Source organism: Toxorhynchites rutilus, chromosome 2, assembly GCF_029784135.1.
Source record: "Toxorhynchites rutilus septentrionalis strain SRP chromosome 2, ASM2978413v1, whole genome shotgun sequence".
Lineage (NCBI taxonomy): Eukaryota > Metazoa > Arthropoda > Insecta > Diptera > Culicidae > Toxorhynchites > Toxorhynchites rutilus.
Genome location: NC_073745.1, coordinates 17,219,767 through 17,291,855, shown reverse-complemented (window position 1 = coordinate 17,291,855; position 72,089 = coordinate 17,219,767). Strand labels below are relative to the sequence as shown.

Genomic DNA, 72,089 nt, shown 5'->3' with positions numbered 1-72,089 from the left:
TATTGCCGTTCGATTCCCGATTCTTCTCCGCTATATCGGTGGTGGTGGGTATAGAGTTGACCCCGTACAAAGCGTGCGCCGCGATTGCCTGTAGTCATCAATCAAAGCTGGCGGCGTTAAGATGATGACGTTTGGGTTTTTTCTTCTTTTTTGATGCGTTTTAGCGGCAGTAAAACGGCTTAGCGCCTAGCGCAATGCGCTGAGAAAGTGTACGTGATGGGGTTATTTGTGCAAAATGAGTCTCAGGGGCAGGTAAAATTTTTACGTCTTCCTGTGAGGAAAACCACCCGAGATGAGTAATGATGCTGTGCATCAACTTTCTCAGACTTCTGATGGTGCGAACGGTGGGAAAGCCGTCCCGAAACTCATCGTTGATTGCAATTTTATACCAATTTACATCCGGAGCTAAGGGATGAAGCTGTTCCTCATCAGCGCCTATGAATATAAATAAGGGTATCCCTCGCAACCCTCTGGGATCGTCCCAAGGAAGGAAAACTTAAAGCAAACGGGGTCAAGATTTAAAGCCAACCTCTTCCAAATCTGACAGATGCAGCGAGAGAGGCGAGGGGTTGTCATGGGACAACGGCAACAGTGATATTAATCAACGGTCCGTCCACAGGACACAAGCTTTGCGCATCACGATAATGGCGCAATTTTGTGGTTGGTCACAAATTGTCCGCAGGAAGCGGACCCCTCTTCCATTTGCACGATTGATTTCTTGAGGAGTACCATTGAACTCCCTCCCTCCCTCTTCTCGACACAGTTGGGGTGTAATAATTCCAACGGTTGCAAGAAAAAACCGTTGGTCGTGTGGCTTCGCATTAAGATTAGTAGTAGCGATCGCAGGCGCCGATCGTTTCACGATCGACCGCGCGTCAAATTTATGCGCATTCCAAATTTGCTCCTTTTTTCCGATCCACTTAGCTTAGCGCACGCGTCAGCTATGAATTACATTATCCAATTTATATGTAAAGACCCTATCCAAAAAAAAAATGCAACAGACAAAAATGATTACCAAAAATTAATTTTAAATCCGATATTTTTGAAACTCCCTGGGAATAAATAAACATATATTAGCTATGTTTTTGCAAAGTTTATTTAATCAAGCTCCTCTCCTAGGCAAAATGCCCGAACCTTGGACTTTGCGCTACCCAAAAAATTATGTACAACACTTGCGTCATCTTTCTTACAAACTTTCTTTCGCTGTTTCTTCAAATCCTGGTCGTTTTTGGATACTTTCCCTGTTTTCCAAAGTATGCCCTTCGCAATCATCCAGAATTTTTCTATTGGACGAAGTTCTGGCGAATTTGGCGGATTTGCCTCCTTCGACATAAAAATAACATAGTTGGCTTCGTGTCACTCCATCACCGGTTTCGCGTAATGGTTAGGCGTCTTCCTTAACTTGAAGGCATGAAGTCCGGCCCGCTTCATTGTCTGCTGGACGAACTAGATGGAAGAATTGACCTCCTTGGTCACTTCTCGAATCGGAAGGTTCGGATTGCGCTTGAAGTAATCCCTCTCCTTCCCTGCCTTCGCGGGGTCGGTCGTCTTGGCTTTTCTTCTGCTGTCGCTCGATAGATTTTTAAGTATATCATATGATGGTTCGACGCGACCAGAACAACGTGATTTTACAATGTCGTAAGCAGTGCCAACAAGTCATGTAACGGATCGCAATTTTGCATTCTGTGATCCGTTGAACTTATGTCCAATCGAGTCATGCAAATGTGGCAACCCGGCCACGCTTTTAAAACAAAAATTACAAATGTGAATTGGCTCCCCCGTATCAAATATATGTAAACTTTCGACAGAAATACAAGGAATTTTACAGAATAGTTAAGTTAGGGTTGGCACAATGTCTTCTAAGTATTCAAATACTTCGAATACTATTTGCACAACTCGACTGGACTTGAGTCGAACGGGTTACAAAATGAAGAATTGCTATCCGTTCGGGTGATTTTTTCCTTTTTTTTTGCAATTCACATTTAACATTTTTTACACACTTAATTCATTATGACAATGAATTGTCATCGTCTATAACACTAAACATCTAAACACATAAACGATAAACATCTGTAACATCTAAATTTCTCTGTATGTCATAGATAACACCCCCAAATATCCGTTTGATCTTCATCGAAGAATGGACTCGGGTTCGGGAAGGTATGACCATGAAATGCTTGATAGCACTGATGTTTCAAAATTGATCCGTTTATCGAGTGGCAATGCGTACCGTCTTTTCCGGCAGCATAACATCGTTCAAATCGTTTTATTCGTTCTATTTTATCGATCACATTCGTGTAATTTTATGTATCGTTGAAACATTCAAACACACTCACGATACATTAGTTTTTTTTTATTTAATAACCATAGGGTCTATATGACGAGACCAATAATTCGTCTCGTCTCGGCTTCGACGCGACGAGCAAAATATCCTATTCCAGAACATGAGGTTCATTGAAATGTTTTATTTGGTAGACTGGAAAGACTTCTGTCAGATTTTCTCGGTGTGATCACTGATATCGGATGTGAAGATATGTTTTTATTTAGATAAAAACAGCAAACATTTCTGAAGTTGATCAATCGAGACTCTTTTCTCAGTGCCAACATTCTAATACCATAACAAAGAAAACTTAGTTTCGTATACCTTTTTGCTTTATTGATATTTTTGTACCAGATATGGTTTCATCACTCAGACGTCTCATTATTATGGAATTATTTGGGCCAATGTTTATGCACCTAATCAATGATTTATAAAGAAAAGTTTTGAATCTATATGCATGTAATTCCATTAACAGTACATTCCTTTATTATATAGGAATCTAGTTTTTTTTCATTGATTGTGAAGAATTTGCCGTGTTGTCGTATTTGTCGTGTTGATATATATTAAACAGTCACCTGCATCCCTGAATATCAAGCTCAAAGTTTACATTTCATTGCGCCATTTGAAAAATGTCCATGTCTGTAAAATCTTCCAATTACTGAATTGAATTTGATGGATGCAGATGAAAATATACATTGCTTATGCAATTCTAGTTTAGCCGTGGAAGAATTGCTGAAGATAAAGTGGAACAAAGGAATATCGATGCTTTAAATCAACAAGGTGAACAAACACATCAAACAAACTAGACGACGACTCGACTGATTTATCAGCGACCGCGACCGAACGGTCGAGTCAGACGAGCTACTCGTTTGTTTCTAGTCGAGCTCGGCTTCTGGAATATGAAAATAAACGAGACGAGCGCTCGTTTTCTCGTCTCGTCTTCTGGAATAGGGCCCATAATATTCACTCAAAATAATTCATTTGGCAGAACATTGTAGTTTATAACTATACCATCTTTTCTTGCAGAGCTGGGAGCTGCTGATGATCAGCAAGCTCGAGTGGAACATCACCGCCGTGACGGCGTTCGATTTCGTCGACCAAATCCTGGAACGCGTCAAATGGGGCTCGGATGACTCCCGGCTGCGCGAACACTCACACACCCTCATCCACGTCTGCAGTACCGGTAAGTGTGTTATCTCTTTTTGATCGCAACTGTCACCAAAAACACAACGCACAGCAGCTGTCCAATTGCGTGTGTGTCAAATATTGCAGCGCTAATTACGATCATGACCCGAGCGACATCTGCCCGGGGGCTTCGCTTGTCTCAGACGAAAGTCACCAGATGACTTATACTTATCGGTTTATCTATTCGCCAATTGAATTTCTTCCTCCCATCGTATGCCGGCGTGGCGTTATCACCCCAAATGGTTTCTGTTTCTGCGAGAACAATCGTTCCTCCGTAAAAAGTAGGTGGACGGCTGGTTATCAGAGTGCCAATAAAATCGTCACACAGAGGGTGTAACTCCAATTCCAACGAATCAGGCGCTGTCCGTTGGAATTTTGCTTGGCTCATTCCGACGCACACCACATGGTGCGACGCGACAAGGTGCAAAGGCACGCGGGACATTTAAACGGCGAACCCTCCGTGAATTACCTTTTTCTGTGACTGCGCGACACAAGGGTTGCGCTTTGTTTGCATCCTTTTTCGTGCCATTCAATAATTTTAAAGGGAGCGCAAGGTTTTCATTTCAAAATCGAATCATTGCGCATAGTGTTGTCCGATTTTTGAAATTAATCGTGCATCGACTAATCGTATATTCTTCTGCTGTTTGTTATTCGATAAATCGCCACACTGAGAGGAAAAATTAGTTGGATTAATATTATTAATTTGACTAATATTATTTTTGCCGTTCTAATATTTTTATTTGCCATTATTTGAGTTATTAGTGGTGGTGCGGTTGTTGTTTGGTTTACCAAATGTGTCTGTAACATTTCTCTATCGGCCGTAAAAATGGAAAACAAGCTGACCACCACATTATTTGGCCGTTGCCAAATAAATTTAATCAACGTGTACTAATAAAATATATTCAGTTATTGAATAACTAACGTTTTTTTTTGGATCTGTTCGTCGAGTCTGTCTGTACATGGTTATGTTACGTAAAATATCCAGTCGGTTTTTTTTTCGATTTTCGATGTTCAACATTGACAAAGGTGGAATTAGAAACTACATGATAAATTTAATATAATTGAAACATCTCTAAAAAATAAAAGCACCAGACACCGCTAATTGCGCAGACTGCTGTTCGAATTGCATTTCCGTGGACGAATCCGTTCCCACAAAGAAAAAAAAACTAACAAGCAACAGGTCCTTGGCTTCTCGAGAGCCAAATGCACTCGTCGATTTGGTGCTCCCTTTCGCCAAACATCTGCCAACATCGTATTGTTTTGTTTTGTTTTCCTGTCGAGAATTTGACTATAAAACATCTGCCCTCCGATTCGACTGCTGATTGATGAGAGTTTCGGCTTTGTTGGGAGCATTCGGATCCAGTTGGAATACCTGATTCCCATTCGACAACAGGTTGCTGTTCTAGTTTAGGGATAATTACGAACGAAACCTTCGGGTTCGCCATTGATAATCATAGAAAAAGATCCGCAGCAGGTGCGACGCAGCACCGCTAGAAAACAACTGTTACCCACTGTTTCCGGGAGTTTCTTGTGAGCGCACCACCTTCCTAATATCAAGTTAATTGACATTTGTGAGGCGACAGTGTAATGGCTATGGTGCTATCGCAACACCTCGATCAGAACTTTCCATCGCCAAAGGAAATGTATGATAATTTCCGGTTTGCACCCTCACGCGAACACTTGTTGAGCGGTCCGCTGGATGAGGGTTGTGGACTTGTTGTGGACGCCGACGCCGTGAAGCACGCGATCACCCTCGCGCTTCCCGATTGGTCATTGTCATTGCACCCGCCACTGCCAGCTAAAAAGCTAGGCACTAAATCAATAAAACTGAAACCCAAACAGAGCATGTGCAACCCCGCGTGGTCCAGGTGTTGGGTCCCGCATTACACCTTTCCGTCCACAGCCAACCAACCAACCAACCGATGCAGCGAAGGAGTTTTGTTGACATTACGCCACACCAGTTGCGTCTCAAGGCAAACAAAAGTTGTGCGTTCCATTGGAAGGAACGCGTGCGCGCTGCTGATAACGAGTCGATTCCCCCCTGGTTCCATTCGATGGACAGTATTATATTTGCCTATTGCGATACAGGGTGTGTGTGGGGTGCAAAGGGGTTCGCAAAATCTTCAAATGCAAAGGAGAAGTGAAGAAAGAAACATAAAAACTCAAAACATCTGCCATCGTTTGGTTTCGTTTTCGACGCACCTTCGTCTCCAGACAAATCCTGTCCTCCTCCTCGTTCTCATCATCTTCCGTGTTGCGCCCAAGAAACAGTCGCAACGGCGAAGGATCTCTTAGCCTTGAGGCAGCGTCGTCGTCGTCGTCGTCGTTTCTTGTGCACTCACACAGCAAAACAAGAACCCGAACCTTCTGGTTCTTCCTTTGTGTGGCCAAAAGCTTCACGTTGAATCGTGGCAGCTGCTGATCCCTGGCGTGTCGCGCTTCCTCCAAATCATTGTTTCGCTGCGCAGTGCGCGACGCGACGGTTCAATGCTCCCTTGGCGAAATTGGCGAGTCCTTGAAGGGAACAACAATTTTGCATGCCCGTTTCCTACTTTTGTTCGCGCACTGGCAGGAGCGTTTCATTGTCTGGCAGGACTGTGAATGAGTCACCCATTGTCCCAATCAGGTAGGCTTTCGAAATCCCCGAACATTAACGCTCTCACAAAAATTGACAGTTAAATACTTGAGACAAAATTTATCACTTTGTTCTGGGATTCCTCCGTTTTGCAGTGGGACACCGCACGATCAATAAATTAATTACTTAGAAGCACCCTTTTTTTGTCAATCTCGTCTGTGTTTTGTCCCAGCCGGGGACACACGACGAGTAGCGAAATAATAAATCCTACCCAAACCTTTCGCAGTTGGAGAGCGGTCCTACGGACCTCCGAAACCCGTTTCCTAGCGGAGATATCCACTTCTCATACGGATTGCCGTTTTCGATTCGAGTGCATTCCCCCGACTCTCTGTTTGTGCAAGGATGCAATTTTATACAAAGAAGCAATCAATTTCGGTTAAGTTTACGACTTTTTAGAAGAGTCCCCCTCTGTTCGTTATAATTGTCTGTTTTTATTAAAGAAGAAATAAGGAACAGGATACCTTTAATCGGTGAATCCGTTTTACGAGCTTTCCCCTCACGATTAGGGCGACCGATGACGGGCAAAATCGAAACTAATAGTGTATAAGTCTCGTTTTTTACGACCGCTCGCTCCTTACTCGTAAAAGACTATGACTCCTCGAGGAAGAAGCTGTATCATTATCCTGAGGTGATTTTTAATTTTCTCAAAAAAAAAAAGACGTAAACTGTCCCGACCGGAGAGCACTTTCTTTCGTCCCGTAGCAGTCGTCCCGGAAAAAGGGGCGACTTCTGTTTCGGGTTTGACGGTTGGAATATAGTCTACATATATCACAAAAATCACACCTGGTTAGCGTTAACGTGAACGCGCGATGCTGTTTGTTCCCCTCCTCCCGAAAGCTTCTTGAAATCGGATCGATAAATTTTTGGAGTCCCATTGTGTGAATCAACAAATCCCATTGCGCGGCGCTGCTTTCATTGTGTCCGTGGGTTTGGAACCAACGGAATTACAGGGGGCGGCGAAGAAAACGAGCGACACGCGAAGTCGTCGCAACAGCTTGCGATGCACATTTGCACCTTTTCGGTGCAAATGAGTCGCCTTCAGTAATCAGCATTTTTTCGGTTCCTTTGCCTCCGCCCATCGCGCTTGTCCACTTGCGCACGCGCACAAGGAGCACGTGCCGCAGAAATCGAACGCCAAACGACGCGTTTCGTTTGCACCTGACCAACTCTTGATGGACGAAAGAACTTGTTTTCAGTTTCTTTGGAGCGCGCTTAATTATGCCTGCAGCGGGGTGTTTCAAGAGAGCTGCGCCGGAAGAATATTTCCACCAACATGTGGTGTCCTTATTTCGTCTCTCTGACTGTTGCTCATGTAATAAACATTTTCCAAGAAAATAGACTCCTGGCGGGGCTCATGCTAATTGGCGAGCACATATGTTGCGCCCCAGGGCTCAGGGCTCAGGGCTCAAGACTTTTCCACTCAAGAAGCATGAAATCTAAGGCGGCATTACGAATCCGTTCAATAGCAATATTTACAAACGTTGCAATAGCACAGCTAATCGAATCCTGTCACCTCCTCGCGCAAATGTATTGATATTCAAATAGAAAACGTTTTTATTAGCATAGGTTATGACTTGCAATAAATAAATAACCCTTTCTTGTTTTGCCTTCGGCCTCGCAGCCGCTCCCTTCCTCTCTTCCTAGAGAAATGAATCAAACCGACTTTTCAGGAGTGCCTTACTCGTCTCGGAACGTTTGCCAGGATTTGCCATGCGCAACTGAGCAAAGAACTAAACACAGAAGGTACAGGAATGATTTAAATCTTTTCATCCCTTGGTAGTTTTTTTTTTTGCATTCCGGCTTTCCCTCTCTTCTACGATTCCGACCGTTATTCCTTGCGGTTGGTTGGGACGAGTACTGGCGTGCCCCATACTGGATTCCACGGCAAACTCACTGAGCTGTGTAACTGACAAAATTCCTACGCTCAATTGGAAGATAATATTCTTGCTTCGCGTAAGAAGACGGCAGATGCAGTTCCCGAGTTCCTCCGACGCGAATTCCGCGTCCCGCTAGATTCCTTTCAGTTCCTATTGCATTGCGATAGCAATTCGTCCTCAATAATAGGATATAGGATGCGTGTGTAAAGCCACCACCACCACCCCATCAATTTATTTTCTTCGCTTGAGCCTGTCGTCGTTTTTTTTTCTTGCTCGGAGGGTGGCCAGGTGGTGCAACCGTTGGTTATTCAATAAAATTGATCGAGCTCGAAGAAAACAAAACAAGACGAGTGCAACTCAAAGCGCTCCTAATAAGAAAGAGAGGACGACCGCTGTAGTCCTTCCTTCGATCGGAACGAAACGATAACTATGCTGGCATTTGTTTCCAGTTGTATAACGACACTGTTGTAATTCGTGGGGTTGTAAAATTTCCTTCGCCAGCAGCGGCAGCAACAGGAAGGAAGAGGAGGTTCTTCGAACGGTTATAAGAGTGCAAATGACACCGGGTTCCTTGACAAAACGTGTGCACTCTAGTGGATCAAAGAAATTGTTATACACTTATGAATTCAAACCATAATTGCAGACGAATAAAAAATAAACCTAATGTGCGTGAGCGTGTGTGTCATCCGAGGACACCATATGTCGGCATCATCCCTGCCTACCGTATTCTTATGATAATCGCTCGGTATCTTGATATAATATGGCCCAGGGGGTTCAAATAATTACAATTTCATCAGCAATCCAACTGATGTGCTCTACTTTCCGAGTACATCGAACGGGTTGCAGGCAGCAACTGTCACGTTCGTTGTTATCCTGGGCCCCTCCTCAGAAAAAAAAACAAATTTAAATGTCTGCTCTCGAGTCTACCTGACTCTAAACCCTCTAAGCAAGACCTTTAATTTTGCCAAAGCCGTTTCCGAAAAATTCGAGATAATAGCAGTGTGTAACTAAAACTCAAATCGATGATCGAATAAAGAAACACGAAAAAAAGTCGCGACCGACAGGTGCTCCGCGTGGTTTCTTGATCAAATCCTTTATCCCGCATCTCGCTACCACGCGGCGGGAGGAAATGAAAACGAAAGAGTTAAATTACGATGTTACCAACAACATCAGACTGGCTACGCTGAGACCATGATGCGTTTCTGTGTGTGCGTGTGCTGTTGTTCTGCAGCCACGCGGGCTCCCCGATGCAAGGTGCAACGAGACCGCGAACTCTCCTCTTGCTGCTTCTCCGAATTGTGTTTATAAACATCATCGCAGCTAGTCCCGGGATGCAAGATGACGCCGCCGCTTGAACTGGACTTTAAATTTTTGCGCGATCGCCTCGCACCTGCCCTTTTTATTGGCGCTCTCGGTAATTGTTGTTTCCCTTGGGAAACTTCTCGGGCTGATGCTTAATCGAATATTGATACAGTCAGCGCGAGAGCAAAAGTCACGAGGTCCATATGGTATTTGACTTTAATTTGTTAAGGAACACTGTTGAACTATAATTCTCCGGCACACGGAATTGAATGAAAACACTTTGTTCCGATGTTGGGTCGGTCTCCTGACGGTTGGTTGGAGCTTTGCTGTTGAGAAAATACTTATTGGCAGGTTTTTAAGTTCTTTCTTAGCTTTATTCATTAGTGGCTCCTCCGTTTCCGCCACAAAATTGTTGGAGTAGACCCTCCGTTTCAGGTTTGCCCCGATATTCTCGATGGGACGCAGCTGGAGGACGTTCTGAGGGTTGACGAACTTCGAAACAACATCTACCATAAAGCGGTTCATCCCCTTCAGCGACTTCTTCGCTTAATGGGCGGAGGCCAGGTCCGGCCTACACAACAACCTCGTTCGGATGATGTTTTCGATGAAAGAGTCAACTTCCGGCAGGCACTTTGTGTTGTAAATTTCCCCGTTCACCGCAAGTCCCGAACAGAATAAGAGCGGCTTGACATCTGCTTTTCGTTGATAGTTAGCCACCAAAAACCCCTTTTTTTGGGAACTTGGTGTGGGAGATATACTTCACATCGGAACTTACCTCCTTGGTGGGGGCGTAAAGTAGCGGGCTCCCGTCAGTCGTTGCTATCCAGCGTTAAATACTTCTCGTCGTCCATAAAGTCCACGACTTTCCGCTTCAACAAAAAAAAACATTCTCCATCACTTTCAAGCCGGTCTTGACCTACGTTTCCGCATAATGATGTCCACCTCCGCTAGGTTAGGTCCTTAGATATCCAGATCAAAATTACTCACGTTCCTTTCAGAATTATTTGTGGTTACAATTCTATAACCTCATACGTTTCCTAGTGGTAATTCATAAACAAGTTTATATAAGTCTATATAACTTCGATCATGTGATTCTCAATAGCCATTTAATCGATTCGAACTTGTAAATGCTATAGTAAACTAACAATAACAGCCAAAACTCTATAAGACACATGATTACTTCGTGTAGTTGAGGATTTGTAACTTCTATAGTTTTGTAAGAACTTAGTTTCTGCAGTGAGACGCTAGAAAATTCGCTTTAACACGCAATGCAACGAAAAAATGTTTGCTTTTAGTTTCGCTTTTTTAGAAGATTTTTCAGAAGAACGAAATGAATCATATCACTTCTGGGCAAAGAGTTGTTCGATGAAAAAAGAGCGATAGAAAATTCCATCATTGAGAATGGTCTGTCCAGAGGTTCACCGTTCGGAGACGTTTCTCGAAGAATATGTTGAGCTGGACCGGAATCCGGACCTGTACACCACCTTATAGTTGGATAGTTTAATGATTTCTGTATTGATAGAACATAGTTTTCATTCTGAAATATTTTTGTTTTTTTGGAACACATTTTTTGATCCTTTATTGCGTTATCCGCGATTTTCGTTATTCGCGATGAGCTAGCCAGACAATTCCGCGGATAATCGAGGTTCTACTATAATGTTATTTGACGCTGGATACTGGATTAAGTCCGTAAAATGAACATATAGTTTCGAAATGAATCCTTTTTGTGTACCATTCGATTGAATAGAGTAGTTCCACATATAACAATCGAAAGCATAAATGAGGGGCTCAGAAGGAATGGGGTGTACTTTACTTGATCGATTTCTCTACATCAACTCTCTGTTTTGTCATAACTTAGCTACAAGCACATTCCCAGCTGTATTTGACAATGTGGAAGATAGGTCAGATCCTAATCTATCGGATTCTATAGCAAACTCAAATTGGAACGTTTTTGTAGTTGAGTTATCAACTGAAGAAAAAGTTGAAGGAAAGGGGTGTAAGTGACTTGATCGATTTCTCTTCATTAACTTTTTCTTAAGTTAATAACGCAACTGCAAAAACGTTCCAATTTGAGTTTGTTATAGAATCCGTTAGATTAGGATCTGACCTATCTTCCACATTGTCAAATACAGCTGGGAATGTGTTTGAGGCTAAGTTATGATCAAAAGAGAGAGTCGGTGAAGAGAAATCGATGATGTCACTTACACCCCTTTCATTTTAAACCCCTCAAATAAATGTCGATGTTTAATCGATTTTTTCGTCAGTATTCGATTAATCGATTAATCGAACGATTATCGGACATCGCTAATCACAATTCATGGAACAGCCGCAAGGGCACCTCGGGTACATGCTCAGAATGTTTTGATATTCATCTAAAAACATAATGAGCATCCCTCCTAACACTATTAGATTCATCGAGAAATAAAGCAGATCCTACAAACCTGCTCTGAGCTGACCACGGAAGTCATTTAAAATTTCGAAAAAACACTAACCTTTTCTAAACACTAACCACTTGTAAACCGATCAAATTTCGTTGCAACGCTTGATACGTAACCAGGTGTATGACACGATTATCGCTATCTCACTCTACCTACCGTCACCGTCTATCTCACTATCCCTCTGCTGTAAAAGTTCATCATCGACATCACGATATGTCAGATGGTGGTAAATTGGTAATTCGCGATAACGTCGACGTCTGGTGGCGACTTCAAATTTAAGTCATAATTTGGGTCCCAAAATCGTTAGTGTGATCTCTACCAGATTAGAAGACACGAAGCCGGTTTTCAAATTTTAAAATTTGAATGAAAATTTTCACATTATGTTATTTAATTATTAGAAACGCGTATTTCTGACTTTCATTCAACCATATGGACAATTCCAACATTGTTGCTGATTTTTTTCTTTATAATATAAAATTGTCTTCATAAACAATTTTCGTATGAGACTTTTTCCCCACCTGCAAACAAAAATGTTTTAAATTTAATCAGAATACTAATTTGATATGGGAAAGCCAATTTTCATTCATAATTTTAATTTTGAAAACGTTCACTCCGACTGAAAATCAGCTGTTCTTTGACGCTCCCCTAAACTAGTAAACGAAGCTCACTGCCGTCAACGCGGATCGCTGTTTTGAAGAAAACAAATACTTCTAACGTGTGAGATGTTGGCATCAAAAACATGGCGGGTGCCATACGGCTGTACGTAACGTACAAAACTTTCAAAACGTCAAGTTTGCGCGCAAACGCCGCCGAATGGGCGAACGGTCGTAAAAAATGTTTTCACCATCACTAAATGTTCCTTCTTTTCCTTTCTCAACAAACGATGCAATCCGATACAATTTCGGTCCCTTCTTTCGCATCCTAATTTCAACAAGTTGAAACCAAATAAACACAAACGATTTTTTATTGTTGCTTATCACCGCTGTTTTTTTTCTCCTCCCTACTTCTTTTCTGGGGTAAAACAAGCCATTTCCGAAGAAGGCTCGACCGCCTCTCATTTGCACGTTTATAAAATCGTTTGCTTGTTATTATCGGTAATAAATTGTCGCACCCATCAACACGAAAATCCCGAAAAACGCAAGAGCCATGCAAACCGGAAGATGCACAAAACAAATAAATCCCCAGTATCTTTTTACATTATTTGAATAAGGTCCCTTCCCTTTTTGAAAGGACACGCTGTTTTTTATTTCCCATGGTCACGGATGTTATTCTCAATCTCTTCTCGGGAGAAATAAATTCAAAAAAGGAATTCAATAGCCCGTAGCGATTTGTCTCACCACCTCCTTCTTTCCAGCGCGAAGGATATTACAAAACTCGGAAGTTGCAATTATTGCAAAGATTTCCACCCCGATTTTCTCTCATTAATCAATTTTATTTACCTGTCGGGGGTAATAATTACTGTATTTCTTCCACTTCCGTTACACAATAGGTAGCGGGAAAAATGGTGACAGTTGTGCAAATTCAGCTTCTTTACAATTACACATTCTTACAGACCATTTCTAACGTTCGTTTCCTTTTCTCTGTCTCTCCTCTCTTGCAGAAACAATCTTTATGCAGCTAGAACCCTCCCTGCTGGCGGCGGGTTGCATCGCATCCGCCAGCCGTGGACTGAACGTATCCTCCAAGCTGGCCGTTGGGTACGATCTGTGTCGGTTCACCCTGCACGATCTGACCAAGATCGATTTCGTGGTGAAAGTCGTCGAGGAGATTGTCGCCAAGGAAATCTCCGAAAAGCAGATCCAGCAGCAGCAGCAGCAAATGTGCGCCGCCACCAATGGCAGCTGCAAGGACCAATACCAGCAAGCGCCGCAGAAGGTCAGCTCCAGTGGGGCGACGAACCCCAAAGAGCAGCAGCCCGAGACTCCCACCGATGTGCAGTTCATATACTTCTAAATGGCGGCGCAATTCGAACACCACGCGGCAACAACGGTTACATAAACGGGGTGGGGAACGGGTCTCTGTTGAGAATTTTTTTATTGCCTTTTGCCTGATTCTAAGTACTGTTGAAATTGCATTTGATCTATACTAGACTTAAGTTGTTCCTCGCGTTTTGAGGAATCTGCCAAAAAGTGACAATTAGAACCACGCGCTAGAAAGGAGAAATAATTAAATTTATTGGAATGCAGGCGCTATCCGTCATCCGGAACGACGATACGGGCCGTAAAGTGTTGATTCACACTGATTTCAACCGGCTAGTTTTAAGAACCAGTGCCATCCATCAAACGCTTTACCCCAAAGACTTTTCGGATTTGACGTTGCTTATCTTTAGAATGATCGAAACGTGGTATTTTTCAGAAAGGGAAATTTTCTCACAAAATGAGATTATGGTGCGAAAGGATAGTTTACTGTTTACACTTTCTATTTTTTCTTTTGCCCTAGCTTAAATAATCACTCTTTTGAAGTTTCTAGAATCTATACTGTTCATGATGTACTTCTTTCACCTATTTGAAAATACCCCAACCCAAGTATGTGAGCGAGTCTCACCTAGTGTAATGTTTATTTAATGTAGAATGTACCTATACAAGAAAGTTTGTTAACTTATTTATTTATATTTACCACTTAGTGCTTTCTTAGTATTCGATAAGCCTTTCCTGCGAGTCGGGAAGATTATCCCATTTTTTTAAGTGCTCGAGTCATCGAGGACTCGTTTTTTTCACTCCACTAAGCAGTAGGGTAAAGCTAGCGAATGTACTGCCAAAGATTAATTAGAGCCACCAATGCGCGAGTGAGGAGCCATATTTTCACACCCACCCAAACAATCATTGGAGAAAAAAAATCCAAGATAGTGCTTAGTTTTTTTAGGGGACCAACATTCGATCTCATTAAAATTTAACAATTGTGTACAAATGCAACACGAACAGAGCACATGGTAGGAGGATCTCTTTTGTTTTGGAAAATTGTATATATAGTCGAATTCTTGGCAAGAAAGAGAATACGCGTTGGCTGCATTGGAAACAAGTGCTACTTAAAACAGAAACAAACAAACAAAAGAATAAGAAAGCAAAGATATAGAAATCATGTTGAAAAAGTTTAGGGAAAAGTTTTTGTTTTGTTTTTCTTTTACCGAGCGAACTTTTTTCACACCCTTTTTTGGACGATTTTTTTGTATTTGCTCTATTAACTGTTAATCTAGTCTTAAATAAGAGAAATTTATATTAATTTATACAAAGGAAACTAACGTACAGAAGTTTAAAATAAATGAAAGAAATGTGAGCATTCGCTGAAATCAATGATTCGTTGCTGGAATTTTGTGAGCTTTCTTCGGCGTTGGTGATAAGGCGGATCAAGATCGACGGGAAGAACGAGGGGAAATATTGGTTGAAATTTACTTGGAGAGCGAGAGTTTTACCGATTCTGATAATTCCGCTGGCCGCGTATTATTTAAAATGACAGAATGTGTACATATCTTGTATCGATGAATCGCTGTTTTGTCAACGTATTATTTACTGTGAATAAATAAAATTTGAGAAACACATGAAAACTATGATTTCGTTATTTTGGATGAATGGCAATATGGGTATTTCCTTCTACCATATTATTCGGTCATTAGCATTTCCACGCATATGGTCTGCCGAAATATGCATGGTTGACGTAACCACCAACACTCTCAGTGATGGGAAACGCGTTTTTCTTGTTTCTAGCTGAATAATCATGACTGTGAACATTTTATATGAAATAATCTCTCCATTTAATAAATATTAACGGTCTAAAGTGGGCCGAAAGGAAGGAATCGTAAAACTTGCCATATTCTAAGTCGCATATAAAGTGAGATCGAATCACAATCATATATAACCAAACGATACGTTGTGTACATCTAAAATTGTATAATATGCGAAAACCTAGATTTTATTTGTCACTACAAGTTGAGTCTCAATTCGGTGTAACAAGCATCGGTTTTATGATATACACTATCGTAAAGTCGATCTATACGAAATCATATATGCACATCAGGCTGATGCAATTTGTGAGTCGCATGAACATATAAATTGAATCAATGTAGTACTGCGAAAAATTGCATTCATGCTGTGAAAAATCGTTGAACAGTAAATCATATTAGATCGCAATTACATCATATTAGGAATTTGACATATCAAGATCCGCGATGTCGTATGGACAGTAGAGTGCCGATGAAAATTGCCATCTCGAATTTTCAAACGGGACTTGATTAAAAATGGTGATTCCCATGAAAAACTACTCTATGCAACATATAAGCTTCATTAACTAGTGTCGCACAGCCGTCGAAGTTCGAGTTTTTTGAAAACCGAGAGATCACCCCTAAGGGTAAATAAATAAAATCGGAGTTTAAAAAAAAATAATGCCAAATGTCTTAGAATTGCGTGAATCGTCGAGATTTACTGTTATCTCGAAAACAAATGTTTCGTCAAAAAATCGACTTTTCAGGCGAAAAAACGACCAGTGCCGAAAAGTCAATGAAAATTTGAAATTTTGAACATAAAATAGCAGATTCGTTACAAATATTTGTATTCATGAGTGTACCTGGAACCTGGTGAACCTTGGTCACGTAAAACACTGCAACGTAGGGGAGGTGGGGGTAAAACGGACATGTTGATAAGAACTTCAATTATATTCTTGGAAACTCATGTTTCCCATAACTTTGATGCAGTTTCTTGCAACTCAATATACTGTTTTTCTACCTAATTGGCCAAATATTTTACAAAAAAGTGTTTTCAATGTTTTTTACTAAAACTAAAACAGACAGAAAAATACAACATTTTTTCGATGCGGGTATAATGGACATGTAGTGGGGGTAATATGGACAGTTTTGTAATATATAAAGCGTAGAGGTCTATCGATCGAGAGAGGAATAATTTTATTCAACCAAGGTCCGAACTCATCACGAATGTCGGTTGATGAAAAAATCGAACTAATCCACCAAGAAGTGATATCGTGCTTTTCAGCAGTATAAACAGGCAGACCCTCAACTATTTTGCTTTTGGTTCCAGTCAGCTTCTAAACAGTCCACATTTGGCGATTTGATTTCCATTTATAAACGTAAGGCATACCTTAGGAATAGATTAAACAGACTTTTCACAGTCCATCTCACTCCCACTGGCAACTGTCCGTTTTACCCAACCAGTACAATTATTTGAATAATTTGAATTTTCTACTCAAAAATGAATTTACTTTTCCGTACATACCTAATATTGCTACTCTGTTTCCTCACAAACCGAAATATAACCATCAGGGAATTGAATTTTGATATTAAACCACTCAAAATGCTTAATATTGAAGCAGCAAAAATTACATCCACACGCGGAATCATGTATGATTTTCGGTTTTTGTTTCCCTTTTTCACTTTTGATCAGTATTCATAGCCATAGGGTGGTTTAAATATAATAGAATAACATGTAGAAAGTGTTCTCATTAACAGAAATCGGAAATTCAAAATGTAACTTTACACATCAACCACCTGTCCATATTACCCCCACTGTACGCATTACCCGCGGTTCCCCTACGGTTCTACACAATTTGACCAAAAAACACGCTCCATAAACGCAACGAAAACTCCCCCCTTGGAAGATTTTCACGCATATGACATCAAGATCTAGGCAGCTACCAATGCTATTGGTAAATGGTTGTCGAACAAGGTTTCCTACTTTAGTGGCAAAAGAGTGGTCACATGGTGGTCAAAAATTACAACGAGGATGCATCCCCCGCCGTAAAACCCTGAAAATACTAAGAGTAGTGCTCAACCGCAACCTGAATTTCCAGCACCATGTCGATGAAATGAGGAAGAACTATGCCTCCAGATTTTTTTTTCTTTAAACCTTTACCAAACATCACCGAAGTAATAATCGAATGATCCGTTTACGGGTGGCCGAAGATGGTCTCTAACTGACGTGCCAGGCCAGATATAAACTTCACTGCGGATTATCTTTGGCCTGCTACCATCAATACCAGCAGTCTCGGTATGCACTGAAGTAGGAAACCACCGTTTGACATCTTCAACAACACGGTGGAAATTTCCAGAACTGCGAACTTCCTTGCCTAAACTAGCGGAAGTGAGGAGACGCACCTGACTGTCTTAACAAAAAATCTTACAACAAGTGACACACTCCAACCTCCCACCAATAGCAAAACAACTTAAGTTTGGGCCAATGGAGAATGCTAGCGGTCCGAGTGGAAAATAACATCAGAAACAACTTAGTGGGTCTGGAGCAAACTCCTGTTGAATTTATCTCACGGCAATACCACGAAAATTGTCCGTTGAAGCGGCTTGAAGCGGTCCGGAAAATCAAAGGCTCCATAATCAGGATCGAAGACGTGAAAGCGATGCGAGAGCAGCGAATCCTGTCCAGACTAAGAACCTGCATTCTGTGCGAGAACCGCAGCTCGATCGAACACATCGTTTGTGTTCTGTCTGAAAAACGAGAACCTCCGGATCTTTTACGGGATCGGCGGGAGATTCCGCTAACATTCACTACACAACCTCGAAGAAGAAGCCCTCTGTATCAAAGTGTGCTGCGACAGGAAGGGTACCTGCATACAGGGAACTCTCGTGTCAGTGAGGATATGGAAGAGTATCCAGAATTTTGGAATGTGGACATACACTGCATTTATTTAAGGTGAAGGTGGAAGCTAGCCACAAATGGCTGCCACAATAGCGCTCATTTCTTTCATATCGCTCCCTCACCCCTCGCCCGAAAATCAATAATTTTGCGAAACAGTGTGAAGAAAATGATCGTTTTCGCACACTTCTCATCAAGTAATATCAACCAAACGCTAATCGATTACTCACAAGGTATTTGTTGTTCGATAGTAGTAACGCGAAGATTCCGTAGATCGCTTTATGTAGAAGAGATTACAAAATTCCTACAAGGAAACAAATTTAGTCTTAAACATAGATTAATTTCAGCAGTACATACTGTTAATGGCTCTTCTAGCTATCGTACAACGAAATTTAGTACAACTTAGATTTTTTTGTAGATCCTTCAATAGTGACAGAAAGTGTAAATAGTTTTAATATTTAGTATCATAATATTTTTGTTACTTTATCGCGAATGTTCCCTAGAAATAGTGTTTTCCTGTGTTTTATCTAACAAAATTTAGGATTCAGCTGAAACATAATTACTATTAGGATTTTTCATTTAATATTTTAACTACATTCTATACTTATAGCTTATTATGATTAATTTAAGTTATATTATTATATTTAAGCACAAATTAGTATATAATTCAATAAATTGTAATGATCACTCTGCTGGTGGTTTTCTTTTAACAAAACGGACCTTTGTGAATTGTTCAACTTCTTTTGTTTTTTCCTGGCTTTGTTGAATAATCAACAATCCCCTGTCAGATCATCGGGTGTGGTCAGCGCAGGCTGGTTGTATAAAGGGCGTAATGCCTGTCTGTCGATGTAGCGATACCAACACTCCCCTCCTTAATGCGCTGACGATTTACGGAGACGTATTACTTCCTACGCGTACGTCGATAACTGCAAGTTTAACTGCGGGTCTCTCATATATTCCTGTGCTGGTTTGAACTGTTGCCTGTCTGACTTGACCGTCAGCTGCTACCTTCGTTGAAATTATTCGTCCCTTGGGCCAACAGTTGCGCGGAAGATTATTATCAGAAATCACTACGATGTCATTGACTTCCAGTGGTTTGGTTTCAGTGAACCATTTAGTTCTTCTTGTCAATTCAGGAAGGTAGTCACGAAGCCATGATTTCCAAAACGCATTAGCTATTTCTTGAGAAAGTCGCCAGTTCTGTTTTAACGAGGATGGATTGTCATCGAAGGGGACCCAGGATCGCAAGCCGTTTGAAGATCCAATTAAAAAGTGATTTGGAGTTAATACTGGAGATTCATCATCATCCAGTGGGATTGCTGTAAGAGGTCGTGAATTGACTATGTTTTCGACTTCGATAAATAAGTTTCGTAACACCTCATCTGTGGGTAACCTGTTAGTCTTCAACTTCATTAAGTTCTGTTTGACTGTTCTCACTAGCCTTTCCCAGGCTCCTCCCATATGAGGAGAGGCTGGTGTGATGAATCTCCATTGGGTTCTTGGAGTGGTGAATTCGGCCGTCAACTTATCTTGGTCCAGTTTCTTCATCGCTTCTTTCAGGTCTTTGCTGGCTCCTTGAAAATTTGTTCCTCTATCACTATAAATAGCCGATGGAGTTCCTCTGCGAGCCATGATGTTGCGGATAGATAGAATGCACGAGTCGGTCGTCAGCGAACAGGCAACTTCCAAATGGATGGCGCGGGTTGTAAGGCACGTTGCCAGTACTCCCCAACGTTTTTCGGTTCGCCGTCCAACTAACACCAGCATTGGACCGGAATAGTCCACACCCATATGTGTAAACGGACGACTAAATGCAGCAAGTCTTGCTACCGGCAAATCACTCATCAGTGGGGGTTGAGGGGAAGCTCGATCAATTTTGCAACGCTGACAATCATTTCGCATCGATCGGTACACCGATTTTAAACGGGAAATGTAAAAGCGCTGTCGGATCTCATTCATCGTCGTTTCATGATTTTGATGTTTATATTCCTCATGAATGCTCGCAACTACTAGCTTGGTCAGATAGTGATCGCGAGGAAGGATGATTGGATTGGCTGTATGAAAATCGATGAACTCGCAAGCTTTTGTTCGCCCTCTAACTCGTAATAGCCCATTGCTATCGAGATACGGACAGAGATGGAATAAGGGGCTGCTCTTACGGATTTGTTGCTTCGGTTTATCAGGAACATTGTTCGACGCCAGGATTGCAATCTCGTCGGAAAATTTGCTGTTTTGCGCTACACGATACAAATAACTTTCGGCTTTGATCATCTCGTTTTGTGTTAGTGGGCCTCGTGAACATGTTTGTTTCGAAACACCATTTCGGAAGTTATCGATAGCGCGAAATACGTATGCCATTCTGTGTAATAGAGGTTTCCAACGTGAAAAATTCTGCATCTCAATAACAGGATTGGTTTGGATGAAATGCAGAAGAAATTGAGGTCGCAATTCTTCGTCGCTCGTTCGTGCAGGTGGTGAACTCGACGGCCACTTCTCTTCAGTATTCCACAAAAACTCAGGACCGTGAAACCAACGGCTGGATGCATTCAATTCAGGTTTTCGTTTCCATTTGGTTCCATCGTCCGCTACATTAAGTTTGGATGGGACATATTGCCATTCGTCTACATTAGTGAGCTCCAGAATTTCGCTTACTCGAACAGCCACGAACTGACTGTAGCGACGGTGATCTGAATTTAGCCACCACAAGACGTCTTTAGAATCACACCAAAAAAATCTCTTCATAGTCTTCATGGATAGTGCTTGCATGACGTTATGCGCTAGTCTTGTGCCTATAACAGCAGCTTGCAGTTCAGATCGTGGTATCGACAGGAATCGCAATGGTGCGACACGTGTTTTTGCTCCTACTAAGGCGCATTCGATTGTGCTGCCTTCATGGAATCTGAGGTAGACTACTGCGGCGAATCCATTTTCACTGGCATCAACGAATGTGTGCAGCTGGACTTCATTATTTTCGTCAATTGATATTGACATGCGATAGCAGCGAGGAATTCGCAGAGTTGTCACATTAGGAAGAACTTCAAGCCACTCCGACCAAGTATTCTGGTTCCAAGATTTCATCGTTCCATCCTATTGAAGACCTCCATATATCTTGTAATAAGACTTTGAGATACATTAAAAAATGTGAAATAAGCCCAATCGGATCGAAAATCATCATGAGTAGACGATTTGTGTTTTTTACATATTGGGCTATGCTTGGGGAACAGCAAACTCCGAACGGCATAACAAGAAGGATATACACGCTGACTTCTTCATCCTCATCCAGGTCTTTCCAAAGGAACCTTAAACATTGCTGGTCACCTTCCATGACAAGTACTTGTAAGTACATCTCGCGGATGTCACCGCAGACTGCCACCTTGAACTCACGAAAATGGATCAATATAGAAAGAAGTGATGCTAATTGGTCTGGCCCTTTCAGCAGCAAATCGTTGAGTGAGACTCCGTGAGAAGTAGCTGCAGCATCCCAAACCAATCGCAGTTTGCTTGGTTTGTTTGGATTTCGCACGGGAAAAACGGGAAGATACCAAACTCGTTTATGTGGTTGCTGTAGCTCCTCTTTCGTTAGTTTACGAACGTATCCCTTGGCTACATAGTCAGCCATTTTTTGTCGCAACATTCCTGCAAAGCTGCAATCTTTTCTCATCCGCCGTTCCAGACACTCCCATCTTTTCAAGGCCATTGACCTGCTCTCTGGAAGTCTCGCGTTTTCATACCGCCAAAGCAACCCGCATCTAAAACGACCATTAATTGGTACAGTTAAGGTTGCCAACTTGTTTTGCGCTTGCTCCTCGTCTCTGGATAGCAACATCTTTTCAGGTTGAGATATTCCAAGACTATCGATGTGAAAATACTGCTTCATCATCTGATGAAGATCAGCTTCATTGGAAACATTGCATCTACATACTTGTAGACTATGATAGTTGATGTAATGATCCGCGTTCAACCTATTGGAACAATTTCCATAGACTACCCATCCTAATCGTGTCTTGATGGCGATTGGTTCGAATGGATTCCCTTCTCGACTTTTCATGGCATTACCTAACGTAGCATAATCTAAACCAATCAGTATTCGAGGACATACATCCTGATATGATTGCAATGGGAGTCCGGAAAGATGAGGATACTTCTTTTCGATCTCAGGAACAATAAGGGTTTGCGAACGAAGTTGAAGATCTCTGATTGTATGTATTCCAGAAAGGTTGTATTTCTTGTTTGGGTTGTTTGATCCAGAGATTTTCAAGTCAACTATCCTGGACGTCTCTGTTCTTTTTGTCCCTCCTGTCCATCTCAGACATAAAGACTGCTGGGGTCCCTCTACATCTAATTCTTCTGCGAGGCTCTGCTCAATCAATGTCAATTCTGATCCATCATCGATAAATGCATATGTGTGAATGGCTTTCGTTGGACTATACAGGGTTACGGGAACAATACGGAAAAGTATCTCGGATTGGCTTTGATGAATATTACAACTGGTTCCGCTACTGTGATCATTTGGAATAGGAGCTCGATCATTAACTCCGTTGTGAAGAAGTGGATGATGAAAATATGAACATCCATTGATTCCGCATGTATTCTTCAGTCTACATGATCCATTGTGCTTTCAAAGACATTTTCTACACATTTTGCGCTCTTTTACAATAGCCCACCTAGACTCGAAGTCGAACTCCAAGAATCGTTTGCACTTTACAATTGAGAGACATTCACCTTTGCATACGATACATTCTCTGATGTTATTATACTCAACAGAATACCGTTGATTCTCCTGTGAGACCTGTGGAAGATGATTGTCCTCATATTCCGAGTGAATGTTCAGAAAACTGTTCTTTTTCCCACTGCGTGGACGGTATTCGCTAGCTAACGACGTAGATACTGCAGTTGCGTCTTCAGCCATGGAACGCAACCATTCACTAAAGTCTAATAAGTTCGGAAAAACGTTGTTCCTGGTGTATTTCGCCCAATCAAGCTTCAGTGCAGGTGGTAGCCTTTCTACCAACTCGTACTTCAGAGACGCGTTGTATATAAAATCGTTGACCTCGCATGCTTGAACGGTTGCAACTAAATTTTCAACGGCAAGAGCGAATCCTACCAATGTGTCCAACTTCTCTATTGTTGGGGTCGGTAACGATCTAACTTTTTTGATCGTTGCTTGGATGATCATTTCTGGTCGACCATATAACATCTTCAGAGTTGCAAGCACTCCCGAAACGTTTGACGGGTGAAGTAATCGACATTTTACTGCGTCTAAAGCTTTTCCTTTCAAGCACTTTCTCAATCTCAACATGTTTTCCTCGTTGGAAAATCCACACATAGAAGTCGATGAATTGAACAACGAAAAAAAGAGCGGCCAATCTTCCGGATCACCGTAGAATTCTGGCAGCTCTTTTGAAACAGCCTGGCGTGCTGCTATCTGACTCTGATTTAGCATATGTATTGCTTCATCACTTCGATTTTCTTGACGTTGTGGTTGATGGAAACGCTGTCGCGCTGGTGTGGATCGTTCACCAGGAACGAAAGGGTCATTTACTATTGGTCTATAACCACCTCGCGCTGAGCCCTCTCGTAACGCGATCGACTGTCGCCCAAGTGCGTCAGTACAATGGTTCACCGACGAACGAGACATAGAACCTGGTCCATGGTGCCCTGAGGGTCTTGTCCTTGCCGAACGATGTTGAGGCCTCTGCTGAATCAAATTTGCTGCATCACGAGGCAGCTGTCTTACTCGTGGAAAAAGTGAGGGTGTTGCAGCTTGTTGGACGTCACGGATCCGGATTGATTCATCAGTGGAAGGTTCGTTACTTATCTCTTCCACTTCGAGACCAGTGTTTTCTACTCCGCAGCGGTTAGTGTCTGCTAGCCACTGCTCAATTTCCGATATATTACCGGTTACTGATAAGAATTCCTTTTCAGAACCTGAGTTTGAACCGCTAACGTCATTCAGCGATTCAAGCAATGAGTACTTTTCGTCCAGGTATTGCTGCACGAAAAGCTTCTTCTCTTCGAGTTTCTGCAACAATAACTCCACTCTGCGTTTGGCTTCACTGCGTGTGCTTCTAGTTCCTGTTGATTTCGCGGCGTTATTTTGCCTTCTGTATTGATCAGTGTGCTCGCGCTCTTTCGATACACAGATCGGACACTGCCAATTCACTTCAACTATGCTTTCGGATACATTGACGCATTTGAAATGGTACCAACGATCACAGTTATCGCATTGTACCATTCTACTGTTATCCGGGTGTTGACATAAACTGCAAGAACTGACGTAATCAGGGCATGCACGTCTTGGTGGATTCCTCCTAACTACAGGTTCATTTCCGATATTGACAATAGGGTGCCGATCACCTCTATTGTTATCCACATAATTCTTGGGAATCGTTCCAGTACGGGAACCTACCATCTGTCTTCCCATCTGTTGATCAGAATTGGGGGTGTTATCTGCTCGAGTTTCAATACCATCGACAACTTCTTCATGTTCACCATCCTCATAAGTAACGGCGCGGACTGGTTGTTTCCCGCTACAGTTGCGACGGCTGTTGGACATCGTTCAACCTCGGTAGACTCGATAACAGAATTTTGTAAATTGTTGTTCGATAGTAGTAACGCGAAGATTCCGTAAATCGCTTTATTTAGAAGAGATTACAAAATTCCTACAAGGAAACAAATTTAGTCTTAAACATAGATTAATTTCAGCAGTACATACTGTTAATCAAGACGGGTCTATGGTACTAGGTGAGGCCGTTTCGTCACTAAGTTGGTTAGGGGAGCGGTATATGAAAACAGTACGGAAGAAAGCAGAAGGGGAATTATTTCCTTGAAGCGTGAAAGAGACAGACTGATCAGGAGCGAGCTTCGGCACTAGCGTATTGGGTTTTGTTTACAAACAAAACACAGTAGACTTCCAATATGGCTGAAAAGTGGTTTTAGCAAGTTGGCCCACCTTAGGATATACTTCTACGCGCCTTGCTGTTAATGGCTCTTCTAGCTATCGTACAACGAAATTTAGTACAACTTAGTTTTTTTTGTAGATCCTTCAATAGTGACAGAAAGTGTAAATAGTTTTAATATTTAGTATCATAATATTTTTGTTACTTTATCGCGAATGTTCCCTAGAAATAGTGTTTTCCTGTGTTTTATCTAACAAAATTTAGGATTCAGCTGAAACATAATTACTATTAGGATTTTTCATTTAATATTTTAACTACATTCTATACCTATAGCTTATTATGATTAATTTAAGTTATATTATTATATTTAAGCACAAATTAGTATATAATTCAATAAATTGTAATGATCACTCTGCTGGTGGTTTTCTTTTAACAAAACGGACCTTTGTGAATTGTTCAACTTCTTTTGTTTTTTCCTGGCTTTGTTGAATAATCAACAATCCCCTGTCAGATCATCGGGTGTGGTCAGCGCAGGCTGGTTGTATAAAGGGCGTAATGCCTGTCTGTCGATGTAGCGATACCAACAGTATTAAATTTTCATCTGCTGTCGCACTGTATAGTAAAAAACGTCGGAAAACTCTATGCGGAAGAACATGTTAATACCAAAAGAGCCCCAATTCGCATGTGTTATAAATTTGCTCATGTTACGCTCGCGTATAATCAGAATTTTACTTCATATGCAAATGCACCTTCTATATATATTTATATTTGCAATTGTTCATTGGAACATATCATTCATACATTTTACTACAGTATTGAATTGTAATTTTTTTCAAATGTATTCGAAGACTTGTGTCAATGAAGCGCCACACAGTCTGATATGTGAATTGATCTATTTACGCTCTCTCTTACAAACACTATTACCCCATTTTTACTCGTGGGTTTACCTATACTACTACAATGGCTAGCTTCCACCTTCACCTTAAATAAAACGTACCTTTCATGGAAGTATGCTTCCAAATTCCAGTAGGAAAAACTTACCGAGGCATGTGATGGGGTTCGTTTCCACTTTAAGCGGAATATAGGAGCAAAAGTGTTCATACATAGTTTGTGGTCAATATATGAGTGCCCTTAGAAAAATCCTCGGTCGAAAACTACTAAATACATTTGGTAATGCAAAATTAGTAGAATGTACAAATTTTTTGTACATATTGTCAACAAACCCGCATCCCTACCAGAGTTTAGTATATTTTACTCGATAACATTAGTAAGCTTGGATATTGTCATATCTGAAAATTGGTGAGAAAAGCGCGTATTAACCATTTTTATTGTTCCCATAAGGCAATACGGAGGTATAATAAGGATATAATTCTGATACGTGCATTTTCGGCGAGAAAATGTAGCCGATATGGGGCTTCCGAATCATGGTTCTGCTTGACATATGTGTTTATTAGTACGGTCGAAAATGACTATAGATTGGTAGTATTTACCAAAAAATTCGTTATATTTACTAATTATTTCTCTCAGTGTGGTAAGAAGAAAGTCAGGTGCGAGTTGGTTGCGCAGTTCAATCGCAATGTGAAAACTATTCCGTAACGTTCTATGTAAATCACACATTATATGATTCCTGTTCCTAAACAAAATTATAATTACATTATAATTATAACCTCACGAATATTTTCCGCCATTCGTTTTTTTTTTTAGTCGTACCAAATGCATGTGTAAGTCATATATTCATCCAAACTAATTCGCAAGTAATTGTCATGTATGTATATCGCCTCCAATTTTGCATGTATATGTCAGTTAGGCGCATCATATACCACCCAAAGTATGGGATATATGATGGTGTATATACGTTAGCTACACGAATTAATGGTTGCTGGGTATTACCTTGGCATTATGAGACATTCGAGAGAGGAAATACATCGGAAACGGCCAGATTTGTGGAAGAGAACGATCATTGTGAACAAATTTTTGACCAGAAATAGCACAATTGTAATTGAACAAGTACCGACATAAAAGCGAATTTGCTGCGTGTGGAAGTCAATTCAAGTCAATAAAAAGTATCTCGTTGACTGTATTGTTTGTTGGAAAAAGTGTATTCCTTCAGAAGGGGTCTATTTTGAAGGCGCTTAAATAAGTTTAGATAATAAATAAAGCATTTTCATTAAAAACACAAATTCCTGGTATATAATTGTTAGAATGTGAAAACGACACATTGTTATGAAGAATTGTTAGATGGGTAATCACGTGCCAAAAATTGAGGGAACTTGGTTAGGTAGGTTAGTATTTGACTACCAATTGTTCCTATCTCAGCAGAGCTCATTGTTTGGAAAAATATTGACTAACATAAGAGCTGTCAAGATTAAATTGAAAAAAGTCACAGGAGGGTTGTGTCCGAGACACGACCGCATAGTTGACGTAGGATTCCGTTAGGCTATCTGTTTATTTTGGATATTTGAAGAATTACATCGTTAAACTCTTTGATAATGATTTGGTGTCTCTGAAAAGGGCCGTTTTGTTTATTTGTTGGGTATTGTTTGTTCACTCCACCAGTGTTGATGATGATAGAAGTATGGTAAACAGTCGTTGGATGGTGCGTATCAGATAAAAGATACCGAAGTGGAACGAGATATGATGAAAGCCGCCCTCTGTGATCCTAGACGTGATGCCTCCTGTGTTATGTATGGATGAAATAAAAAAAAATCACCAATGTAATATAAAATAATTACCAATACCAATAAATTTTTCTCATCAGCAAAAACATGTTACTTTAATATAGAGAAAACATGTTTAAAATGAAAATTGAAATAAATCGTTTCATATTTCAAGTCATTTTAACACAACTACTACCATATACAATTTTACACTTACACTTGGCGCTATTTTTCACAATACACGATCGGTCATTGATATGAAATTTCACGAAGCAACCAACATTAAAGCTCTAAATTTAAATTTTATTTGCTAGAATTAATCGTATCACTCACCTTACTTGCAATATCAAAATGCATCCGACTTGCATATATTTGCAATGCCGATTTAATCGATTGACGCAAAAATTTCATCAATCCACCATGAAATAACTGAGCAATAAGCGTTTGAAATTGGAAAACTTTCACGATGTGCTCGATTTTCGATTTTCAATTTGTACCCAAATATGTTCCCGAAAGACGTAATCCTACGTCAAAAGTTGTACGCCAATTAGCCACAGAAGAAGATAATAATAATCATTATTAGCATCCATGGTCATACAATTTTATTCAAATTGATCTTCAATAAATATTTTTTCATTCAAAATTCCACCGAACCTTTTTAATTTATCGTATGTGTCTTTGGAAATATTTCAAAGCAATTATGTCACAGAAACTTTTCACGTATCAAAATATAACAGAACAGACAATGTAAAGAAATTCCAGCCACAGGGGTTCTGGTTGGCTCGCGCGCATCAGATCAAAACAAAACAGGAGAGGTACCGTTATTTTCATTTGTGCAATATTTATTTAGTGCCGTTGCAATAGTTTTCGCGATGTAAAAAGTCGCATTGATGTCGCCAAATCGTACCAATCGATCCACAGGTGACAAAATGCAACCAACTCAAAAGACTTGGTTGTTCAAAATGCCTGATGTCCGGCCGAGGCCCGGTATCGGTCCGATCGATTTTGCAGTCGGGAAAAAATGTTCCAGCAATTCCCCACCCAAAAATCCGTTTTGCAGGAAGCCAACGAAAGCCGTCGGGAAGAGAGGTACCGATGATGTTGCCAAGAGTTTAATGGATATGGACGATACGTTGCTGAATGCGGTAGATTTGGCAAACATCGAGCAGTTGGCTGTTCCACACTGTTCCAAGGTGACGACACCTCCGGGAAGTAAAACAATTCTGAGAGGTGGTATATCACATGTTTAAAAATAGGCCATGATACAAACGGTTTGTTTTTTTCGGTTTTTCAGAGTCTCGCTTCCAGTCACCGGCATCATCTCCAATACCAAAGAAAACAAAAACATCGAATGGTTTCATTATATTAGATATGACCGTTTCAGCTTCATCTGATTCACCCGAGTTGAATCGACAAAAAACTCCTGTCAGGAAACTTCCTAGTTACGCGCGTTCCGAGAAACCAAAATCAAATGTTGCCACTCCAACTCCACCCGTTGATGCGGAAGACAAATCTCGCCAGGCTTTGGACGAAAAATCGTTGGAAGAGGCATTAAAAAGTTTGGAACAAAGTACGGCGCTTGTTTCAAAAACGTTCACCTTGAACCGAGAAAACGGAGACATGCTCTCCGAAGAGGAAGACGACCCGCTTCCATGCTATCAACAATCAAACGAAGGCATCTGTGCAAGCCAAATGTTCATGGAGGAGGCCAATCGGATGGGCCAAAAGAGTCTCACCCGGGTTGGAACGCCGCTGAATTCGAACGACACCTATTCGATTGTGAAGAACAGCAGTCTCTGCTCGCAATACATCAGAATGGCGCGGACGATGGTGGAGGAGAACCACGCGAACATTCTGGACGATCAGGTCGATACTCAGCTCGCGAGAAATTACGATTCAAGTCAGCAGCAACGGGAAGTAGAGCGGGTGTTTGCAGAATGCGAGCGGACGCTAATTGATGTTAGTAATATAGAACTGCAGCCAATTGATGAAGCGGTCCCAAATATTGACGACATTAACTGGGAAACGGACGTGACGATTGCTGGAGGTGGCGGTGGCCAAAAAGAACCGGACAATAGAAGCATACTGAATACTATTTTCAATAAACGATCTTCACTTCCAACGGATTCTAGTAAAAAGCGAACAATAACGTCATATTTTCAGGACAGAGGGCCGTTTTTTGGTCTGCCTTCGAAGGTGAAACTTCTTTTGAAAAATTACCGCAGAATCGAGGATATGTATGGTATGTGGAATATAACCTGAACACAGCGCACGAGAGATTAATTTCCGTTTTTAACTTTTCAGATTGGCAGAAGGAATGCCTCAGTTTACCAGCTATCGGTGAGCGAAATAATCTCATCTATGCTCTGCCCACCAGCGGTGGGAAAACACTGGTGGCAGAGATAATCATGTTCCGCGAGATTCTCCTCCGCCAGCGAAACGCCATGTTTATCGTTCCGTATGTCTCACTGGCGCAGGAAAAGCTAGAAGCGCTGTCACCATTCGCGGTGGAACTGGGATTCCTAGTGGAAGAATACAGCGGTGGCAAGGGAATGATTCCTCCACGGAAGCGCAGAAACAAACGTTCGATCTTCGTTTGCACTATCGAAAAGGCACTGGTACTGCTGGACAGTTTGATTGAAGCGGAACGGGCGAATGAAATCGGGCTGGTGGTGATCGACGAGTTGCATATGATCGGTGACGCGCCGAGAGGAGTCAATTTGGAGATAATGATTACTAAGATTCAGGCGATCGAAGCGGGCATACAGATTGTGGGGATGAGTGCAACAATAGGAAATCTCAACGAGATTGCTAAGTTCCTGTTGGCGGATATTTACTGCCGCGACTTTCGACCAGTGGAGTTGAAGGAATACGTGAAGTGTGGAGATGAAATGTTGGAGATCAACAGCAAAGCCGACAAATTGGAGGATGCTTTCAGTAATAAGCGAGCGGTGGATTTTGGCTACACGGAAGAGCAGCGGCGAATCGATCCGGATCATATGATAGGACTGGTGGTGGAAGTTATACCGAACGCTTCGTGCCTTGTCTTCTGTCCAACCAAAAGGCAATGCGAACAGCTGTGTGCGCTGTTAACCGAGTATTTGCCAAGAGAGCTGCTGGATTATCGAGTCGATGAGAAGGAGGAACTGGTAAGTGCGTTGCTCCACGTTTAGATTTTATATGTTTTCGCCAATTCGGTCATTTGAAAAGCTCAATCAATTCATCGTTGGTTTACACAAAATAACAAAGCAATAAAAATAACGAAGCAAGCAAGGGGAACATTTTTAGGAATAGTCAGGTCAGGCAAGCCAAACGAACTGATAACGAAAATGTAGATCAAAAAGATATTTAATTCATAAACTAGACCTCTCCAGAAACACAAATCGACAAATTCTTCCCCGACTGTCAACTGGAGTGAAAATATGGAGTATAATTATGTTTTACAAAAGGATTGATTTGTAGCAAATAATTGCACTGCTGAAAATACAACCATGTCTGTATTGAGAAGAATATTTCATGACAGCCATAAAGCTGAGGTTTAAGGACCTGTCCACACCACGTGGACAGAAAAAGCATGATAGCAATAATTGATCAATGTAGTCAATCTTTTGTGAAAAAATGGAAGCAAGTTGCCCCCACCAGAAAACGTTTTTTTTCTATTCTTTGATTTTTCCACTAACATTGCCCGAGAATTCTTCCATATTTTACTATTTCCTGAGAGTCTCGCCTAAATTCCTCGTCTGTCAGCTCCTGTGCTAGAGTCGAATGAATTGCAAAGTTTAAAGCTTTTTCAATACAAAAAGCAAAGAAAGCTCGCCTACACAAAACATGTAGCACTGGAAATAAGATTTTTGTGATTTCTCTGAATTGGTGTCTAAATTTACATTGTTTTTCTGAAAAGGTACATTTTTGTTCTCCAACCCCTAAAATGTTCCATTTTATTTCTTGTTCTAGTTCTTTAGAAGAAAAAATTATAATAAGGAAACCCCTGTTCAGTGTTTGCCAAATATCCATTCACTGAATAAATCGCTTTCGTTCGTTCAAATATGATCATACACAAATCATTTCCCCCAGAGGCATTCTTTTGTTGTTACGTGCTGCAAATCACGACACAAAAGAGAACGAGACAACTCTGCATCGGTTCGCACTTCATGATACTTCTACACGCAAGCAGAACCATCATACACGCTTTCGGTGCAGAAAGTTTATTTTCTTCTTTCCCTTTAACATATGCATATCGAACCTCTCCATGCATCATGAAACAGCAGGATCGTACGGACTACGCAAAGCGAATGATTCATATTCAGCTAACGTAACAGATCCTGATTTTTAGGTCTCAGAGAGTGCAAACTATACGATTATTTAGCTCGATAGAGGCTAACGGAAGGGTAGACAGATCATATTTTCCATTTTTAACCCCGCTATCCCTTGAAATATGTATATTCATATAGACCGCATAGTTTTACCGTAAACAGTCTGAATGATGACGTAATTTTTCTTGTATCATTTATTGCTTTCCACTTGTCTGTGCAGTGTGTTTCGCTATAGTAGAGCGGGACGATATATGCGGTTCAAACTTGTATGCAGGCTTTGAAAATGGTTTGCGATGTTTGATACAGCTCGAATATGCAAACAACAGTCTTCGTTCCTCTCTTGGTTTAATAATTTAGTGTAACACAAGTGATTACTGTCATTCATACAAGTATCTGAATGATCCTTTCATATTTGGTTATATGTTCGTGAGAGGTTACTTGCATGACACGTTGTGTATCATTCGATTTTGATCGAAATGCAAACACTGCCTGTTTGATTTTCTTTATTCCAGACAAAAATTGTGAGCTATATAATATTTTGCCTCATTGAAAAACTCAAAACTTTATAATTTTTGACGTGGGACTACGTCTAACCGGAATATATGGAGGGTAAAATGAAAACCTAAACACAGAACATGCAGGAAAAAATGAAAGATTTCGAATGCTTATAGCTCGAACATTTCGTACTGGATAGAAGATATGTTTGCATCACTTGATAGGGAATATTTCTACGCATCTATCGCAACTAACAAAATGTTGTTTTTCATTAGATAAACAATTGAATAACTGTAAAATATTAGGCGTTATCTAAACGCCCTAACTGCATCGTTTTGATTGGCCCGATTTACGGTTTCCCTAACACAGCCATCAAAACCAAGCAGCCTTGGGGAAATTGGCATTGCAAATACATGAAAGTAGGGGGACTTTTGTTCTCATCGAAAAATGTTCCCTAACACAGACTTTAAAACCAAGCAGCGAAATCGGCATTGCAAACACACGAAAGAGCCTAGAGGCGAGTGAACTGAAAAGTTTAAACCCTCTTAAAGCCAAAAAGAAGAAAAAGAACACACGAAAGTAGGGGGAGCTTTTGTTCCCACCGAAATGTGTTCCCTAATAGAGATTTCTAAACCAAGGTGCCTGGAGAAATCGGTATTTCAAATTCATGCAAGTCGGGGGTATTTTTGTTCCGACTGGAATGTGTTTCCCTAACACAGACTTCAAATCCATGAAGCGTGGGGAAATCGGCATTGCGAATTCATACAAATCGGGGGTATTTTTGTTCCGATTGAAATGTGTTTCCCTAACACAGACTTCAAAACCGAGGTTTCTGGGGAAATCTGCTCTGCAAATAAATGCAAACTGCGAGTACTTTTGTCCTCGCTTGCCTTTGTGCAGAGTGGAATATGTCTGTCCTAACATGATCTTCTAAACTTAGGAACCTGGGAAAATCGTGCAGCCACTAGAAGCGAATGAACTTCCCAGTTTCAAGCAAATTCGAGAAGTATGTACACTTTTGGGATGTAAACTTCAGAAGGAAATGTAAAATAAAATAATCGTTTGATAATTTTTTTTTGTCTTTATTGGAAAGATTTTCAGCCTTAGGCTGGTTCATCAAACGTTTGATAATTCTTCCGTACATATATTTTGTTCTAGTCATCATACCAAACGTAAAAGGTCCGTCATTAAATTTACTTGTAACGAAGAACAATCAATCACAATAAATGAATTGACTTTACACGGCATTTGTTCATTTTTTTCAGTCACAGAGCAAATATATTGAACTCAATTGAATTTGGAAACTGTTTCATTCAATCAAGAATTTAATCAATACAAACGAATGATTGCTAAGCTAAGGTAGTTCCACGTGAACCTTGCGGTTATATCATAGATATAACCCACTCATTTTTTTTATGCTAACCAAATGTTTTAAACATTTTAACAGTCATTTTATTCTATATATATATATATATATATATATATATATATATATATATATATATATATATATATATATATATATATATATATATATATATATATATATATATATATATATATATATATACATATATATATATACATATATATATATATATATATATATATATATATATATATATATATATATATATATATATATATATATATATATATATATATATATGTGTGTGTGTGTGTGTTTGATTTATTCTATACTAGCTGACCCGACGAACTTTGTCTTTGAACTAAGTGAACGTTAGTGAGTCCAATCACTGAATTCTTCATTGATTGATTACTCTTTGACCCTTTACAATTTCCTTTTACTATAAATTGTCTAGTACTTCTACAAAAATTCGGCCTTATAATATCAAATTATTTTCAGACACAATTCTCGTTCAACATTCTTCAAGCATTTGGAAATAACATGTTTCTCCGTTGCATGGAAAACATGGAAAATAGTTGGAAAACATTTAGGAATTCAAATTTCCTAATTTTCCGACTTTCATTCAGGATTTTCCGAAAATTTTCCGATTTTTCATTCCACTATATTGATCTACGGGAAGAGACGAGTACAACAAAATACAGGAGGCTGATATCGGACCATTCCTTCTTCGGGGTTTCCGCTTACCAACAGATTTTGCCTTACATTTTTATTTATATAGATATGTTTCTTTTTTTATAGATTTTGAGAGTTCAATTATTTTTCCCCATCAAATTGAGCAGACACGCCTTTTTGGACCTCCCAAAGCAGACGCTTCCCTTAATGTTTATTTACGTCTAGCTGATCTGGCGAACTTCGTAGCGCCCACAATTGATATTTTGGTCGAGACGAGGAAAAAACACTCCGTGAGGTTTTAATTGCAAAAACTTCAGTTTCTGGGTAGAATAGTAGGGGATGGGCCAATGAAAACCTTGGCCAACAATTAAACGTTTCAGTCGGGATTAGCCAAATTCACCGAGTGAATGCGCTTTAATGTCATGTTAACAGCTGATTTTAAGTATAGAAGCAGCAGAAGACGAATGCACTGTATTTCATTGCTGGTTGGAAAGAAACAGAATCGAAAAACGAAGCGTAAACATGAACAAAGATGATACGGGGATCTGGTTTATTTCTGTTGTTATGAAATAGGATGCCATAGATTTTGTATAGCAGATTCTTTAATATAGTTCTTGCATATAGTTCGGGCGATTTTACAAGAAAAACCAATTTCAAAGAAGAAAGGAAGATATTTTTTTACATAGTTTTGATAGTTATGTATAAGAACCAAATGTAATCTCATAACATGTTCAAGAACAGATATTTTTAAGAAGACTATTGCGTATTTTTTGATTGGTAGAGAAGCAATTGGCAGAGGCAACGCAAGGCCAAGTGAGCTAACTGTTCAATCAACATTTGCAAGATTGAAACAAAAGTACGGTGGAACCCCGATTATCCACGTGCGGATGATCCGTGGTGTGGATTATGCGCGATAGCGAGTTCCATAATAAACCCTTAGGCCTTCCCAAAATTTGTTAATGAGTGATAGGCTCATGCATTTTTGTCTTGGTCATGACATTCACATTGTCCTACCACTGGTGTACACGAACTTGTAGATGGACATTTTAATGATTTCTGTATTGATAAAACATAGTTTTCATGCTAAAATATCTTTTTTGGTGTTTGGAACTTATTTTTAGTTATTTATTGCGTTATCCGCGATTTTCGTTATTCGCGGTGAGCTAGCCAGACTATTTCGCGGATAGTCGGGTTCTACTGTATTGTGATGACAGATTCGAACAATTTTATTCCTTAACTCTAGTGGCCCTGTACCATGTTTGAATAAGTTTCCCGCAATGTCATTGGAATAGCTTTGCTGTTGCACCAGCAACGGGCTCTCGCAACTTTTTTTCTTGTCTTTTCTTCAATGTTTCTTTTGACATACGACTACGTCTTTCATTTCTTTACCGGGATGTAAAATCAAAGTTTCGAAAACGAAAGCGTTACGCCGGAGACCGAGATTTTGAGCGTTAATAGCTCATAAACTACCGAACGAAATGGTATGATAAACACTTCATTCGAAAGATAAAATGTCTACGCTTGTTACTTTTTCATCCAAAAACTTGTTTCAATAGCCTTAAAATTGCTTTCAAAACAGGCTATTGAAATCACCAATCGGTATATAAGCGAGCGCCGCTCGGAAATCCGCTCAGTTATAATTGAACAGCGATTGGAGCATGTTGTCGCTGTTGTGGTGAAGCTAACTTCGTTTGTCATGAAAGCGCTGATGAACGGTATCACCAAGAGCCTGTTTGTGCACCTTAGACCAGAAGGGAATCCATCAGAAGGAGGGTGATGCCACAAACGGTTCCGTTTGAGACATCGGAGCAGCCACCACACAAACACACATACACGCGCGGTTGCCATCCAGCATCGAGAAGATTCCGGAAAGATGCTATCGTTGCTGAAAAATAATCTGCCAGTTCCCCTGGGAATTGAAACAAACATTCAAGCGAAAGAGTTTATTTTAATGTTTTCTAACCATATAACACTGCGATCAAATACATTTGGTTTTGTGATTTGTCAATCAAGTGCAATGAACTGGTGGTTATCGAGTTAGCATTAACCTCTGGTGGGCTTCGAGTATCGAGGAGAACCTGGAAAGATGTTATCGTTGCTCGAAAATAATCTGCCAGTTCCCCTGGGAATTGAAAACTACATTCAAGCGAAAGAGTTTATTATGTTTTCTATCCATATAATACTGCGATCAAATACATTTGGTTTTGTGATTTTTCAATCAAGTGCGATCAACGTAAGACCACGTTTTTCGGTAATTTATTAGAGGTGCAATGAATCTTAAGAAGGAATTCCCGCTTTACGCGCACTGACAAACGATGTTTACTCAACGATTTCTCAAACGAGAAATAGGTGTTGTGAGAAAGGATGAGCGAACGCAAAAAATATGTAGACTGATTTGATGCAACAGATATTTTATCTATTGGAAATGGAATACAAATCATATCACAATACAAGCAATGTATTATGTATTATACAACTTTCGTGTGATTACTTCTTTTGCTGAATATTGTGCCTTCAACGTAACGCTCTCGTTTTCGAAGTCCCCAACATATTCATTTATTCATTCTTTCAGAATTGATTCAGATGCAACTAAAAACAAATGATCACTAAATCAACGATAGTCCTATGTCACCCTTGCGGTTATACCACAGATATAACCCCCTTCCTGTTTTTTCGTCCAAATGTCTCGGTCTCATTTGTTCTACTCTTTTGCGATCAATTGTTGCTCTTTCAACTTTAAGTTTAACTTTTAAGTCTCTTCTCTTTATTTCCTACTCTATACTCTATACTTTATTCTTTCTTCTCTCTACTCTCTACTCTCTGCTATTCATTTTAAACTCGCTACCCTCTACTTTCTGCGCACTACTCTCTTCATTTTCTATTCTCTACTCTCTACTCTCTATTCGCTTCTTCCTTATCTTTACTCTCTACTACAGTGGTTTTCAACCTTTTTTACTCAATTCCCCCCTTGGCGAAAAATAATCCCAGTGCTTCACCCCTATCAGTAAAGGGTGTGTCACATCAAATTGCATCACGGAAAAAACGCTGTAGAAATTCGCCCAGTAGACCGATCCTTTTGAAAATTTTAGACAGTAAAATAAAAACTATTAAACAACTTTTGGCATTTTCTTTTTATTCATACTTCGAGCCCAAGCCCGTATGCTCGCACCTTCCTCTTTACCCCGTCCATAAGGTTCTGTACAACGTCAGGTTGTAGTTTTTTTGAACAGAAATCCATTTTCTCTTGAAGTCCGCCTCCGATTTGACAACTTTTGCGTTCTTCCGGAGGGACTGCTTCATAATCGCCCAATATTTCTCTATTGGGCGAAGCTCCGGCGCGTTGGGCGGGTTCATTTCCTTTGGCACGAAGGTGACCCCGTTGGCTTCGTACCACTCCAACACGTCTTTTGAATAGTGGCACGAAGCGAGATCCGGCCAGAAGATGGTCGGGCCCTCGTGCTGCTTCAATAGTGGTAGTAAGCGCTTCTGTAGGCACTCCTTAAGGTAAAACTGCCCGTTTACCGTGCCGGTCATCACGAAGGGGGCGCTCCGCTTTCCGCAAGAGCAGATCGCTTGCCACACCATGTACTTTTTGGCAAACTTGGATAGTTTCTGCTTGCGAATCTCCTCCGGAACGCTGAATTTGTCCTCTGAAGAAGAAGAACAACAGGCCCGGCAGCTGACGAAAGTCCGCTTTGACGTAGGTTTCGTCGTCCATTACCAGGCAATGCGGCTTCGTCAGCATTTCGGTGTACAGCCTCCGGGCTCACGTCTTCCCCACCATGTTTTGCCTTTCGTCGCGGTTAGGAGCCTTCTGAACCTTGTATGTACGCAGGCCCTCCCGCTGCTTGGTCCGCTGGACGAATGAACTTGACAAATTCAGCTTATTGGCGACATCCCGGACCGAACTTCTCGGATCACGTCTAAACTGCTTAACTACGCGCTAGTGATCTTTTTCACTGACGGAGCATCCATTTTTGCCGTTCTTCACCTTCCGGTCGATGGTTAGGTTCTCGAAGTATCGTTTTAGTACTCTGCTGACCGTGGATTGGACGATTCCCAGCATCTTACCGATGTCCCGATGTGACAATTCCGGATTCTCGAAATGAGTGCACAGGATTAATTCACGACGCTCGTTTTCGTTCGACGACATTTTTCCAAATTTACGAAAAATTGACAGTGAAGCATGGCCAACGTGATCTATACACTCTTATCTGATTATAAGCGAAAGCTGAAGATATAATTCCTAAAAATTAAATTTCTACAGCGTTTTTTCCGTGATGCAATTTGATGTGACACACCCTTTATTTTGTAAGAAACTCTGTAGAATATCAGTAAAGTAATGTAAGAATACAAACGGTTTTCAAGATATTTTCGCAACAAATTTGGTTTTATACTTGTATCTGATTGTAGTTATATAAAGTTTGACAAGTCAGTATGGCACCTGCGCCTGAACGATTTCCGACAAAAGCGCTCCTCATGTCTTCTAAATCCACTCTGCTATGGTGTTTTATTCTCATCAGCAGCATTGTAGGAAATCCAGATTCACATAAATACTACGCAAAAGGCTCAAAAGACAAAAAGCCAGCCTATTTCGCGGACACTCGTAACGCTTATTCCGCATATCAGGATAAGAATCGATAATTTGTAGATCGATGAGTTTATTCTGAAATTGATCCGAAACTTTCGTCACTGCCAGTCGGAAGGCATTTCAAACCATGTTTAAATTTGTTCTTTGATATAAGGAAAATATGTTTCAAGTTTAACTTAAACTTGAACTTAACTTCTTGACAAATGCTGTACAATTTCCTTTTATATGGTCTTCTGTATTGTTTCGTCGTCTGATACATCATCATTCGCCGACGAAAGTCTTTCAAACATTGCGAAGTTATTCAGTTGAACATTACATTTCAGGTTCGGAAATGTTTGCCGAGGATCGCAAATTTAAGTGTATCCAATAATTTTTTTGTGGCAATTTTTGCTAATCATTGTCATCTTCAAAACGAACTAATGTGCAATATTCCCTTCTTTTAATGACCAAATTCCTCACTAGGGTGGAATTCCCCACCGGTTGAAAATCACTGCTCTACTCTTCACTCTCCATTCTCTACCCTTTACTCTCTACTCTCGGCTTTCTACTATTTAATCTCTACTTTCTACTCTCTGCTCTCCCCTCTCTATTCTCTACTCTCTACTTTCTACTCTATACTCTCTACCTTCTACTTTCTACTTTCTATTTTCTACTTTCTACTCTACTCTCTACTCTCTACTCTAAACTCTCGACTCTCTACTCTTTACTATCTACTCTACTCTCTACTCTTTACTATCTACTCTCTATTCTCTACTCTCTACACTCTATTCTCTTCTTTCTACTTTATATTTGCTACTCTTTACTCTCTATTCTTTACACACGTTTTAACGTTCTTCAAACCGTTTCATCATTTCGTCAATAATTTTATCAATAATCGGGACGACAATTGATAACGTTACTGCCGTTCATGGTTTCGCCAGATACATCAATTGCATCTTTGAACGTACTGTCGAAATGATTATCTGCTCTGAGCTCCCCTTTAGCTAAATTTCGAGAGACGAGTATTGATTTTCTCCTCCTCACAACCCCTTCATGTGCAAGCGATGAGACCGGGCTTTAGCACACGAGCCTGGGATCGGCTCCTTCTCTTCTCTTTCGTAAAATATTGAGATGTGCTCAAGAATACTCCGTTGCACGTCAACATGAGTGATACACATGTGTTAGTGCTCGCGAGACTTTCTCGTGTGCCTGCCTCAAAGTGAAATTTGGTGCTGTCGGGGGAAGTTGTGCTTCTGGTGTTAAAATTTTAATCTTCGTAATATGGCATGTAGAACAATTAGTGATGAAGAACTGTTTCACATAAATATCGCTGCTAAAGTCATCCAATCAATTCATTCATTTGTTGCACACAGCTCGTAATGATTGTGTGAGATATGAGGCTGAATAGGGCAAAGCACATTGTCTCTTCTACGTGCTGTGCGAGATCCCAGAAGGCCTAACCAAATGTCACTTTGAGGCAGGTACACGCGAAAGTCTCGCGAGCACTAATGCACGAGCATCTCTTCGTATACACAACACAGGTGCATCGTTCGCATCGAAACGCGACGAGGCATTTCCTGAACACATCACAAAATTTAACGTAAGAGAAGAGAAAGAGTCAATCCCAAGCTTGCGTGCTAAAGCCTGGTCTCATCGCTTGCACATGGAAGGGCTGTGAGGAAGAGAAAATCGATACTCGTCTCTCGGAATTTCAGTGCGCACAGGAAGTCTGCTCGCTCGGCTGCCTTTCAACTCGCTCATTAGTTGCAGACAGCTCCCAATGACTTTGCGATATGCGAGACTGGATAACGCAAAGCACAATGTCTCTTTTGCGTGCTTTGCGAGATCTCGGAAAGTATAGGTGTGGGGATGCTTTTTCTGGGCTGGTGTTGGAAATCTGATGTGAATACACGGAATCATGAAAGCATATGTCTACATTGCCATCTTTAAGGACAACCTAAAGGAATCGCTTCGAAAAACTGGCCCACGAAACAGCTTCGTTTTCCAACAGGACAACGATCCGAAGCATACTGCTGAAAAGACCAAAGTCTATTTCCGTTCACCCAAAATTAAATCCTATGAATGGCCACCACAAAGTCCTTATCTCGATCCTATTGAGAACCTGTAGGCCATTCCAGTCATGTAAGAGAGTAAACAAAATCTAACAAAAATGGCAAACTTGTTAATTACTTGAAAGAGTAAATGTCAACAAACAATTCTATAAAATTACGGTAGTTGTTTTTGAAAAATAGCCCAGAAATCGAGAAAAGTTTCTAAACATCCAAGGTGGGTTTTTTTGCCTATCACTGTACGGTCTTCATTGTTGCAAAAGGTGATTGCAAAATCAACTTCCTGATTGGTCTTCCTCCGAGCCAGCCGAGGTATCCATATGCTGGAAATCATCAAATCATTTCGAATAAAACAATATAACATTTAACACCATTTATCTGTGTTTTATTTCAGTTTGAAGTTATATGACTCTAAAATAAACACACTGCACTGAAAATATTCCAAAATCATGAGAAGTGTATTGTACTTTCTTCTTCAAATAAATGCATTAGCGATTAGTATATATATAACATATTTATGATCCCTGCCAATATAGGTAATGATAGTAAAACAAGAGCATCAATCAATCATCGAACGTTCCTGACATCGACCATCCTATCTCTTTTTCATCTCAGATAAACCAACTCCGAAGCGGGGGTTCCACGTCCGACTCTCTGCCGCAGGCATTCCGTGTTGGCATCGCCTACCATCATGCGGGGTTAACTTTCGACGAGAGGAAACTCATCGAGGATGCGTACCGGATGGGAATCATCTCGCTTATCATCAGCACGTCCACCCTGGCGGCCGGGGTGAATCTGCCGGCCAAACGAGTCATCATCCGGTCGCCTTTCATCGCAACGAATTTCCTCACGCTGAGTCGCTACAAGCAGATGGTGGGTCGAGCTGGCAGGGCCGGTTTCGGCGAACACGGTGACAGTATTTTGATTTGCTCGCAAAAGGATATCCAAGCGGTGTGTGGTCTGCTCTGCTCGCCAATGGACGAGGCAAATTCCTCGCTCCATACGGAGGAATTTGTGTTTTTGAAAAACCTGGTACTCAGTACTATTGGGCTGGGCATATGCACCAGTCGGAACGATGTGCAGCGATTCGTTACGAAGACACTGCTGGCAATACAGGCCGATCGACTTGGGGTGAATCTGCGGAAGGCAACCGATCAAGCGCTGATGTCCTTGTACAAGGAGAACGCTATCAAAACGAAAACTGATGCTTGCCTGCGCAATCCAGCGAACATGACTATTCAGATCAACGAAGCGGAGGTAACTCAGGCGGAAATTGAATTGACAGGAAGCAAAAACGGAGTGAAAGATTTGGTTGTGATGCGTATGACAGATGGATCCTCCCAGGCGGGAAAATTAGTCAAGACGTTCAGTAAAAGTTCCCGGCTGGAGGTGAATCGTCTCGGGAAAGCTGCAATTCGGGCCGGGTTCCATATGGCGAAGGCGATTAGATTTTACGATGAGATGAAACGAATCGGCGAAAGGTTAAACGTGCTCGACGAACTGCATTTGCTGTACGTAATTGTGTTGGACGATGGCGGGGAGTTAAGACCGACCGTTAATGATTACATCTCCTTTGTGCGTATCTAATTGGTGGATTCGACATGTTCTATATTTTATTTCTTATTGCTTCTTTCAGTTTAATAAGCTGTCGAAAGAAGATTATAGAACAGCGAAAAGGTTCAACATTGGAGAGTATACAATCTCGAAAATTCTAAGCAACCGAACAGTACCTGTACGGTTGTGCAATGTCAGTTGCAGTTCACGCACAATTCATACATCTATGCTTGATTTTATTCCAGTCAGACATGCTCCAAACGGTGCGACGGTTCTACCGAATGCTGATCGTGTACGACTTGTGGAATCTGAAACCTCCCCAGGAGGTAGCACTCAAGTTTAAAGTGGACGCCGGTTCCATCCAGACTCTGATGACTAATGCCGCCTCCACCGCATCCAGCTTGCATCGATTTTGTGAGGAAATCCAGGAGCTGTGGGCCTTCCACAAGCTACTGGCCACCATGGTTCAACGCTTGTCCCATTGCTGCACAGCAGAGCTGATCCCGCTGATGGAATTGCCAGCGGTTAAAATAGTAAATCTGATAGCACTTCATAGAGCATTATTTTTTCGTAATCTTTGTGATTCTTGTAGGCTCGAGCACGACAGCTTTATCGCGCCGGTTTCACTTCACTGACTTCGATTGCCAAGGCGAAGTCCAGAGATATAGTGGAATCACTCGAGAACATAAGCTACCGGACGGCAAATCAGTTGATTTTGAGCGCTAAGGTGAAGGGAGAACATATTCATAAAACTACTTTCTTTATTTGTTCTTTCTGACATTTCAACAGGCAAAGCTAATGGAAGAGGTCGAAGCACTGAAAGATCAAGCTGCAGAATATATGTTTCTTCTTAGTACACAAAACTGACGACAGAAACTAGCGTGAAGCGCTTTGCCAACATACGCATCGCCCGGTTCCCATAAATGAACACATCTCCGGATAGATTATTATTTTGTCAATTAATTGTATACTCTTTACTCTAATTTATTATAATAATAATGGCTTTAGATTTACATCTGAAGTTTGGAAAATAATTTAAAATTGACAAACTTTGCTAAGGCACGATCAGTGATTATATGAACATGTTAAAAAAATGATAATTTATTTTTCGAGAGAAAAGAAACCGAAATTTGTTAAACTTTGTTACAAAAATGTACCGATTTATTACGATTATCTCTGCTGATCACACATCAGCCATTTTTGTGCAATATGTGGAAATCCGCCCAAGGAGAAATCTTCCTTTGATGCGTACCATCCATCGAGTAATTTTTCTCACATCTTTGTATAAGCTAAAACAAAGCTCAGCAAGTGCCTGACATCTGTTGTGACCCATCTCGTCATGGGGGGGTCTTCGTAGCAATCACCATCACAGAATATTCTGTATTTTACAGTAAATTTCAGATACAGAATTACAGATTTTCAACAAAAATACAGAATTTACAGATTTTTTTTTAAATTCAATTTCGAGTGCATACATAGATACCTTGATTTATAAAAATGTTGAACGCAACGTAACGAGATTAGAGGCGAATGAACTGCAAAGTTTAAAGCCTCTTAAAAACAAAGAAAGAAAGAAGTAACGAGATGGCTTTCATTGGAGGCAGTTGTTAAGCGAATTCTTGAGCGATTCGAAGAGCTTGAACTATTCTTTTCGTTCATACTTAACGATCAGAATCAATCCGCCAATCGTATATTGACTTATTTAAACGATCCTATGACTAAACCGATTATGTAGTTCCTAAAACTCAATTTTGCGAATTTTATAATGAGACAAGAATGTTATTGTTGATCATGTTGGGTAACTTATGTTTGGAGAGCTACGTGCAACGACTCGCTGATGCTGGCCTTGATGTGAAAGATTTTGAAGTCTTTCTGAAGAATCCTGAAGATTTTTACGTTGGTATCGATGCAGAAGAGCACGGTGTACATAAATATAAGGTGATATATTCCGGAAAATGACACTTCTGCGATTATGTCACCTCTATCGCTTTTGTAAACAAACAAGATTCACATAACAATCTTTTTTATTTTTCTTCCCTTTTTTTTAGTAACATTTACAATATTTCGGTTAAGATTTCTGATACGAATATACAAGCGTGTTCTGAAAAACAGTTTTTTAACATTGTATGGTAGGTCTTTAGACATATTCAGACAAGCTTCAATGGCTTTTTTTCTCTATGTCAAACGTTTCGCCATGAACTTGTTTGAATACGTTATCTAATAACATTATCCTGGCGGTGAAACCACGGACCGGTTTTGTCAAGCCTCCTTCGGAAACTTGATCTACCCAAGTGAAAACGGATTCATCCGGTGATGATATCTGCAGTTTGAGCTTTCTGACAATATATCCCGAAATATACTCAATCGCATCCTGTTCTAACTCGGAAATGCATGATGATCAAAAATCTTCTTGTTCCGGATCAACATCGATTGAATTGTCGCAATCCAGTATTCTTTCAGATCCAGTTTTTTCCACTTCATCGCTCGCAATATTTCGCAACAAAGAACCAGTGAATTGCTCTTTGTCGTACTCTTCATATGATTCCTCAACGTTACTGCTGTTAACTTGCTGAGATGCATCAGACCGACCTAAATCAAAAAATCTCTTAAAAATTTGGTTTCTGTTCAATGGTCAATTCCGAAAATCCTAAAATTAAAGAAGTTTACCTTATATACTGTTTTTCAATCTGTATGTGAATTCCAATGCAGTTGGGTGGTCATGTAAGCCACCTCTCAAGCGAATCGTTCCAAAGAAGCGTTCAAGATCATCTTGTTGTAATCGTCTCGTTAATATATATGAATTTCCATATGTGGTTTGAAGCCATTCTGACAAACCAACCAATGCTGCATTGTTTACTAGAATACCTTTTTGAAATGGTAGAAGGGTGCGCTTATTTGGAACTCGTAAATCAGAAATTAGTTGATTGGACTTTGGTATGATTATTTGATGGAACTGGTTTGTATAGTCGAATGCACTTAGTCTTTCTCTCATACCCTTCGTTGCCGATTATGAATAAAATAAATCAAACCAGTCATTCATTATTTTTATAAAATCACTGGTTATCAGAGCATCTTGTGATGTTATCGCGCCTAGGCTCATAGCTCTCCTGATTCCTTGTGAAACAGTATTCGATAAAAGCTGTACCGCGTATTTAATTTTTTGACGCGCAGCATCTTTGACATCTAAATGGGTCGATGTGATTTTATGGCAAATTTTCAGTTCATTTGGCTGGAGTTTCAACAACTCGACAACCGGCTTGGAGGAAATCCAGTGTCTCATTTCATCTCTATCTAAAAAGTAATCAGTATCCAGGAAATGATTACAAATAAGTTTCATGATATGTGGAGGATCTGCGAAAGCGAAAATTCTCAAATCGTCCACGGTGAAATAGGGTTTCTCGCAACTGATGTGAAGCTCTCGCCAAAAAGCCATGTTGGTGGGGCCCATATCACAAACAATCGCAACAACGTGAAATTTAATGTTTTTGAGTGCCATGATTATGTTCGATGTTATAGTTGATGTCATAACAGTATCAAAATTGTAGTAGATGACTTGTTTCCAATTTTTGTATAATCCACGGATCATTCCCACTTGGACGAACTTTGACGGTTTCAAAATTTTGTCGCAACTCGTTCTTTTTCGCAATATTCACTATTTTCCAATAGTCTCAGCACTGGCTTTAAAACACCTGGAATAAGTTTTAATTTTCCTGCCCAACTATGGAGAGTCGAAACTGCAGGCAGAGGAAACCCTCGTGACAAGAGTAATCGATATGCTTTGGCTCCAGTAGCATGTAAAGAAATTGCACGGGATATATCATCAGATGTCCATTTTACCCGTCGCTGATGAGGGTCTCTCAATTTTCGCAGCTGCCCATTCGAAAATATCTTCGAAACATTACAACTTAATGTTTGCGACTTCTGAAGCTGGGAAACGTACACCTTATATTTTCGCTTTTCAGTATCTAACTTGATCTTCAATTCCAAATTTTGCCTTCGCAGATAACTCTCCAGTCTTTTGCAAAAAGAAATGTTTGCAAATGCAAAACAAATGTCAATAAAATAAACTGATCAGTTAATTACCCCGTTTGAACAGCCTTTGTCTTGGTACAAATACTGGACTGAACGCAAACATCATGGAAAATAGTCGGATTTGATGATTATACTGCACCATCCTTCCGAGCGCTCGATGATTGGACAGCAATATCTTCCCGATTGAACACCGTGGTACCATTCACAGGACACACTTCTGCAGCACGTATGTTTCCCTTCGATGTTTCATGACTGGAATAAAAATTCTATTGAATGAATGCATTCTAATGTATATACGATTACTCTTACAAAGGTAACGCAGGAATTTTACCCTTCGGTGGTAAGTTGACGCTGGGGATTGCACCTGGTTTCAATTTTCGCTTTGAAATTTCCGTGTTTAGAAGAATATTCTGCAGCTTGTAATCCCGCTCCAGGAAATGTTCCGAACATATTTTCATATGCTGCTTTGCACCTGGATCTCTGCCACAAGCTTTCAACCATGCCAATTTCAATTTTTCTTCGCGCGGAAACCAAAAGTATTTTAACTTTGCAAAGGACAGTTTATCGCCTTCGTAATTCCTATAATTAATAACAGCGCACTTCACCATTTCAACAGTTAAACTCGCACTGCAAAATTCCTCTTGCTATGTGTCACACAGATCATGGATAATTGTGACGTCACATGTTTACATCCAAATCGGTTGTTTACTAGCGGGAATAGACTGCCTTCTTTTGTATGCCGTGCAGAAGAGTACACTGAGAGAAATAATTAGTAAATATAACGAATTTTTTGGTAAATACTACCAATCTATAGTCATTTTCGACCGTACTAATTAACACATATGTCAAGCAGAACCATGATTCGGAAGCCCAATATCGGCTACATTTTCTCGCCGAAAATGCACGTATCAGAATTATATCCTTATTATACCTCCGTATTGCCTTATGGGAACAATGAAAATGGTTAATACGCGCTTTTCTCACCAATTTTCAGATATGACAATATCCAAGCTTACTAATGTTATCGAGTAAAATATACTAATCTCTGGTAGGGATGCGGGTTTGTTGACAATATGTACAAAAAATTTGTACATTCTACTCATTTTGCATTACCAAATGTATTTAGTAGTTTTCGACCGAGGATTTTTCTAAGGGTATATGCAGCTACTGACCTTTAAATCAATTTGTCGTGACTTCTATGTTCAACTCGTGAAACAAATTTCAAAGCGATTTGATTTCAGCGATCCGGTTATCAGAACTGCGACCTTTATAAGCCCTCAATATTTCGGCAATCTACCAAATCTTAATGATTTGATGCGCCAATTTCCTCAATTCGTTGAAGCAGGTAATAGACAAGGCTTGGATAACGGATTCAGGCTACTCAATTCGAATCTTATGGGGCCAAAATTAAGTAACTCAGTAACTTGGTCCCAGCTGCTGGATGTCAAAAGGTGTGATGACAAATTTTTGTATCCATTGCTAAGGTCGTTTGTAAGACACTTTTTGGTAACATCCATCAGCGTTTGTGAAGCGATTTTTCGCTTTACAATGCCAACAAAACAAAATCCGGAAATCTATCAACTATAGACCCTTGAAAGCCAAGAGCTTTGCATCGGCTCAAGGAGGAGCTTCAAGGATGAAATTGGATTATTGATTAATATGGCCTCAATCCACCTTTGCATGATTTTATTCTTATTGGTTTAAATAAATCAAGGTCCAGACACGATGAACTTAAAGTGAACTTGTTCTTTTATATAATTTTTGGGCATTCAATGTTATGATGGAAATTTCCACCATTATGCAAAGAAGGGTTGACAATCCATAAATTGAAAATAATGAAAATAAACCTTCATTTTAATTTTTTGCCTCAATTTTGCGATACAGATTTTTTCAGAAAATTCTACAGAATTAAATGTGGCAACCCTGTCCCAGTCCCTTACCGCTCACATTACGGTCTGCTGCATCGATAATTGGTGCTATTTATAACACAACAATGGAAGCCTCATATCAACAACCCCGCTGTGTTTGATTCAAATGTGAACAGGAATACTCTTACGCCTAAATGACTACTGCGTAACATACAGCATGAGAAAAAATGTACATGATAAATTTGGCTCTGTTACACCTGATTTGCTAAATGAGCCTAATAAAAATAAACAGATGGGATAAAAAAGTGCCTGACCTACGAGGGCTTTTTGGTCAACAATGCTTATAGAGTGCGAACGGAGAGCTTCAAACTTCACATCAGGTAGTAGCATAAGGTGAAAGCAACTGAGTTCAAGAAAAGTGAAAAGAAATCAAAAACTTGTTTCACGTATGAATGAACGTTACTACCCAGCAAACATTAAATCGTATAACTTTGCACATGATAAGTTACATATCATTTCGTATCAAATCACAATCGTATAAAATATCAATCAAAATATCGATCATATATATCTAAAATCGCATAAAATGCAATAACACGATTTTCCATGTTATCGATGGATTGAGTGGTAACGTTGTCGTATCAAATCGCATATCAGTCCAAAAAGCATCGCATATCGTTATATACGGCTTTATATGCGTACAAAATATGGCATATACGTATATCGCCTCCACTTTTGTGTGTATATGCTAGTTATCTGCATCATATATCATTCAAATGTGTCTTGGTTGTATGTAAATCGCCTCCAATTATAGCTATTCATACGACTTAATGTTTGCTGGGTAGAGACTGCATTGAAAGGTTATATGAATATTACTATGTTCATGAATGTGAATAATCGTTAACATCGATGTGAAGCTCGATACATTAAAAAAATTTTCTTCAAAGCTCCGAATAAAAAATCGAGATAATTATTTTTAATGGTACTTCAAACCATACGTTTGATAAGAATAATGTAAATAAAATTGGGAGGAAAATAATGACCTTCCCCGACAATTTTGAAGAAAAACCAAAGAATTCCCTACTTTTGGTAGGGTTATATTTTTAATAATGAATAACGTAGAATAGAAAATAGATACAAAATTGAAATGAAATTTAGGTGAAAAAAAGAATTCTCGCGTAACTTTTGAAAAGGTCCTATGTAACAAATGTAAACAAATCGAGTTAATGGATGCACGCTCTTAGTTTTCAATCATTGAATTTATTACAAAAACAATCGTTCACGTATCTATCTTCTTCATCTTTTTGTCGCCGATACAAAAAATATCCAATGTACAGATTCGAATTTTAAGCACCCGGCTGTTACTTCGGACGCCACTTTCCTCCGACGGCCGAAACGTCCGAAGTAACAAAGCAGTCAAAACAACTCGCAGTCGTACTTCGGTCGTTTTGGAATTTGTTTCTTACAGGTGTTGTTATCGATTTCAGTGCAATTCAACGAGTGATAACAATAATAATCAGTCTTTAGAACGAAATGCTGATATTTGGATTGTTGTTTATTAGTTAGTTTCAAATTTTTATAGTGCAACGTAATATGTCCAATGTGCAAACGCGGGCAGTCAAAACGTCCAATGTAACATTTTCCGAGGTCCGAGGCTTCAACCTTAATCTCAAATCACGGAACAATAGTTACGATTGGTTTTACGAAGTTATTCTTGACAGCTAGTGGTGAAAACAGTGATAAAGATTGATAGCTTTTAAGACAATTCGCGAAATAATGTTCGGGTCTTCAACTACGTTTTTCTCGAGTTGGCGAAAATGTTACATTGGACCTTTTCAAAAGTTACGCGAGAATTCTATTGATTTTTTTTTCGAAGCCTAGAGGAGTAAGGTAACACGGGGTGAGTTGGACATACGGGGTTATTTGGACCACCCCTCTATCTCAAAAAGTACGGTTCAACTTGGATTTTTTATAATGTCGGGCCTGATCAGAACGTCACTTCACGGTGAAAACGAAGCGAATTGTATACAACCTTACTACGGCTGTCACAGTGTGTGTAGAATCCAGAAAAGTTTATCCATCGTGACAACTTTGACGAACTCGATGTTATTATGAATACCACGATACTGTCATGTCACGGAGAAAAACTGGTATATTTGTCACTTGTATTTTAGATGGTGAAAGCTAGTCACGCGGAATTGAGTATGTTTAATTTCGTATTTATTTAGCTTTTTTTACTAACATTTTGAATCTTGTCTTGTCTTGTTTAAGAAACAAAAGATAAACAAACAGCAATTTACCCGCCTGGTGGCATTTCTAGAACCAAATTCTGACGTATGCAGAGGTCGTAAATTTGTTTATCTGGATTCGGTAAATGCGCCATGGGTATTAAAAATGTAGTTCCTCATTGAAACATGGCGAAGGTCTACTTCCGATTGTCCTGAATGAACAAGATTTTTTTGTTTCTATTTTTAGGATTAGACTAAGAGAGAGATGACACACCATAGAATGGCAATGGAGGCCACTGGCCCAAATACGATCATTATGATTGATTATGTATAATATTGATTTGTTAATGTTTTGAATATAAAATAATAACTGTAAAGTTTTTCCAACATTGCAGAGCAAGTTTTTTTGTAATTCAAACATTCACAATTGGCGAACCAGACCAGAATCAGGACGATAGTTATAACTTTATATGTTATAGATATTTTCAACGGTATTGTTTTGATGAAATACTCCGAATGAAATAATATTAAAAACGTGATAATAAGTTTCAAACAAGGAAAAAAAGAGTCTATCATTGCGAAGCATTCACAAGATACTGTTTTTAAATTCTTCTCTAGTGTTTTTGCATAATTTTGATATCCGTCTAGAGATGTTTTCTATCAGCTTCTGACCGACGCTGCTGACCAGTTTCTGTTTAAATAATTTAATCAATCAAATTACACGAGAATGGGAAGGATAAGAGGATTCAGAATCTTCATATGGGAGTAGCTCAGGAATCCCATATGGGAGTAGCTCAGATTATACTAATCGTTAGGTGGATAAATTCGGGTTTGTTCTGAGATACAGAATAATATTATTCATCAAAATTGTAGAAACGGTTCATAAAAAATGATTCTAAATATTTCTCACTATTCAAACGAGTAAGACAGAGCTAAGTACAAGAGCATGCGAGATTTCGATTATTACACATAATAGTCATGTTTTATCTCTAGTTCAACAACTACATTATTCCCGAGTAACCAAGTATTCCTCCTCATTTTTGAGCCAGCATTCGATTCAGCAAACTAATCATCGAGGTAAAGGGTGTGTCACATCAAATTGCATCACGGAAAAAACGCTGTAGAAATTCGCCCAGTAGACCGATCCTTTTGAAAATTTTAGACAGTAAAATAAAAACTATTAAACAACTTTTGGCATTTTCTTTTTATTCATACTTCGAGCCCAAGCCCGTATGCTCGCACCTTCCTCTTTACCCCGTCCATAAGGTTCTGTACAACGTCAGGTCGTAGTTTTTTTTTGAACAGAAATCCATTTTCTCTTGAAGTCCGCCTCCGATTTGACAACTTTTGGGTTCTTCCGGAGGGCCTGCTTCATAATCGCCCATTATTTCTCTATTGGGCGAAGCTCCGGCGCGTTGGGCGGGTTCATTTCCTTTGGCACGAAGGTGACCCCGTTGGCTTCGTACCACTCCAACACGTCCTTTGAATAATGGCACGAAGCGAGATCCGGCCAGAAGATGGTCGGGCCCTCGTGCTGCTTCAATAGTGGTAGTAAGCGCTTCTGTAGGCACTCCTTAAGGTAAACCTGCCCGTTTACCGTGCCGGTCATCATGAAGGGGGCGCTCCGCTTTCCGCAAGAGCAGATCGCTTGCCACACCATGTACTTTTTGGCAAACATGGATAGTTTCTGCTAGCGAATCTCCTCCGGAACGCTGAATTTGTCCTCTGCGGAGAAGAACAACAGGCCCGGCAGCTGACGAAAGTCCGCTTTGACGTAGGTTTCGTCGTCCATTATCAGGCAATGCGGCTTCGTGTACAGCTTTATAAAGGGTGTGTCACATCAAATTGCATCACGGAAAAAACGCTGTAGAAATTATTTTTTAGGAATTATATCTTCAGCTTTCGCTTATAATCAGATAAGAGTGTATAGATCCCGTTGGCCATGCTTCACTGTCAATTTTTCGTAAATTTGGAAAAATGTCGTCGAACGAAAAAGAGCGTCGTGAATTAATCCTGTGCACTCATTTCGAGAATCCGGAGTTGTCACATCGGGACATCGGTAAGATGCTGGGAATCCAATCCACGGTCAGCAGAGTACTAAAACGATACTTCGAGAACCTAACCATCGACCGGAAGGTGAAGAACGGCAAAAATGGATGCTCCGTCAGTGAAAAAGATCACAAGCGCGTAGTTAAGCAGTTTAGACGTGATCCGAGAAGTTCGCCAATAAGCTGAATTTGTCAAGTTCATTCGTCCAGCGGACCAAGCAGCGGGAGGGCCTGCGTACATACAAGGTTCAGAAGGCTCCTAACCGCGACGAAAGGCAAAACATGGTGGGAAAGACGCGAGCCCGGAAGCTGTACCTATCTATCGCCTATCTACTGGGCGAATTTCTACAGCGTTTTTTCCGTGATGCAATTTGATGTGACACACCCTTTAATCGCAAACTTGTCATTCTAAAATATGCAATTAATTAAATGTAATATTATCTCATATGCTGTATTAATTTTACATACATAACGTTCAAACGTCCGAAATTATGCAACCGACACAATGTTCAAACACCCGATATTATGCAACCAACATGTCCCTTTTAACCGGGAATGAACACTTTCACTTCACGGAATTCATTTTTACACGCAACTGTCCGTGACAATGATGATAGACACAAAAAGATTCGAACCTGAACTATTGCAGAGCAAATGAATCAAACGTCTTGTTCAGTTGAATGCTTGCAATGGAATGAAAATTTTATTCTATCTCTTAGCAACTATTAACAATCCTTAGCGACGCGTATTACTATGCTACTACGATTACATTACTCCTCCCTAATCCGCGACGCCTGTTAACATTCGGAACTTCTGTTGCTTTTGAACAGTCATCGGTTTTGTGAACCCGTCAGCTGGCTGTTCAGTTGTAGGCATATAGCTTAGTTTTACAACACCATTTTGCAGGCTATTATGCACGAAATGGTATCGTATACTGACGTGCTTAGTCCGGGGGTTATAAGATCCGTTGTTTGCGATGCTGATTGTCGCAACGTACAGAAATTATCGCAACGTACAGAAATCGGCCTGGCCTCGAAATCGCAACGTACAGAAATCGGCCTGGCCTCGAAATACTGCGACTGCAAATTGCTCCACCACATAGCTTCCTGAATTGTGCGAGACATAGCCATGTACTCCGCTTCGCAGGACGAGAGGGCTACGGTTGGCTGTTTCTTGACGTTCCATGAGATCGCTCCTCCCTGCATCAAGAAAACGTAACCGGTCGTGGATTTCCGGTCATCCGTATCTCCTCCCCAATCGGCATCGCTGTAACCAACTATTTCCGCTGGACCGCTTGCCAAGTACTCTAATCTCTTCGTAGTTGTACCCTTCAGGTACCGAATTATCCTTTTCACCGCTTCCCAGTGAGGACGGCCAGGGTTAGCACTGTACTGGCTCACAACGTTAACGGCGAAAGCAATATCCGGTCGAGTGCCTTGAGCTGCGAAAGATAAACACCCGACTGCTTCTTTGTATGGAACCGACTTCATTTCATGCGTTTCGGATTCCGTCTTCGGTGCCATCGACTTGTCCAACTTGATGCTAGGATCTGTAGGTGTTGCAACTGGGTGAGCCTCGGCCATACCGAAACGATCGATGATGTCTTCGATATAGGCTTGTTGATCCAACCACAGCTTGCCTTCTTCACGCTTTCTCGTGATTCTGATCCCGAGACAGTGATGCGCCTCCCCGAGGTCTTTCATTTGGAACCGACTGTGCAGATGAGCCTTCAGTTTCTTCTTTAGCTTCCGATCGTTTGTAAAAATCAAGAGGTCGTCCACGTAGATGGTCACAAACATCATTTTATCCTCATAAACACACCAGTACAAGCAAGGATCTACTCTCGACCGCTTCAATCCGAACTCACGCAGCACCTCATTCAATTGCGCGTTCCATACGCGGCTAGACTGCTTCAGACCATACAGCGCCTTCTTGAGTCTGCACACTTTTCCGTTTTCTGCTGCGAACCCTTCTGGTTGCAGCATATAAATCTCCTCATCCTTCAGCTCGCCCTGAAGAAAAGCTGTGACTGCATCCATTTGGTCGATGTCCAAATTGTACCGCACTGCCAAAGCCATCAAGTATCGGACGGTCGCGTATCGCACGACCGGAGAATACAATTCGTTGTAATCCAGACCAGGTCGTTGAGAGCAGCCCTTCACCACAAGTCGGGCCTTGTATCTCTGAGTCTTCCCGTCGGGACCTTTCTTCGTTAGGAACACCCATTTGTTCCGGATTGCTTTCCGCCCTTCAGGCAGATCTGCGAGCACCCATGTCCTGTTCTCGCTAAGGGAAGCGATCTCTTCGCGCATCGCCACCATCCAGCGATCTCGGTCGGGTCGTCGCAGAACCTCTTCGTAGCTCGTCGGATCATCCATTATATCCTCATCGCTCGTCGTATTTGAGGTTAACTGAGGAGAATGAACACCGCCAGGAAATGAACTGTAATTAACAAAGTCACTTTACTTGCCTGGACAACGGCGCTCCTGACCGCTGCGCCTCAACTCCTGCTGCATTTCATCAGCTAGTCTATTTAGTTGCGGTGGGAGCGCATGATCGGCAATGGCATCCTCGTAGTCATCCGCTTCGCTGAACGAACTATCGACACCAATCGCTTCTTCCGCTGGCTCGATATCATCACGATTACCACAAACAACTCCAGCACCAGTCACAGGCTCGACTATACCACACGCAGGATGGTCACGGAACTCGTCCCAACAAAGCTCCATGAACTCCACCGGCTTCACTGGTTGTTCCACCTCACAAATAACGACACCTTCCTCCAGAACTACGACGTCTCGGCTGATGCGGAAACTGCCCTTCTCAGAATCATACACCCGATAGCCTTTTGTGTCTTCACAATAACCAACGAAAATACCCTTTTCGGATTTGGGATCGAATTTCTTCCTTTTCGCCTTCGGAACCAGGGTCATCACTCTTGAACCAAAAATCTTAAGATGCCCAAGATCCGGCTTTTTCCCTGTCCACGCCTCTTCAGGCGTTTTGTCCTTCAGGGAACGTGTAGGACAACGATTCACCACGTGAGCAGCAGTCGAAATAGCTTCTGCCCAAAACTCCTTTCCAACCTTTGCATCGTTGAGCATGCATCGCGCTTTTTCTACTAACGTGCGGTTCATCCTCTCGGCCGCTCCGTTCTGCTCGGGCGTATACGGGCACGTGGTTTGATGTCGGATCCCGTCCGACTCCAACAGCTTCCGGAAATCTGCATTCACATATTCCTTTCCGTTGTCTGAACGCAGGATTTTCAGCTTCTTACCCGTTTGTCTCTCCGCCTTGGCCTTAAACGATTTGAGCGCCCCCAGTGCTTGATTTTTATGCTTTAAAAAATAAACCGCCACGCGCTTGCTCGCGTCGTCCAAAAATGTCACAAAATAACGACTTCCACCCAACGACGGAACCTCTACTGGACCGCAGAGGTCGGAGTGTACCAACTCCAACAGTTCTTCAGCTCGTGACTCGCTGCTAGGAAACGAACGCCTCGCATGTTTGCCCTCCAGACAGGCAACACAATTCTCCAACGTCCCGACTTGAAAATCGATTCCGTCCGCAATCTGTTTTAGCTTCTTCAGCCCACCTTCGTGGAGATGTCCAAGACGTCGATGCCAAAGTTCAATACCGCTTACCAGAAGTGACTTCTCCGATCGATTGACTTTGTACAGGCCACCTTCCTCGACACCGGTGATAACCAGAATGCCGTCTTCATCCCAAACTTCACATTTGTCCTTGGTGAATATAACGGTTTTCCCTTTTTGCAGATGCTACTTACAGATAGCAAATTTGTAGCTAATTCCGGGATCTTCAGTACTCCGCTGACATCGATTTGACCATCGTCACTGTTCAAAACGACGGTACCCTTCGCTACGGCCTTCATGCTGGTATTGTTCGCCGTTCCGACATCATGGTTCACCTTCTCTTCGTTCACAAATTTCTGCTCCGTCCGTGCCATGTGGCAAGTGGCACCCGAATCAAAGTACCATTCATTGGTAATCACATCTCCCATGGCGAAAATGGAACACAGACCCTTGTTCTTCCTCGGCTTCGGTTGCTGTTGCTTTTCCGGACACTTGGCAGCAAAGTGACCTGGTTTTTGACACTTGAAGCACGTTTTCTCGTCGACCTTCGCTTTCACCATCGTTGGTTTGAACCTTCTGGAACCCTGCTTGACATACAAAGCATCTTCGTCACTGCAATTCATTGCGCCCCGTTCGATCTTCACATCCTGAAGTATCTTGGACTTCACTGCATCCGCTGTCAGCGCAATACCTGACGCCTCTAGTCCCATTATCATCGGCTCATACTGCTCCGGCAAGTCCATTAGCATCATCGCAGCCAACCAGGAATCATCGACTTTGAATCCCACTGACACTAGCTTGTGACTTGTGCTCATCAGCTCATCAACATAAGCTTCCACACTGGAACTGTTAACAAGATGTATCGAGGTGAATTTTCGTAACAATCCAATCTTCCGATTCAGACCGCTATCCTGGAACGCCGTTTCAAGCTTCTTCCAGGCAGCTCGTGCATCGGCCGCATCCAGCACCAAACTATAGTTGTAGGTTTCCAAACTAAGACAGATGGTAGCCAATGCCCGTTGCTTCATATCCGCTGGCACCGCTGCTTGTGCTTCGTCGGTTTCAGCACTAACTGCTTCCCAACATCCTTCACGGATCAAAATCATCCGCATCGTGAACGCCCATGTCGTGAAATTTTCCCTTCCGCGTAACTTTTCAATGGCCGGCAACGCCACGGAACCTCCGCCAACTCGAACGCTTCCTGGTTCAGCTGCAGCTCCGTTCGCCCCATCTCCGATACTAGAATTGTTTCGCGACATCTTGACTTCGGATTACTTCGGATACTCCTTCTTACTTGATACACTTCTTGAGATTAATGCTTCAGTTAGAATAAAACTACTTCTTAACTTCAGTTATGGCCATTTGCCTGGGCCCATAACCTATTGCAGAGCAAATGAATCAAACGTCTTGTTCAGTTGAATGCTTGCAATGGAATGAAAATTTTATTCTATCTCTTAGCAACTATTAACAATCCTTAGCGACGCGTATTACTATGCTACTACGATTACATTACGAACCCCCGACATGATAATGTGGGACGCTAACCACTCGGCCACCGGAGCACTGAATCGTATGTACCTAACGTAAAAAAAACTTTGGTAAAATATTACAGGGGGAAGGAAACGGTAGTATGAACACAACAAGCACTTTGATTGTCAAAAAATGTGAGTTTTCCGATCGTGGCGATGAAACACACACAGTCCAATTCACCCCGCATCAAATTTAAATGTCCAAAACTAATCTTTTTTATTCTATGATATATTTGGTAATTTGAAGCCTGATATAATGATTAAACATTATTTATTGAGAGAAAACAAGTGTAGCTCAGTATACAATGTGACATTTTTTATTTAGACCGCATTGGTTTGGAAATATTAGGCGATTTGCTTAGGGGGTCCAAATCCTCCCATTTCCCCTATTGATGTAGACAATGATTTCTCTGAGTGTAAGTAGGCAGATCTAATTGAAGTTGATCTAGTTCAGTTGATCTAATCATGCGATACCAGTTGATGACATATTGCAATGTTGAAAAAGTAAACAAACTTTGTTGGTAATCAATTGGCAGTTTCAGATACAATGCAATATTTTTGCATTTTATGTTTATTCCAGTTCGAAGTCAAATGAAACATGTTTATGTATAAACTTCTATGGTAGAATTGTGAAATGAGAGTTATGACAAATCATATTCAGTTGTAAGTGAGATTAAAATTGTACCATTGAATTCATGAACCTAATTGTACACAAAAAAAAACAATTCAACTTATTTTATAAGTTCTTGAATAATATATGCCATTCATCTGCATTTGCACTTAAAGTTTTTAGTTGCCTAGTTGTAACCAACCGACAATCGACCGCCTGATTTGATCCCAACGCAAAGTCATGGAACCAGAGCGAACCATGTGTCGATTATGCCTCAAAACATCAAAGCCTGCATCGATGATTCTGTTGAATGATAACGAGAACTTCGTCAGCGCAATTCGTCAAATCGCAAATGTGGAGGTATTTTTGTTTATAGGCGCTCAAAAATTATTTCTCTGCTCTAAATATCCTTGCAGGTGATTGTACGACCGGATCACGCTGTTCACATGTGTCACAGCTGCCATTCGTTACTTGAGCAATGTGTGGAGTTCCGCCAGAGCTGCATTGATAATGACAGTATTTTCCGGAAGATGTATTCTGAAGCCAACACAGAGCACGTCAAACCGGAAGAATCCCTGCCAACAGACGCGGTTGTAAAACTCGAAGGAAAGGATAAAAATATTTCGTCTGACTACAATAACGTTTCCACAGAGTCAGAAGACATAAATCACACCGGGAGTGATAACAATAATGAGGAATCTGGTAAAGAGCGACTGGCGGAACAAAAACGACGAAAGAGAAAATGCAAAACGGATAATGCTTCGGATACACAGAAAACGCGATACAAATCTCGGAAGGATGCGCGTAAAGTCCAATGTCAATATTGCGGCGTTATGATTGTTCACTATAATCTCGCTAAGCATCAGGAGATTCACAACCCGGATCGACCCAAGTTTTGCTGTCCCCAGTGTCCAAAATTCTACACCGATACAAGAAAGCTGAAGCTACACATAAACGCAACGCATACGCGCGATAAATTATACGCTTGTGACCGTTGTGGCAAGGTTTACGGACGGCCCGCTTCACTGAGAGAACATTACATCGCTTCACACACCGATATCAAGCGGTGTGTATTAGCATATATCTGTTTACCAAAAAATAATTTTAATGAGTATCGTATCGCAGATATGAGTGCAAATTATGTGGACAAAAGTTTGCCCGGGCGGCAATGCGGACTCACCATTACAAGATTATGCATACAACCAATCGACCATGGGCTTGCGAATATTGCGACAAAACGTTCAAACTAAAGTATCGACTATCTTAACTAATGTTAGAGTTTTTCTGTATGAAAAATTGTAATATTGTAGGGGTGACTGGACGATCCACACGAGGACACATACAGGCGAAAAACCGTTCAAATGCGATATTTGTTACAAAACCTTCAACAAGAGCTACAATGTGGTGATTCACAAGAAATCACATAGAAACGATAAGAAAGACAGTCCCAATAAATCGCTGGAAATATCGTAGCGAAAAAAACTTTGTAATGATTATTTCAAAGTTATGTTTCGACTCATGATAGTCTGAACTATTATTTTATTTTTTATAAAAATAGGGAAACCAAGCTTTATGATCGATTTGTGTCATCTTCTGTCTAAGAGGCGAATGAACTGAAAAGTTTAAAGTCTATAATTCATCACGTTCGTTCGGGTCATCTTCCGAATGGGTTTCTGTAGATCTGAGAAATCTTCTACCGTTACTGGCACTATAGTCTTTCTTGTCTTTCTTTCTTTCGTTCTTTCTTTGTTTTTAAGAGGCTTTAAACTTGGAAGTTCATTCGCCTCTAATCTTGTCTTTGTTCAACAACATGGTATGAAAATGGAAATTGGAGATTCGCATCCACACATTGTCAACCTTAAAGCAAGTAATTCGCGTTGATGGCATTATGCTTTGTGCTCCGCTTTTGGGAAGTGGTAATTACATTGCATTTTCAGGTGAATTGAACACACTTCAAGAATAAAAATTTACTTGCGTATCAGATATGTTTTCTATGCAATTGAAAATTATATTTATTTGCAAATGGTGGAAACGTTTGAAACAAAGTACTTCTGATTCTTACTCAACTCAACAAGCTATTGAGTTGAGTAAGGATCAGAAGTACTTGTTTCAAGTAATCAATTAACATGAAGTAAAAATTTTCATTCAAATTTTAACTATTTAGAACTGCCTTCGGCCCTGCTAATCTAATAGAATTATTAGCCTCAAAAAACAGATGTCGACATTGTGCATTCTACATCGCGTCCATGCACCATAAGTACGGACGATTCCACTAGATGTCGACACTATACATTTGTCATCGCGGGCAACATCGGATTCCTTAACTGTCATAATTATACCACATTTTACCAGGGATGCTACGTATGAAGACATACTTCATTTATTGGCGATCTAACGTACAAATTTACACCTAGGCGGAGCTGCGGTGAAAGTGATGATGGTTTTAAATTTTGCCATGTGAGTTTATGGAAGGTTTGTAGTTCTTTTCATAAATTACAATGGTATAATCATGAACGATTATTTGATTGCGATGAGTTTGGAAGAAATTTAATTCTGCGCAATATTATATATGTAACATGTTATTTTTTTACCTCTTTACCTCATGGTAGTTAAATAATCTTTTATGATTATAACATTGTAATTTATGGAAAGAACCACAAACCTCCCATAAACTCACATTGCAAAATTTAAAACCATCATCACTTTCACCACAGCGCTGCCTAAATGTAGATTTGTACGTTAGATCGCCAATTGACGAATTTAGGTTGGATTTACAACCAGATGGCGCAGCGAGTAAAATGAGGATGTTTTGTTTTATTGGTATGAAATCCGTTCAAATTTTCTAGAAAAATCAGAATTTTTCTTCAAATTTCCTGGTTTCATGTATTCTTTCTGCACTAAAAAGGTTAGAAAATAGAAATTTTATAATGTGATATGCATATTTTGAAAAATGGCTTGACATAAGTATCATAACTTTATTATTTTTCAACTAGGTAAATGATGAGCAGCATGTGTACTGCAAATCCTTCTCGTATCGGCCTCTATATAATCAATGATATCAGCAAATTTGATATGATATCGATTTCATCGCAATTATCCATAGTATCAATAGCCGGTATGCATTATCAAACTTCAAATTTTCGAAGATTATCTATGACATTGGTCAAATCGCGTGTTAAAACCATCGTAAATATACAAAACTCCAAATTTCTTACCATATACTGACGACATTCAATTGCTGAAATGAATCTAAATTGAAATAAAATAAATAATCACAACCGAATCTTGCTTTTCAGTGCGTAAAATAAACAAAACACCCTCACTTTTGTGGTTCTGAGCTCTAATGTAGATGTCGCATGAGCTGATCCAGCTTTGCGTAAATTCGTCAATTGGCGATCTAACGCAAAACGTAAACGATTGGTGAGACATCTGGATTTTGTTTTTGAACTAAGAAAATGATGCTAAAGTAACCTAAAACTCAAAAACAACACACGTATATTTTACTTCCGGGCTTTCCAATGTAGTTCTCACATGCAGGAATCGTGCATTTTTCTACTTGTGTTAGATTGTGCTGTCGAATTTACTTCTTTATTTCAACCATTGTCAACATTTTTATAGTTTTCACTACTGAAAGAGGTAAATAAATAACATGTTATATATAAAATTGGGCAGAATTAAATTTCTTACAAACTCATCGCAATCATATAATCTTTTATGATTATAACATTGTAATTTATGGAAAGAACTACAAACCTTCCATAAGCTCACATGGCAAAATTTAAAACCATCATCACTTTCACCGCAGCGCTGCCTAGGAGTAGATTTGCACGTTAGATCGCCAATAGCGAAATCGTTTTGACGAAGGACTACGTCTAACCGGAAGATATAGGGGGTGAAATGGAAATCTAGGCACTGAACAAGTAGGAAAAAATGCAAGATTTGGAACGCTTATAACTCGAGCATTTCTCAATAGATCGCAAAGGTTTTTGCATCAATTGATAGGAAATATATCTACGCATCTATCATAACGAATAACATTTAATTTTTCTTGAGATAAATAATTGAATAATTGTGAAATATCAAGCATTGTCCAAATGCACTATGTGCCCATTTTTGATTAGTCCATTTTGTGCTCCTCAAATCGTACCGACCAAAACGAGCAACCAGAGCAGCAGTGAAATAGAATGAAGCACGATTGGAAAGGAAAAAGAAAAAAAATGAACGAAACATTGGTCGCAGTCTCACACATGCGTAATTCTCGAGCCAGTCAGTCAGCTTAAAAATCCCCGCTCCGCTGCCGTGACGATCATTCTCATTCAAACCGTACACCACATCAGTTCGCATCACAACACATCAACAAACCAACCTAAGCAGCCATGTATGGACATCATTTTGATTGTACGATATGTGTATACGCCGAAAGATGCCCAACGTTGAACATTTAATAAGTACAAAGCCTTCAGAAAAAAATCAAGAATCAAGTTTGTAAAAAAAAAAGCAAAAACACAACACCAAAGGTTCTTTTCAGAACCCCCAACATGTTCATAAAGAGTAAACAGTAAACTAATCCATTTTTCAGGTAGATAGGTATGTATTCACGTAGGAGAAGAAAATAAAACAATATATTTAAAATATATATTTAGCAAAAGCTGTCCCCTTTGTATAGTCCTACGTCACTCCGGTTATGTCACCGACATTACCCACCCGTCTTTTTAAAACTGAGTTAGTTCCAAACTGACTCTGTAATAAAAAACCTTTTCAGTTCCACGAATGCGGCGGTTTATTGGTGTACGTTATATAGTCTGATTTGTTTATATTTGCGATTACAAATGTACAGTGTCGACGTCCGGTGGCGATATTAGTGCTTAGGAGGTAAATTATTCTCTATCAGATCAGATTGGCCCTTCTGATGTGCAGTGTAAAAATATAAAAGTTTGAATGAAAATTTCTACTTCATATTGACGAATTTACGCAAAGCTGAATCAGCTCATGCGACATCTACATTAGAGCTCAGAACCACAGACAAGTGCAAAGCAATAAATGATACAAGAAAAATTACGTCATCATTCGGTCAGCATTTGCGGAGAGCAACGAATGGGAAAAGAGAGCGGTGTTGCTAGTAAAACTGTGCGGTCTATATGAATATATATATTTCAAGGGATAGCGGCGTTATAAATGGAAAATATAATCTGACTACCCTTCCCATAGCCTCTATCCAGCTAAATAATCATATAGTTTGCACTCTCTGAAACTTAAAAATCAGGATCTGCTACATTAGCTGAATATGAATCATTCGCTTTGCGTAGTCCGTAGGTCGGAGAGGTCGATATGCATATGTTAGAGGCAAAGAAGAAAATAAACTTTCTGCATCGAAATCGTATATGATGGTTCTGCTTACGTGTCGGTGTATTATGAAGTGCGAACCGATGTTGAGTTGTCTCGTTCTCTTTTGTGTCATGTGATTTGCAGCACATAACAACAAAAGAATGCCGCGGGGGAAAATGATTTGTGTATGATCATATTTGAACGAAGGAAAGCGATTTTTTCAGTGAATGGATCATTTGGCAAACACTGCCGATACGAGAAGGATTTGCAGTATTTTTAGCGCAAAACACCCTATTCATCGTTTACTTAGTTGAAAAAAATTAAAGTTGCAATACTTATAACAAGTCATTCCTCGTAATATACATAGCACATTGTAAAATGATGATTTTCTAACCTTTTCAGCGTGGAAAGAATACATGAAACCGGGAAATTTGAAGATAAATTCTGATTTGTCTAGAAAATTTGAACGAATGTCATACCAAAAAAAACAAAACATCCTCATTTTACTCGCTGCGCCATCTGGTTGTAAATCCAACGTAAATTCGTCAATTGTTTGATTTCCTAACACATGTACTCCTGACACTCACTTAGCCTTTTGTCGATGCATTTCCTGTTTGTTCCACAAATAATCACTATTATAATATAAAATCATCATCATACACAGTTTTCATTCAATATGTTTTTGAAATTTGGGAAAAAACCACTTATTTCATCATTAAATTAAAAAAACGATGCGTTAAAGAAAATTTTTATTCATAATTTTGATTTTGAAAGCATGTTTATTCCACCTGAATATCCATCATTATGAAAGCACACGAAGCTTAATGCCGTCTATGCGAATATACTCTTCGAAATCAGTATCCGAATTGGATTACGATTCCAATAATACAGAAGCAAAAGCAGCAGGTTTTCCATTTTCATAGTCTTTATTTTTAGATTTTCCTAAACAACACTCGGAACTTAATAGTTCAGTATACAGTGAAACCCCGATTATCCGCGGAATAGTCGGGCTAGCTCACCGCGGTTCACGAAAATCGCGGATAACACAACAAATGACCAAAAATGAGGTGCAAACACAAAAGAAAACAGATAATTCAGTATGAAAACAATGTTTTATCAATACAGGAATCATTAAACTATCCATCTGTAAGGTCGTGTACACCAGTAGTCAAATAATGTGAAAGTCATGACCAGAAGAACAAAAACCTACCACTCATTGTCAAATTTAGGGTAGGTTCATAGAATTACTATGGAGCTCGCTTTCGCGAATAATCCACACCACGGATCATCCGCTCGCGGATAATGGGGGTTCTACTGTAGTTATATTGTTGCACCTGAGTGTGAACCCGTGAAACATTTCAGTGCGAAACTAACAGCTTTCGGGTTGATAGTGCGAAACTAGGTTGGAACCAAGGAAAGTGAAGTGGAAGGTAAAACGTAATGTCAGAATTGCCGTTCGGACGTATCCCGTAAGTTTGATCTTATTTACATATATGGTATCCAAACAACACTAAACATTGATTACAGTTTCGCCGGCACGGTTGATTGTCGTTATGAACCAGCACAAAAAACAAAGCTGCAAATTATGCGCCAGTGGCGGTACCACGATCAAAGCACTCCCTGAATCACATTAGCCGAGCCAGCTGGCGGAAGCATATGCATAAAGGTTACTAGGTTACTATTTTCAACGACAACTGTTTATTTATTATACTGCTTCAAATACCTTCGACGAAATCAAATGTAACCATACCAACGTAAGTAATAACATAAACAAATCCAAACTTTTCGTCTTGCCATTCCTAGTGTAAATTACGAGCCACCTGTTAACTCCACCATCCTGGTTGGAACTGAGTGAATAAAAAACGTTTTGACAGCAGTTAGTTTGGCACAGTGGTTGAAACTGAACAAATACGAATTCGCTAATAGTCAGCCTTGCCCATGTTCAACAACACGGTAAAAAAATTCGCATTCGCAGATTGCCAATCTGCGGGCAACTAATTCGGGTTGACGGCATTGAGCTTCGTGCTCCTTTTTTGTGAGGTGATAATTACATTGGATTAAGTGTGTTTGAACACACTTAAAACCAGAAAAAATCATGAATGAAAATCTAGTCCCGTATCAAAAAAGTTTTCCTTTTAAAAATATATTTATTCGCCAATTGTGGGAACATTTAAAACAAAAGTTTGTTGAGTTGAGTGAAGGACAGAACTGATTGTTTCAAGTAATCAATTAACATGAAGTAAAAATTTTCATTCAAATTTTTACAATTTAGAAGGTCCGAAGCTTCTAATCTAATAGAATTATTAGGGCCTGATTTCCGAATACACTACGAATACACTTCACGGTGGAAACGGAATGAAACGTATTCTCGATGACAAGGGTACGGTGTCGATATCTGGATACGAGATTAGTTTCCCACTAAACTTATCATTATAATATCAAATTATTTTCAGATGACATTTTTGTATGAGATTATCATATCACATGAAGAAAACAAAGTTTTCCACTCACATTGAATACCAGTTTGATACGAAGAAGTTAATTTTCCTTAATGATTTTTTATTTGAAAAGTGCTCATTCTGCCTGAAAACTCATCATTATCTTCGACACTTCACTAACTCGTAAGTCGTAGTTCAATGGCGTGCCGTTTATTTCGTTTCTACCGTGAAGTGTATTCGAGAATCAGGGCCTTAGTCTCACAAAAAAACAGGAAGTGGGTTATATCTATGGTATAACCGCAAGGGTGACGTAGAACTATCGTTGATTTAGAGATCATTTGTTTGAAGTTGAATCTAAATCCATTCTGAATGAATGAATAAATGAATATTTAGGGGACTTCGAAAATGAGAGCGTTACGTTGGAGGCACAAGGTTTTATGCATCCAATATAGGATACGAAAAACCTTGTTCTGAAGAATAATCTTCAGAAGCTTTCCTGCTAACTGTACTTGATTGACAAATCACAAACCCAAATGTATTATATGGATATTTTATGGATAGAAAACATTAAAATAAACTCTTTCGCTTGAATGTAATTTTCAATTCCAAGGGGAACTGGCAGATTACTTTTCCAGCAACGATTAGATATTTCCACATTTTCCTCGATACTGGAAGCCCACCAGTGGTTAATGCTAATTCGATAACCACCTGTTAATAGCACTTGATTGAAACATATTTGGTCACAGTGTTACATGGACAGTAAACATTCAAATAAACTCTTTCACATGAATGTATTTTTAAATTCCCAGAGGAACTGGCTGAATATTTTCCGGATCTTTCTCGATGCTGAATGGCATCCAAACGGAAAGAATTCCGTGCGTGTATGTGTGTGTGTAGCGGCTGCTTCAATGGTCACCTTCTCTTCTCCTGAAGGATCGGCTTCTCTGTGCTCCCTCACGGTTTCAAACAAACTGCTTGCGTTTCAGGGCAGATCTCGATCCTTCGCCGTCCAGCACCCTCAGCAACGATGTTGTCTTGTCGATGTCCTCACGAAAAATGGATGTGTCTCACCACCAGAATATCGCTCAAGTATGCTTTTTGTGTGTGATTGAATCGAGAGAAGGTGTGGTTTACGATGGCAATTTGGAAGGCAAACTAGAGGGGAATGAACTCTCTGAGCTCGGAACTTTCGGCGACTGAGCAATAATCGATTGCGGGCGCATACAATATTGGATACGGAAATATCCTACTACTGATGGGGAAGAATAATCTTCAGAAGCTTTCCTGCTAATTACACTTGGTTGAAAAATTACAAAATCAAATGTATTTGATCGCTGTGTTATATGGTTAGAAAACATTAAAATAAACTCTGTTTATGCGAAAAGGAATTTTGAGCATCCCGAGAAAACGTGATCCACAACAACCAAGCGATATTGTTTTCCTCTTTTCCCACACAGTATCGCTTGGTTTGTTTCACTCGAGCAACAATTACTCAGAGAGACCAATTCTCTCTAGAGATAACGTTTTTTGATGTTGCTTTGATCGATGTTTCTGATAAAACAGCTGATTGTATGAAGAAGAGACTTAAATGTACCGTCGTAAAAAATACACGTCTTTGGAAAATAAATGGAGTTCGCGTTTAGTCCGTTCAATGTTTAATGATTAAGTTATGTGTTATGTGTTATGAAGTATCCGAAAATTTAAATACGGTTGCGCGCGAACATTTGGTCCTTCGAACCGGATCGTTTAGAATCAGTTTTTCGGATACTTCGTTTAAATTCATTTGCGTAAAGTGTGCTACGAACAATAGCGCACAATTGAACTTACTTGACAATTGGTGAAATAAAGACAATTCTGTTCGCCTTCGAAGTTGAATCGAATTCAAAATACGCGGATTGAGGTCACGGAGTATACAGATTAACCAGAGTTTATTTGATTCGGATCACCAACTGTTATGTAAATTGTGGAGTTCATAACTGAAGCTGAAAAAGAGCGAAACTCCCAACCAGTGAAATTGGAATAAAACAACGCCATCACTTGTGCACCATTGTGGAGTGCAGCTACAATCACCATTGCGCACTGGAAGCTGGGTTGCTGCACTACTGGATGAAGGATTTGACCAGGGAAGTACTACTCATTCTGTAAGCTTGGTGCATGTGGCTTAGAAATAATAAAGGAATACGACTAAAATAAATAAATAAAAGTGCATGCGAGTTTCATTTAATTTGGCTTGGCCTGAGTTTTTTTTGTCTGGTTGTGTTTCAAAATCTGCTGGATTTTGTGGTTGTTATATTTTTATCCTCATTGCAATCACATTCTGCCTTCTGTCACATCGAGAATCGCGTATCGTGGAACGTAGAGTAAACCAATTTGAAGTAATAGAAATCAGTGAGTGTTATCAGTGGAATAAATACTTACGAAACTATCGAAATGAGCAAGGAATTGAGAGCACTCACAAAGCGGGAACGGCAGATGCTGAATAGCTTGGACGTCGTGCAGCAATTTTTAGAGGATTTTGAATGGGACAGGGATGAGTGCCAGGTTGAAGTTCGGTTGCAGCTGTTGCAGGAGGAGTACAAAGAATTTCTCGAAGTTCGCAACAAAATTGAAATTATCATGGAAGATGCGGATTCTGAAAAATTTGCTGCGGGAGATGAAGATGAAAAAGAGGAAGCAGATCAACTTCGAGAAAAGGCCAATTTTGACGTAATGCGGCAGTTTCAGAATCGGTTTTGTGTGCTGAAGGCACAACTTTTGAAGCTAAAACCTGTCAGTACAGCAGTTTCGAAATGCGACAGAGATCAATCTAATTGTGGACAGCAGACAGCAGCATTTTCTCGAGTTAAACTTCCGGAGATTTCCCTTCCCCACTTCAGCGGTAATATAAAGGATTGGGTTACGTTTCGCGATACCTTTTATAGTCTGATCCATAACAACTCGCAGTTGACGGAAATGGACAAATTCACGTACCTGAAGTCGTCACTCACAGGAGAAGCTCTCCAGGAGGTAAACGGCATCGAGTTGTCTGCGGCCAACTACGATGTAGCTTGGAAGACTCTGGAATCCAGATACGAAAACCGAAAACTCATCGTGAAGGATCATCTGGATGCACTCTTCTCACTCGAACCTCTGAAGAAAGAATCTTACGATGGTTTGAATCATCTTATCTGCGAGTTTGAGAAGAATTTGCAAATGTTGGAGAAAATAGGTGAGATCGTTTCCGGTTGGAGTACATTGTTAGTCCACATGTTATGTTTAAGGTTGGATACCACGACTCTACGTAATTGGGAGACTCACCACAACAGTAAAGAAGTCCCTACGTACGAGAAACTTCTGGCATATCTCCGTAACCATTGCTCAGTTTTGCAGTCAGTTGCTTCTGCCAAACCTTCAAATTTTGATCAGCGTCAACCCAGAGTAGCAGTGTGTCACACTACATTGAAGACCCCGGCCAGATGTCCCTTTTGTACCGATCCCTGGCATTCACCTTTCCAGTGTCCAACATTCCATTCAATGAGTTTGCCAGAACGAAACGATGCTGTATCTCGCTACCGGCTATGTAAGAATTGCCTTCGTCCCGGACATGTCTTCAAAGATTGCGATCGAGGAACCTGTCATCACTGTTTTCAAAAACATCATTCGATGCTGCATGTTGGGCAGATTAAACACTCCGTTCCACAGCCGCAATCCACATTCGCGATGTTGAATCCTCCATCGCAACAACCACAGTCCATGCAACACAACTCACTCCAACAGACACACACTCAGCCACAAAACACACACACAGCCAACTCGCATAGCACACAACGCTCACAGTTCAGCACAGATCATGCCACCACAAGCCAGAATTATGTAGCAGTCCCTGCCACACCAACACCCGATATCCTTCTGTCAACCGCACTCGTTCGTATGAGAGACAACTCTGGAAATTCACTGCTGGCTCGAGCATTGTTGGACTCGTGTTCGCAGCACTGCCTTATGACAAGAGCTTTTTCGAAAAGGCTTAACTTTGATGAAACTTCAGCATATCTGTGCGTGCAGGGGATTGGGTCGTCTCGTAATATTTCAACAAAAGCAGTGAAGGCAGCAGTTTGTCCAAGATCACAAATAATTTCACCATTTGAAGAGGAGATGCAGTTCCACGTGTTGCCAGAATTGACAGTGCCGTTGCCGACGACGAGTTTCAATCCGTCCACTTGGACCCTTCCTGACGTGAAAGTTCTGGCAGATCCGCAGTTCTATGAGAGCAGTCCAGTAGACGTTATCATTGGTGCAGAACACTATATGGATCTGCTAACCGATGGCAGACAAAAGGTAACCGACGATGGACCGCTACAAAACACGGTATTTGGTTGGATCCTATCAGGAAGGATTCCACGCAGCTCCTCCAGAATGACCCAGTCAATCACGTTTGTGTGCTCCACGGCAGAGATTGAACAGCAGCTCACAAGGTTCTGGGAACTATAAACCTGTAACACTACATCCAACAACTCCATCGAAGAAACAATCTGCGAAGAAATATTTGATAAGACGACAGTCAGAGATTCATCAGGAAGGTTCATCGTTACACTACCGAAGAAAGAATTCGCAATTGAACGTCTTGGCGAATCGAAAAGGATAGCAATTAATCGGTTCAGAGGATTGGAACGACGCTTCTCTGCAAATCCAGAACTGAAGCAGATGTATACTGATTTCATCCATGAATATCTACACCTTGGACATATGCAAATCGTTACGGACAGATCTGAAAAGGGAACATACTTCGAGTTGTGTTCGACGCTTCGTGCAAAACAACGACCGGAGTATCTCTGAATGATGTCCTTCTAGTTGGCCCTGTTGTACAGGATGATTTAATCAGCCTAACTTTGCGCTTTCGGTTGTATCAATATGCTCTTATTGCGGACATCGCCAAAATGTACCGCATGATTCGAGTTCAACCAAACGATAGACATCTGCAGAGAATCTTGTGGAGGGACTCCTCCGACCAGCCCATCAGCTCATTCGAATTGACGACCGTTACGTACGGAACAGCATCCGCACCATATCTGGCGACCAAGTGCCTGCAGAAGTTAGCAGACTATGGTCAGCAAACTCATTCGCTCGCAGCATCCGTCATCAGAAATAACTTTTATGTAGACGACCTGCTATTGAGTATAGGTAGTATTGATCAAGGCAGAGAACTCATACGTGAAATCATCGAATTGATGGAATCAGCCGGTTTCTCTTTACGGAAATGGAATTCGAATTCCCGAAAACTCCTATTGGATGTACCAGAAACCCTGAGAGATGATCGCACCATTCTAGAGCTAGATTCGTCCAGCGCTCCAATCGAAACCTTGGGTTTGGCTTGGGAACCAAGTACAGATAATTTCCGATTCCATAGTCCTAAGTGGAGCATGGCAGCAGATATTACAAAAAGGGTTGTGTTATCAGATGTCTCCAGAATATTTGACCCCTTAGGCTTGGTTGGTCC

General features: G+C 40.4%; 4 protein-coding genes and 1 long non-coding RNA gene across 5 annotated transcripts in view; 3 read left to right on the top strand and 2 right to left on the bottom strand.

The window, feature by feature from the left end:
• Window positions 1-15,297, top strand: part of LOC129771762 (G1/S-specific cyclin-D2-like) — a 17,754-nt gene extending 2,457 nt beyond the window's left edge. Inside the window, exons 3-4 of the mRNA XM_055775775.1 lie at window positions 3,347-3,503; window positions 13,358-15,297. Of these exons, the coding sequence (XP_055631750.1) occupies window positions 3,347-3,503; window positions 13,358-13,710 (510 nt within the window). The 3' untranslated portion in view covers window positions 13,711-15,297. The remainder of the gene's footprint in view (window positions 1-3,346; window positions 3,504-13,357) is intronic.
• Window positions 15,298-19,235: 3,938 nt separating this feature from the next.
• LOC129765572 (uncharacterized) lies at window positions 19,236-20,705 on the bottom strand. The gene has a single exon (XM_055765978.1). The coding sequence runs from the start codon at window positions 20,703-20,705 to the stop codon at window positions 19,236-19,238; it is 1,470 nt and encodes a 489-aa protein (XP_055621953.1).
• A 7,970-nt stretch (window positions 20,706-28,675) lies between these two features.
• On the top strand, window positions 28,676-44,022 carry LOC129771758 (helicase POLQ-like). Its single transcript, XM_055775768.1, has 8 exons — window positions 28,676-29,133; window positions 29,198-30,145; window positions 30,208-31,052; window positions 42,007-42,966; window positions 43,028-43,123; window positions 43,191-43,478; window positions 43,538-43,672; window positions 43,735-44,022. Exons 1-8 carry the CDS (start codon window positions 28,794-28,796, stop codon window positions 43,810-43,812), a joined length of 3,690 nt encoding a protein of 1,229 aa, XP_055631743.1. The 5' UTR covers window positions 28,676-28,793; the 3' UTR covers window positions 43,813-44,022.
• Window positions 44,023-44,987: 965 nt separating this feature from the next.
• Window positions 44,988-47,629, bottom strand: LOC129771763 (uncharacterized). The gene is made up of 3 exons (XR_008742471.1): window positions 47,287-47,629; window positions 45,613-47,229; window positions 44,988-45,534 (listed from the first exon to the last, which is right to left on the bottom strand). It is a non-coding gene; the product is annotated as an uncharacterized LOC129771763 (long non-coding RNA).
• An 11,117-nt stretch (window positions 47,630-58,746) lies between these two features.
• LOC129765571 (zinc finger protein 37-like) lies at window positions 58,747-60,326 on the top strand. The gene is made up of 5 exons (XM_055765977.1): window positions 58,747-58,906; window positions 59,030-59,213; window positions 59,270-59,919; window positions 59,979-60,104; window positions 60,164-60,326. The coding sequence occupies exons 2-5, from the start codon at window positions 59,094-59,096 to the stop codon at window positions 60,324-60,326; spliced, it is 1,059 nt and encodes a 352-aa protein (XP_055621952.1). The 5' UTR covers window positions 58,747-58,906; window positions 59,030-59,093.
• Window positions 60,327-72,089: the final 11,763 nt, after the last annotated feature.

Excerpts from the sequence above, each read along its gene's own strand:
- LOC129771758 (XM_055775768.1), top strand. The coding sequence starts at position 28,794 with ATGTCGCCAAATCGTACCAATCGATCCACAGGTGACAAAATGCAACCA. Across the intron at positions 29,134-29,197 it reads AAGTAAAACAATTCTGAGAG|AGTCTCGCTTCCAGTCACCG; the intron begins GTGGTATATCAC and ends TCGGTTTTTCAG. Across the intron at positions 43,673-43,734 it reads AGTTGATTTTGAGCGCTAAG|GCAAAGCTAATGGAAGAGGT; the intron begins GTGAAGGGAGAA and ends ACATTTCAACAG.
- LOC129765572 (XM_055765978.1), bottom strand. The coding sequence starts at position 20,705 with ATGGCATACGTATTTCGCGCTATCGATAACTTCCGAAATGGTGTTTCG.
- LOC129765571 (XM_055765977.1), top strand. The coding sequence starts at position 59,094 with ATGGAACCAGAGCGAACCATGTGTCGATTATGCCTCAAAACATCAAAG. Across the intron at positions 59,920-59,978 it reads TCACACACCGATATCAAGCG|ATATGAGTGCAAATTATGTG; the intron begins GTGTGTATTAGC and ends ATCGTATCGCAG. Across the intron at positions 60,105-60,163 it reads GACAAAACGTTCAAACTAAA|GGGTGACTGGACGATCCACA; the intron begins GTATCGACTATC and ends GTAATATTGTAG.